Consider the following 72,089-nt stretch of genomic DNA (forward strand, 5'->3'; position numbering starts at 1 on the left):
TTTTTACCATAACTCAATATTGTCCTGTCTTTCGTTAAAGAAGTTTCTGGAATACATCTCTGCAGTTAAGAGGGAAGTATGCACTACACAAGAAGGTTTTATTTTAACTCCTGAAAGCTGAATGACTTTGCTGCTAGTATCATTGCCCCTGAAAGCAAAATTGTAAATTATATTCCTGGAAATGTACAGTAACTTTTCACCTACGATAGGCTTCATAAATCCTTTATATTTGATTTAATCAATCAGGCTTTCAGTAGTTTTTACAATAGCCTTTGTGTTGTATTGCAGGCATGGAGCTGTTCGATCCTGAGGAGGTGAAGTACATCCGCTCTAACCTAACAGTGGCTGTAGGAGGTTTTATCACTTTACTCTGTGGCTCTCCTCCTCCTCACATCTTCATCTGGGGCTTCACCAAACCAGGCACCGAAAACAACGTGGCAGTGGCCTTTAACTATGGACACGGGCCCAAAGTGCAACCCACTTCCAGTGACCTGGGACAGCTGAGCATCCCCGAAGACACGTCATCTCTGCAGATCAAAGACGTACAGGCCGAAGCACAGGGTATGTTCACCTGTCAGGCTCTTTATGATGAAGAGCAGGGAATTAGAGCCACCTTCTATTTCACCAAGCTCACTGTAGTGGATGAGACCACATAATGCACTGAAATGTTATGTGTTCAAATATATTCTTATTTTATAGTATGTTAAAATGATGTGTCATTTTTGTTTTCGTAAATTTTAAATAGGAGTGTATTAGAACTATGAAGCAAAACCACATTACTCTGTCTAGTATTATCTACTCAGATTTCATGTTTAATTTGTGTACTGGAGTATATTATAAATAGATAAAGGATATGAAGAAACAGCAAAAGTATAAAGTTTTGTTTTTATTATCCACATTAATTTCTGCCTTAATGGAATTGGAAAAACGTGATGGACAATTAAAAATGCAAAACAGCACCTCTAAACCTTATTACTGAATTCACCTCTATTAAAGATTTTTCAATAAATTATATAAATAAAACATAATTTCTTGACCATGTCTCCAGTTGGTCAGACAGAGTACAAATCAAATTTTTAATCTACAGTCATCCTTTCTCCTGTAAAGGCTTGTATATTTGTTTAGTATTTGACACCACATGACCTCAACATCTCCAGAGCTTTATCACTGGAGCCATTCCAAATCCAACATGCCCCCCTTGCGGTTTTGTGACATCTCCAAAATAGTAGAATAGACTCAAGAGCTGAACAAGGCCAGCTCGCAACACACAGGCTGATTCATAAGGACTTGCATCCTCATTGAGTTTGAACTGAGGAAGAAGAATGGTGGGAGGGGAGAGAGCCTGGCGTTAACAGGTCGGCTCTGCTGCAAGGGGCACAAATTCCTGGGAAGACAATGAGGTTTTTTGTCCCTCGTGGTTCTCCTTAATTAGGGGGAGTAGCCGCGTGGGCACAGGGTCCCGGCCGACTGAAGGAGGGTGTGGACTGACAGGCGTGGGATATGGAGAACAGGCTCATTTGGAGACAACCCTGGCCTTATCTGGTCCTCATCAGGCGGGCCAGCATCTGTCAGCGTACCCCCTCGCACCCCCACACCAATCTCTTTCATTTCCACATCCACTTCCTTCCCATTGTCTCCAATCTATTTATCCAAACAGCAAAAGAAAGTCATGATAGATGTAAGGAGTAGTATGTTTTGTATTTTTCAGATCGTACTCTGTTATGTTGCATAGTGCATCTTGAAAAAGTAACTACTAGAAATATGGTGTACTTTTTGAGCCTGTAAAGTAGCGTGAGAACTTCTACCGGAAAACCTAACCAAACTTTGGGTTTGCTGTAGCTACACTACAGGATGGAACAAGCTGAAGAGAAGTGTTAAAAAGTAAAATTATACTCTATAGGGCATAGATTTATTTAACACATATACCCATGTCTGCAGAAGTTGGTTAATGGGAAAAAGTTAAATTCAAGTCAACTGGATAAATATTTGACAGGCTCCGCTGCACAACATAGACTAAAAATATCAGGCGGAAGGAGCAGTGCCACGCCTGAGCAAGAGCCGAGTGGCTGTGGGCGCCAGGAATATCCACTGGAGACGAGACTGGGCACAACCCGGGCAAATGAGCCACAAGAAGAGAAAGAATACAGTTGGATAGCAGGAAGTGTGGCCCATTTGAAAAAGATGTTGGTGTAAATAAAATAACGCAGCTACAACAATACCGTGCAAACCTATTTCTGCAAAGGAATTGTTTGAAAACTGGTAAAAACAGAAAGCAGAGTTGTCCCAAAATTTTATATCAGGAGATTGATATAAATAAAGACAAACCTCAGGTAAATCTAACATGGCAAAAAAATTGATAAGCCAAGAGTAAAATAGTTTCACTATAAATAAAGACCGACTATTTTACCTAGTTAATAGGAAATTCATGGGGTTAATATCATTGGCACAAATGAAGAATGATAGGCCAATTGTCACACTAAATCCATTGTGTAAGATTACATCTAGGGGAAATCCTACATGTTGTTCTGGGCTGCACCCTCTGCTTACTCTGCTCAACGTCTTCTACAGATTGGGGCCAGTGGGTCAACACAGTGCACTCAAAGCACCAGAGCATTTTACATAAAGTAATGAGCTATCAAGTCTTCAGTGAAGCAGAGAGCAAGGCCTTAAGTGAACAGTGAAGGGAGTGTTTCAGCCGTTTCAGGGGTCACTGCAGTGGAACAGCCCATCAGAGCCACTTCAAAGCTCAACCGCAAATATGAACGGGCCAGGAAACCTACTCTAGTAAATCATTCATCAAGAAGGGACAGAACACAGAGAAATGTGTGTTTACTCTTCCATATCTTCTCTTTATATTATTACAAAACTTTACAGAGACACTTGCAGATCTCTGTGTTTAAGCAGAACACAAAGATGAACAAAAAATAAAAAGTATTTCTCATCCGACAAAAGCATAAATAATATAAAAGACAACCTTTTTTCTTTAAACAGATACATTCATATGAAATAATATTTTACTACTACAAAAATAAATAAGGCATCTAAAAAGTTTGTTTCATCAGTCCTTCCTCCAGTGGGATTTCAGCAACACACTCTTTTCACTTGTGTCCATTGAGTCCTGCTTAAGTCTTTAAAGCCATGTCTTCTCTGATAAGTTTAATCCAACTTAACGCTCAACAGATCCATGTGGTTCAAACATGCGGTGCGTCCGATTGTTCGTACATCATGTTTTGAGCCAGGGTCCATAGTGTGTCCCAATGCACAGATATGGCCCACACGACAATAGGCTGTGCATGTAGAAAGCCACAGTTTAGACCTCCTGTGGCCCGGCCTGGATCAGTTCTCCGCCTAGGCTGCTGCTGGAGATCCAGCTTGGCTTCTCATCACAGTCCAAGTCTGTCAGCGTGAGGGCCTCCCAGCACACCACTGTCCCCTCCTCATCCATACACTCCGGCTCCTCGTCCCCTACAAAAAACCATCATAGTTTAGATCATTTCATATGATATACCTTTGGACAAAGTGTGTGTATTTCACATTATTATTTATAAATGCACATTTTTATTTTTGTTATTATTGAATATGGGAGTAAAGAAATAAACAAAACAAAAACTTTTGAATGAAGTTAAGTACATGGTTTCGGAAGTGAAATTACCATTTATTTTTCACATTAACAATTCCAAAAAATATATACAGTACTAAAGTTTGAAAGGTAGCTGGGAGCTAAACAGTCGTGGTAACTAAAGAGAAGTTACTAAAACATTGAGTTTAAATAAGCAACATCTACTATATGTTAGTTGTATGTAACACTAGCAGAAAGTATTTGCAGCATGTCTCACCAGTTCTATCTGAGTTGTCAGTGCTGTCGCCTAGACAACAGGAGTGCTGTGATGGTGACCTCCGTGCCTCTTGTGGGTGGTATGGGCCATTGGTTTCAGGGTCTCCAGTGTGAGAGTGGTGCTCAGGGCCATAGCAGTGCTGGGACACCTGCCCCAGAGGCACCATCTCCAGGCCGTCCTGCTGGCAGCCCGCCACATGGTGCATTAAAGGCAGAGTGCCACTGGAGAAAGTGCCATTGGTTTTGTTGTGACATCTGCTTCAAAACACAGAGAACACAGTTAATCCTGAGGTGCCTCACGAAGACTAAACCTATTTTTGCAGTTTGTTGTTCAGTATACAAAAAAAGACAATTTTCCATCTAAAGTGGGCATTAGAAACCTGTCCCTTTTAAAACCTGTTCGTCAGTGCGCCAATGTGGTGAACTGAACTCAACTTTCCTCTATATTGGTTTATGATTGGATTGAGGCCACGCCCCTCTTTCCCAGCAGCAGAGGTAAATAAACAGAGGGCTCATTAGGTCTGTGGCTGGGTGCACACAGAGTAAACTGTGATGCTGAAGACTCTTAAGTACATAAACAGATCAAGTAGTATGGGAAAAGGGCAAGTGTGTATGTGGTCATTAATCAGACTGAAGAGATTAATGTTTTGTCATTCATAATATCTCTACAGCCTTACTGGAATACTGTGTGTAAACCGTGTGTCTTTTTTCTTACCTGTTGTTGTTGCAGAGATTTTGACAGCTCATACAATCAGATGACTCTGTCTGTGGAAGTGCTGTGTACATCCCACCACCCTGAGAATAAACAGTGTGAGTTTAGCTGTATTCAAAAACTCTTTCCAAACATACAGTAGAGTAGGTGACTCACATTATGGTGATGGTAGGGGTGTGCATGCTCACAGTCCTGAGTGCTGTGGGGCAGGGTCCCATCGTGGCCGTGCCCTGGTGAGAACAGACCTCCCGTCCCGTTCATTAGAGACAGGCCGTTGGGGAGTTTGTGGTGGAGGTGATGGCACCCATGGGACAACATCTGGCCACTGTGTCCATAGCTCTCATGCACGCCTCCATTGATGTGGTTGTTTACAGCCACTGAGGTGTACTCAAGAACATAGCCATTCATCTCTGCTGGCTGATAGCCAGCATAGCCCGGAGGATACTCTGATGAGAGAGAAGGGATGCCAACATGTAAAAAAGACAAAACACACATTTGTGGTAAACTACTGTCTGTCAAAGACTGACTCAGCACAAGAGTCAGTCAAGAGGGAGTGTTACTCACTGTGCATGTTGTTCTGCTGCCGATTCCTCCACAAACACATAGCAATGAATGCTAAAAGAATGAGGACCATGACCCCCAGAACACAGCCCACGATCAGGTAGAGCAGCCCCCCTGGAGGAGTGGGAGGCTCCTGAGGGTGGGGTCCCGGGGGAGTGATGGGGTGCTGGCTGGGTGAGCCTGGTGCCTGGCGTGCTGTTGAAGAAAAGGACACAAAGATTAGTGCTTAGCCACTCAAGGCAACCAAGTAACAAAGGCCCAAAGCATACAAAGGAAGCATTTCATGGTGTCATAAAATACACTACTATTGTGTTATGTAATTATAGTGGTCAGAGCTATTATTTAAGTTATAGCATTACTAGAAACAAGCCTGGACTCCTGATAAAGAGGAAGTGAGGAGACAATGAGTCAATGACTAGACTTTGTGGTCCTACCTTTAGTCTCACAGATCATTACGTTGCTGTATTCGCTCTCACCCCCGTCATTAAAGCACTGCATCTTGATATCGTAGGAGGTCTCGGGCTGCAGGTGTCCAATCATGTGCCAGTGCTTTACACCTGAGGGAAAAGGGACAGAGGTGAGTAAGGACTTCCTGCTGTAGTTGCTGTGTGTTTACTCACAATCAGGGCACCCTCTCTCTCTCTCCCTCTCTCTGAGGTCATGTTCTTTCATCCTCTCTCTATCACTCACCCCCCTCCCCTCTGTCAGCTCTAGCCCTCAGACAGTTGCTTTGCTTTAGACAAGCCCCATATATGGCAGCTTCATGTTTGTTCTGGCTTGTCTCCAGTGTTCCCACTCCACATATACTACACACAACTTAACTTTGGACTCATGGACCAGACTACAAGATGGAAATGCAACGTTTCCAGCAAATGGGGCTGAAATAAGACGCTGTTCTCCGTATGTGCTGATGAATGTGACTTCAATAAATCACAAGAAACTCGTGTAACTATTAAGCCATTCCAAAATTTAAATACAGTGTCCATATAACCATGCAACCCTGTTCATTTATACAGGTTTAGGACTGGCACAAAAGGTTTACTGCCTTGTGAGCCTCTTACCTAAAAATAGTACTCTAATTTATAATAACAATAGCAACCTTGACATGTGTAACTACTGAATAAAATTATGCACAAAAAGTGAACAATATTGTATGCTTTAGATTGAACATAGGATGTCCTAACTTGTACCAGGCCTAACTGTTAGCATTCTTCACAGCAACCGGAGCTGCGCTCCTGTGGCTGCTCTCAGATTTCAGGCCTGACCCATTAGCTGGCGACCATTTATTAAAAACAGATTTCAGCCTGTGTGCTTTCGGGGAGCAGCAAGTATAAATCAAACGGTAAAACTGCACCACACCACAGTATCCATTACTCCCTGTTTATCTGCACAGTACATAGGGGAAAGGATACTACAAATACTACTACACTACTACGACTACTAGTACTACTTCTAGCTGGTCAGTGTTTTAAAGAAGAAATGTCAGGGTTACGTTATAATGAAGAATAATACATACATTCTACAGTTTGAAAAACATACTTTAGAATTACAAGACAACACAGACATTATTTAATTTAATTATTATAGTCAATCAACACTTTTACCAATATTGTCACTCTGTTCCTTTGACAGTGCTCGGGTCACTGGACTTACCCTCCACAATGTCTTTTTTGTAGTCGCTGTCATTGTCACTGTCTGTGGGCCTGTAGTAAATGTAGAAGCCTTGTATTGGAGTGTTGTTGTTGCTTGAAGGGCTATACTGCAATGGGAAAGGAAAAAGATTACGTTAGATTACTCCAATCTGGCGGGCAATTATTATTAAGGGAGCAGCTTTTCCTGTTACTAATGGTGGCCTTGTTATCAGCAGATGTACTGGACGGCGAGTATAATTGTGATTGCACTGTCTGTCTGTCTGGACCTCAAAAATAAATGGGGCTGTCGGAGCTAAAGTTAATGTGGGGAACAATCTGCACAAATGGCTCAGAAGAGGAAAAAAAGCTTTGATGAGTTCAGAATAAAATGTAGATGACAAGGGCCCTTAATCTCAGCCTAGGCAGATCTGTAATCACTGTAGCCGCTTGTTAGAAGTCTGATTGGGTCCAGCGACCTAGAGGTAGTGAAAAATAACTCTAGTGTACACGCATTTGTACGAATAAAGGGACTAAAATGGTCCTTAAGATATAATGGTACTAAATTGTCGTATGATGCAAGAGATCTTATAATTCATTCATTAACCTTCCTGAGAGTTTATTGTAACTTTTAGAATTAAATGAATAATATACATTTTCTGTATTCAGATGTTTCTGTTACATAATGTATAGGTTTCACTGTTACTGTAAAGTTTTTGTTTTGTTACTATATCTATTTCACTCAACTCAATTAAAACTATCTGATTTGTAATTTATGTAATTTGAGACATTTATCCTTTATATGTATATATGTATATATTTATCCTTTATATGTATATATATATATATATATATATATATATATATATATATATATATATATATATATATATATATATATATTATATATATATATATATATCATATTATATATAATAATACATTTTAGTTTATTTATCTACAAAGCAAAAAAAGACTTGTACTTACAGTCCAGCGCAGCATGATCTGAGTGTCACTGATGGCATCAGTGGAGGAGATGTGGGGTCCCACGACAGGCCGGTCGGACATCCTGGGACTGGCCTGAGGGACCTGGTAGGGCTTTGATGGTATGCTGTGTGGACTCTCCCCATACATGTTCATGGCCACCACACGAAATCTGTATGTTGAACCTGAAATTTTTTTTAAATTTATATTTATATTTTAACAAAATAGTAAACACTCAATAGTCCAATAGTCCAGTTTTTCCAATTTCACTTGTAGGCTATTCATAATTATCAATTAGGCCTGTCATGATAATTACAAATTATTTGTACAGATGAAACAATATTTTTTGTGGTCAAAATTTAACGTACCTTTCTTTGCACTATTTTTAGTTATTTTTTGGTAATATGATTTGGGAACTTCTACGAATATGTACAAACTCATTGAAGTGTGGCATTCTGCTTTTTATTTATTGCAGCTCATGTTTTTTAGTAGTAGTAGTACAGTAGTTTTGTGGTTTAAATCTGCTCTTGGATCACTGTGTCAGTAGCATAAATTTGTTTCAGTATTAACATCTATTTTTAATCCAGCAACATATTTCACTTCAAAATGTGTTATTGTGACCGGCCTATTATCAATATAGTATGTGCGTAATAAAGTTTGATGAATTAGAAATAAATGGTCTATAGTCACACTATATTTCAGACCTCTGTTTTTATTTTACATTTACACCATTACTTTGTCAGTCCTACTTTATTGCACTATAAAGTTTTCAGATCTATGAACGCTTACCAGGCTCCAGGTTGCGCACTTCCACAGACAGTTTTAGAGGGGAGATGTTGTCTGCTGCTATGACCCACTCTGCACTGCGCCCACGTTTGTACTCCACCCGAAACGCTGTGATGGGAGAACCTCCATTTGCTCTGGGAATCCACGTGACGTAAACTGAACTTTCTGTCGCCATGGAGATGGTTGGTCTATCGGGAGCTTCGGGTACTAAAAAGAAGAGAAATAACGTTGTTTTATTCATTGTAAGTAGCAAATCCTCATTGATAACCACAACAATCATATTCAATCTTGGCAATAAATTAGATAAGAGGAAAAAAGGAAGCTACATGCCATAGAGAAATGTATACTTACTGAATGTGCCCTTTGTCACATAGTTAGAGATGGCAGAAGAAAGTTAGAGAGAAAATGGGTTAGTAAAAAAGGTGCAAAAAGGAGAGTATGGCTGCTTATAATGACGGCAAACATGTATGATGGATTTGATCCACATTTACATCTGCATTACAACATACTGAAAGAATTTTTTAATTTTTTTTACACAAATTAAAATGTCAAATATACCATCTGGGTATTCATAAAACTGCAGTTTACATGGGCTGTTTTGGTTTAAAATGAACACATTTACAATGCCAAGCATCAGTCACTGTAAATGGAGTGTTATATTATTATATTGTGCAGCCATAATATATAAACAAAATAGCCCCCACTACTGCAAATGTTATTAATTTATGTGTTGAATTCAGCAGTTTATTTAATTTATTCTCAGTTTATTTATGTCTTCTAATTTTTTTAACAATATTGCTGGTTTAGAATACGTTTTTGGGGATCATTCTGTTTTATGGTTTGGTTGCAATATTATCATTTATCAGCTATATTCTCTTCAGCAATATATCGAACTTAAAATGTTTTTTTATTGTGACAGACCTAATTATTATCATCTATATTTCTATATATCACCAGTAACCTATACACAAATCAAATCAAATATCAAATCAAATAAATGACAATAGACTACTGAATATAATACTTTTCACAGTAAAACATGCTGATAGCCTACCTCTGTCATGTATGACCACCCCAAAATGTGTGTTGGGTATTTTGTCCTCTGGAGCTTTGGGGGGCAGTGACACAACCGGAGGCTTGGAGGGATTCTTGTTGGAGGAGGTGCTTTTTTCTAAAATAAAATTAAAAAGTTCCAAATAAAAGATGTTGGAATTGACATGGATATAAGATATATGTATGACAGTATTAATACTTGGAGTCTTCTTCCAATAATCTAGTTATTTAATCTTCTGCCAAGTAAAAGTAAGTAAATACAAAAGGAAAACTTGCATTAGTAATACACATACCTCTCCCACCAGTACTCCATAAATGTAAACCAACTAAGTACTACTAAGTAATAATATCCAAGTTAGAGTGCAATACTTTTCAATTTTGAACACATTAAAGTTTACTTAGTTACTTTGACTTAATGCTCAGTACTTAATTATCACTCAAGCAATTTTTAAGCAGTATTGAACAAGAGCAGATATTCTGACTAATGTTAAGATGTACCTCACTCTTTCCTTTAGTCAGTGTTTAGAAGTTACAGATCTGTTTGCAGACTTCTGAGAACAACCCTGAAGCTACAGTCAAATTTGTGGTTTGTGGCATTTTATATTTGTGACCAGTGACTTTTTCAGCTCTTGTGTGGTGGAGAATTATTGTGTGCTTTAGGGACACTTGCGGTTGCAACATTTTATTTTTATTTGTTTCACAAAGAAAACGAAACCCGAGAGTACTACTTTGTTGAGCAAGTTTATGTTTAGACCACAAACTGACCATTTACATAAATATGCCTAGAAACACTTAACTCTCATTTGTATCTGTCTTAAAATAAATAACTATGCAAATGATTTGGCCAAACGATTCTTTTAAAAATTTGATCACTGTTTGTTCATGCAAAGAATAAATGAGTTATTTCATTGTGGCATCTTTTATATCTCAAACTTCTAGCGTCTGAATTCCCAAAGCGGGGTTGGGATGGGATTTCAAAATAAAATTCATAACATGATATTACATTTTTGTTTAAATCTGAAAACAGTGGGTCTCTCTGGTTGTTTTCACGGTTACTTTGACAGTCTTGGCATGAAATGTTAAATACCTACTAAATGGACTGTCGAAGGGTAGGGTAGGTTAAATTAAAATATGAACTGATTAACGAATACAAGAATCCCAAGAATTTCATATTATGTTTGTAGACGTTTAATCTACAACAACATTTTTCTATACAAAGACAAGATATTTTGTTTTTTGCAGAGTACGTTTTGCTATCTAAATAACTGCAGCCTTTGTGATATGATAAATGCGCCAAGTAAAATTGAGATTTTCATTTGATTGTGACACATTATGTAGTTACGACCTCTTGAATATAGCTGAGATATATTTGTATTTCTATATTTTATATTTATTTGTATATATACATTTATATAATTATGCCTTATTTGACACAAGTCTCTCGCTATTTTTGCTACAGATTTTGAATGTATTATTACCATTTATATTTTAGCTACTGTATCCAAATAATTTCCCTTGCAGATCAATTAAGTTTGTCTAAGTCTTAGTCTGAGTATATTTTTATGTTTAGACACTGACCCTTGCCAGTGCGGAAGGTGAGCATGGCGGGTTGTCCCTCTCCAGCTGAACTGCGCGCCACCATCAGGACCTCATAGAGACTAGATGGCTCCAGCTCGGACAGCCTCAAGGTTTTCTCAGAGCCCGGGACACGGATCGTAAGCCAGCTCCCCACAACAATCCCCATTTCATCAACCTACACACAGATAAACAACCACACACAAACCAATGTCAAGACAAGACACAACATGGTATTAAGAATAACACATTCAAATGGGTTAGGTATTCTCGGTAAGGATAGGCAAGGGCTTATGAAACAATGCCTGGGAGATTCCAGTCACAATTTCCACTGTACACTTAATGCTGCCAATTGAATCTTTGCTGGTATTGGAACATTTTTTATAGTTATAGCAAGCTCATGAAAGAAACTAAGCTCTAACCAGGAAACGGCTGAACATGAAGTCACACCAATATGCTTTTGAAAAACAGGGTGACAATTTTATTTTACTGGAAAACTACAGTAACACATAAAATTGAGTCACTATAGAAGGGTTGCAAAAACAAACTAAACCTAGACACTAGTTAATACAAAAATCTGCACTGAACAAAATACGAATTAGAAGTATCAATATTGAAAAAATTCTATTGTCTAAAAGAATAGCCCTTTTTAATACTATCATTGTAGTATTGAAAAGGTATTGACTACTGAGCCTTTCCCTTAGTATTGAAATTAAGTTTTTTTTAGAATTGCAACAACTATATTATTATTCAATACAAAATTAACAAATAACATAACAAAACTCTTTTAAGGCTATTGCACTTAACTGACCTATGTGATGTTACCTTTCTGTATTTCACAAAGTATGCATTGATGGGGCTGCCTCCATCACGTCCAGCCCTCCACTCCAGGTCGTACACATCAGGTTTGTGGGTTTGAGGGGGGCTGATGATGATGGGGGCCTCTGGAGTGGGGCGGTCATTGCTCCTGTCAGCAGGCAGATGCACAGAGTCCTCCTCAGTGAAGAAGTGCTCCAAACCCTCATCACTCTGCATGGGATGTCCTGTAGGTGAGGCCTCGAGGATGGTAGTGACTGTGGAGGACAGCCAGGAGTCTGTACAAAAGAGAAAAATATGAACCATTATTAACATATTTAACAATAGTTTCCAATAGCTTGAAATACTGCAAAAATAAAACCATGTGGTGTTCATCAGTTTTTTGCCAAATAACATCAACCAGGGGCTAGGGCAGGTTCTCAAACAGCTTTCAAACTAACAGCTGATTCTGAAATCTTAAAATCACCTAAAAGTAATCGAATAATTTGGACAGGGTCAAACACTGATTGATTTTTGTTTAAAGGTGACTTTTGAAGCTGTTTCATAATTATATTATTATTATTATTATTATTATCATTATCATTATTATTATTATTATTATTAGTAGTAGTAGTAGTAGTAGTAGTAGTGGTAGTAGTATTATTATTAGTAGTAGTAGTAGTAGTCGTAGTCGTAGTCGTAGTCGTAGGAGTAGTAGTATTTCTACAAAATACATGGTGCTTATTTTTCATCATTGTAAATCCCATGACTAGAGGGAGCCTATATCATGTCCAAAGACATCCATGCCAGCTGATGACACATTATTACGACTTACGACACTATATTTTCTGTTTTACTTTGCAAAACATTAAAACAGATAATTCAGCACTTCCCTATTCTGGGCATTACATTAAGTGAATTAATTTCATTGTGAATGCAGTCGTGTATGGTTCAACTCAAAGTGAAACTGGAAAATTTTACATTTGGAACAAGACTTTTAATCTACATAAAATAACATAAAAACTGGATCTCCACAGCTCTATATAATCAGCCTTTGTTTGTGTTTTTTTCATTAAATGTTGGGCAGAGCCAGAGCAGTCCACCTGGGCAAATCCAACTGGCTGGAGCGTTATTACGGCCGACACTACTTGGCAGACTGAGGGTGGAACATTTCACAGACATTTGGACCCGGAGCACGGCTCACAGGGGCAGGTCCCGTTCACTACTGGCTCCACCTCTCCAGTCGAGACAGCAGCACTAGTGAACAGGGAGGATAAGGCAGACACACTGCAGAAGCTCTGTCCTCTACAGCTCTGCCTCTGCTCTTGGGCTGTTTTTGGTGTTTGCAGCACTGGTTCACTTTGTAAAACAAACAGGCCTGGAGCTGGTAACACTAGACCTGATCCAGGACTACGGCCAGCTGCCACACATTCCACACTCCAACCATTAAAATACCAAAGAGAAACAGAGCCCAATACGACATCAGCTCTGCCCTGTGCTCAGTGCCTGTCTGCCCCATGCTCCCAGACCTGACTCAGAGAGACTCGTCCTCTGCACCACTATAATGTTAACAGACTCAATTAGGGCAGCAGACTCTCAATGCGAAAAAAGAAATGACTATATTTCAATACTCAGCTACTGTCTTTATAAATGCAGCTGCCAACAGTAGTTTGCTGTTCCAATATAAATGGTAAATAGGTTGATAAATCATGATGAAATGCCAGAACTGATACTGATCCAATCTGTTGACTTTTGCATTTCAAATATATATGTTTTAAATAGTAAATTGTTGCCTTTTGGAGAAAATAATATGACACATTGCATACACAGAATTTATGTTAAGTATAGTATTATATATAGTACATAAACTGTGAATATTTCAAAAACTAAAAACATCTTTGCTGTTTCTTAGCAACATGTAGCCACTGGGAAGTAAACATGGAAGCTGTAAACAGGATCAACAGTGCAACCCACAAAACAAACATAACATGTTTTAGATGAAAAAATGCTGTGCTGTGATGCTGTGATTGCAATGATTCGAAAGTGGTGACCACAGCCTGGAGACTGGTACCAAACTCCTGAATCCAAACTGACCCCAGAATTTACTTTTGTTTAGTATTTCCTTCTTATCAGCCTCACTTTCTGTTTTTGTACTTTAAACATGGGTGCAGCTCGTAGATATTAAATCTCATTCTTCTTCTGGTCTGTGAAGAGGAGCAGAGCTGGCCCAAGCCTGATTTGTACTCCCTATGTACTGCCTGTAGCTGCATTCATCATTGCAGAGATACAGGGGCCAGCCGGGGAATGGGGCCCTGGCGCAAACGCTTAGGGAGGCTTTGGGGGAGAGGTGGAGGGGGCTGTGATGTGTTAATAAATAAAAGCCATTTGTGTATGATGTTGACAGCTGGGTGGTCTGGTCCTCGTCATAACCCTTCATAGCTACTCCTTACATTCCAGCGTCCGGGGGCTTATCCCCGACGGCGTGCACAAAGCTCGCTCTCACGCTCAAGTTCAGTTCAAGGCTCAGGAGGACAGCCTTGGCAAAGCCTCTCCTATCGCCACGCACAAAAACATTTAGATTCACACTTTGAGTACACGCATCCCCAGACACTGTACATTACAACAAACAGCAAAGTGCTTTGTAACATCAGCTTTCTTACAAATCTGATAACAAAAAAGTGATCTAAGGGGATACGTATTTTTGAACAAAAAGTGGGTTCAGTTCTATTTAAGGTTGTACTTGCATGTTTGTGACCATTTAAAGTAATTGTGAATCAGCCATAAACTAGAAAAGCTAGAACAAGGACTTTACCTGACTTGACAGAGAGCATCCCATGTGACTGCACCATGGCAACCCCATTGTCCAACACACACTGGTACATTCCTTCATCTTCTGGTCTCACGTTGGGGATAATGAGTGAATCCTTTGTAATTTGATAGTGTTGTGATGGTTTCAGAGGTTCTGTGTTGAATATCCAGGTGATGTTTGGGCTGGGGTTGCCGCTCCCTTTGCATCTGAAGTGTACAGAGGAGCCAGGACTCCTAAACTGATTCGTCAATCCTTCCACTATAGATGCAGGCTCTGAGGAAAGACACAAATACAAATCATGTAATAACGCCAATTTATAGTTACATTTGATGACAGAAATGCACAAATATACATAAATGTCTATAAAATAGGTTAGTAAAACAACTATAGATCTATGATTACAGAATTCAAACAATTGTGTGATTATCCAGATTAAAAAAAGCATGTTTAGATGCACATCCAACCTCTTTATTCTTCATATATTTTCTATAAATTCCTAGTTACTATTAATACATACCTAAAACACTGACAGTGTAGGGGACACTCATAACAAGCTTATGTCCAGAGTCAGCTGCACAGGTATAACTCCCGGCATCATCTTTCATAGTTGAAATAAACACAAGATTATGTTGTAGGAGATGAACTGAAGATCCTAGGGTCAGTTCTTTGCCATTTTTAAACCATTTGGCTGTTTGTGCACTACTCCCAGAAATGACGCACTCCAGTGTTAGTGAATGAGAGGGCGGCACAGAGATGGTCAATGGGACAAAAGGGTAAAGTATTTGGACAGGAGTGCTGTCAGTGGGGTTTTCTGTCAAACAAATAAAAAAATGTAATTAGTTAATTAAAAATAATGACAACTATAAGACTAAATATGAACACTTACCTTTGACTGACAGTTTGGTGCCGTGTGTCTGCGTAACAATTTCTCTGGTCACAGGGTTGTATGCTCCACATTTGTACATGCCTTGGTGTTTGGTCGATACTGATATAATTTGAAGATTTCCGGATGGAAGAACTAAATAGTCTCCTGAAAGGACAATAATCAGTCACATCATAATCAGTCACATAATGTGTAAAAGGATTTGAGATGCTGACTATAAAACTATTATTATTATTATTATAAACACACCTGTTGATTCTTCTATCCATTCCCCTCGCACTCGTAGTCGTGGTAATGCTGGAGGGACACTATGTGGTAAAGGGCACTCTATGAGAACAGTACTGCCTTCTTGTACTGATAAAGACCGCCGTCTGCTCTCTTCGTATTCTGAGATCTCTGTGAAAGACAAAGTTGTACACATATTAAAAATCACAGTACAGCGCAGCAGTCTGACTGTGCTGCAATCTGTTCTGTCAGTGTGCTGACTCAAGTGCTACTTGAGTAAATGTTTGTTTTGGATTTGGATTTGGGTTTGTTTATTGTTGGATTGAGTAAATCAGTTGTGTGGTCAATACAGCTCTACAGTCCCGATAGTTCTTTAGGGTGATGTGTGTAAGTAGTATCCATTCCCAGCAGGAACATAGTGCACTAGACAGGAAAGCGCCAGGCTCATTAAGGATACTAGTCAAGAGACACTGGACAAATGCCCAACAAAATCTCCAACAGTTTCCTTCCCCTGTGCCACTCAGCAGCAGCTATGGACGCATTCTTGTTTAACACTCACAAAATGGCCTTCCTTTCTGCAAAGTCGCTTCCTCTCTTTCTCTACCAGGGCTTTGAAGTGAGTGTAAGTACACACAGAGGACCAACTTTCCGTATCCGTACCTGCGATAGACACGTGTGCCGGGCTGCTGGCGATGGCCGGCCCCTTTTCTAAGCGTGCCACACAGTAGTAGTGGCCAACATGGCTGGGTTTTAAGGATGAGATGTTGAGAGAGCCTCCACTGATCTCCACACCAGGAAAGATGTCCCGGTTCAGGGGTCGTCCTTTAAAATGCCATGAAACCACCGCTGAGGGAGGAGATACTGAGCAACGCAGATGAACTACTGATCCTGCTCCCTGGATCACAGAGGAGGGCTCATACAGAAACAAGGGGTACTGAGCTGTAAATGCACAAAAAAAATTAATCAGACATCAAAAAATAAAAAATAATATAGAATATAAAACCAAATAGAAAGTAAAGTAAAAAACAGCTTTGGTTTACTCATTGTAAGTGGCTGGAGGACTTACATGAGCAGCTGGTGAGCAGGGATTGGCTCAGACACAGCACAGTGGACAGGAGGACCCTGAGGCCACTGTCCATGATGCACCTCCACCCCTGCCAGTCGCCCTGTTGTCCAGCACCCTCCTGCTTGGATTGGAAAATGCTGCAAAACATAAAAATAAATAAATAAATAAATATATAAATATCACAAAAACAAATCTGATAAAAATAACAACAACACTTATATATATATTTTTTTTTTACCAAAGTAGAAAAAAACTTCAGCCAGTTTCTAGGCCATCTGTTTAATGTGCATGACACATCCTCTTTACACACTCCTTGATCTCCACACTGTTCCCTCCCCTGCCTCTTCTCACCCGCTGGAGTGTCTCTACAGAGGGAGGAATGTCCCGGGAACTCTGCCCCTGTGTCCCACCTGCCCCTGAGTGTAATGGAGTGGCTGTGAGAGACTGTGGCTTTGCTCTAATATCACTCTCTGGTCACACTGTGTTGCTTCCTCATAGGTTCAGCGTAGCCTGAAGTGCAGTCCTAACACACACAGTGAACAAGAGGAACGCCAAAGGAAGCCCCCAAAAAGGAGTGGAGGGCACGTAATTAGGAGCATTCCTCTATCCTTTTCAAGCCGACCCCCTCCAACTGCGGCACCACCTCCCACTTTTTCCAAGAGTAATCCTGGCCGGCTTTGATCCCAGGTTCCTGGTTGGTTACCAAGGTTTGAGCCTGAGGCCAGAGGGACAATGGCAGTCCAGCTGTGATATTCAGACTGGAGCTCGGGCACAGGGCAGACACCAGCAGCAGGACTGACCAGGCCCACAGGCTGGGTCAGAATTAAAAGGGTAATGTCTGGGTGGGATAAGTGGAGCTCAAAAGGATTCTGACAGCCTCTAATCTGAAACTTTTATTAAATTTACATTTTCTGTTTTGATTAACACTGATATATTCACTGGTAATTAAATATTAGATAATTAATACAATTATCACTCACAGTATTTTAGAAGCAACCTGTCTTGATTACTATGTTGACTAAATGTAAGCTGTAACAGTATATTTGGGGGCTCATTATTGTGTGAATATTTTCATTTAGAAAACCTTTGTTAATTATTTGTAATACGATTACTATAGATAGATATAGATTTGTGCTTTAGATGATGATTACTGTTTCATGTCATGTTATGCTATTTATTTGTTGTGACTTATGTACACAAAATGTTCACTGAGATAATCCTGCTTTAGAATTATCAGTGGCAAAGTAGTTTCCTATTATCTTTTATCTTGATATTTTCTGTAGCAATATTACATGTTTCAAAATAGGTAATCATGACAGTGCTAGTTCTTTGATATATATATTTTTTTTATCCAGGGTCAAACTTGTTACACAGATGCTTTCTTCTAATTGTCACTCCCTTCATCTCACTCCTTACATCTGCAGTGAAGACCAAGGAGAGGCAGGAAATAATAAACTCCCCGAGCTGCTGGCTGACGCCCACTTCTCACCCTGAGGTCAAAGGTCACGGAAGAGCATAATGTGGGTAACCCTGGACTGCTCCTCAGAGTTCACCCCAGGCTTTCTTTGAACCATATACTTTTCTATATAATAGCTCTACTTAAGTGACATTTTTCCAACTATTTTCTTTAAAAATTAGTTCATAGTTACAAAATTAGAGCTTGGCAATATTCATTTTTTTCTTATAAAAAAAAAAAAAGGCTTATAAATAGGCAATATCACTTTAAAAAGAATAAACCGATTGTAAATCGATCCCACGTGACTCCAAAAATATTCACATTTCTTCCTCCAAAGTCGAAATTCCTCACCACATTTGAATGCTTTGAGGATTGGCTGTGGTCCTCTAAATGACCCAAGTTTATCACTGAAGATTAGAAATAACTGAATCTCGGTTAAACTGGATTCACTGCACAATCCATGTTTAATTCATGTATTTGAGCTGGGCTTGCTCACTCAGAAAAAAATAGCACCAAGTAAATGGTCACATTTTTCTATAGCGCTTTTCCACCTTCAAGGCACTCAAAGCGCTTTTTACAACAAGGAACCACTCACCCATTCACACACACATTCATACACTAGTGTACACAGACACTGTGGGCAAGGTGGGTTAAGTGTCTGCCCAAGGACACAACGGCAGCATTCATCTGTGGGAGCTGGAATCACACCAGCCAACCTGTGGGTCAGTGGATCTGACCACTCAACCTGTGATTTTTTTTTTTTATGTCGAGAGCTGGAATCAAACCGCCAACCTTCAGATCAGTGGGCGAATGCTCTACCAACTGAGCTACTGCCGCCCCCGAGTAGCGCATTAACATAAAATTAGACATAAAATTTGTGTGATATGTTGCTTAAGTAAATATAGATAATAAAGAATCATTTTAAAACTACATCACAAGCCACAAAAATGTCTAATTGTACAATATTGTTAAAAAACCATGAGCTGCAATAAATAAATAGAATGAAATAGAAATAGAATAGACTTTCTTTGCACCTGTAATGAGTCATAGAAGTTATCAATTTAAACTTTTACAACTTATATCAAATCATGTGAAAAAATAGCAAAAAAAAATAAACAGTAGTGCAAAGGAAATGTACATACAATAAATACTGATCCAAAAAATGTATTGTTTCAGCTTTCATATATTCATTTATTGAACAATGAGTCAATTTAGTAATTATCGCAACAGGCCTACAGAGACAGCTGTAATAAGACACATATGCTGCCTACAATTAGTCTTACAAAATAAAGTTGAGTCTATGAATGCACTTTTAAGCACATCAAACCCACACGCTACAGCCAAGCATTTCTCCACCTCACGAGTTACAACAAGCCTCGACTCACTGCCCCTATGTCATCACTGCAAACTATCTTTCTGTCTGTGTCAGAATAATGACATATAATTACAATAACAACAGAGTCATATGATGTGCACATAGGTGGGGGCAAGTACAATATACAACAAAGGTGCTGAGGCTGTAGTTTAGCAGAAGACACTGAGTTTTTCATTGGTAATTTTGAAGGCAATGCTTGGTCTCTATGTGTAAACAGACAGCCTCCTATCTGTCATATCAATCTGCCGAGACGAGGAAACACAAGGGCATCGTTTGAGGAGCTTATCTTTGGCTCTGCTTTGACATCCGCCAGCATGAGGCCAGCCCAGTGGAGACAGACACACTCAGGCTAGATCTTGTATCCCTGATGCTGGCAACATTATAGCCACATGGAGAGAGGTACATCCTGCACACTGTTGCAGATTTTCAGACAGAAAAACTTGAAAAGATTGCTGACAACGGGAAAGTCCCTGTCAAATTATTCCTATAGAGACGGAGAATAGGCTCCTATCTCATTTTCAGCACCAGAAGGATGGAAAAATGAATGCCCCACTTTTGTGGCCATATTACATCTTCAGCTCTGCTTCAGTTTTGCACCGTGAACTTACTTACTTAAGTAAGTGACTTGTTTATCCCAAAACTTGTGTGCTATATCCTCTAGGATATACCCTAGCACCCTTTTAAAAGATATGGCAAAAAAATCACAATAGTTTTTCCTTAAGTTGATTCAGCTTGAAACTTTCCTTCAAACTCTGCTCCAACCAACATGTTTTTACTGACATATCATTTGATGTAGACCTCTCTCTTAAAACACCCAACCATGTATCTAAACATATTGTGTTACATGTACTTTTACATTCCAATATAGAACTTACAAATAAATTACTTAGATTTATTTTGGTGTTCTCCCTGTGTATTGTCTATTGCCAGTCAGTCGACTGCAACATAGAGTTGGGTTTCAGCAGCACCCATCCATCATGGGGGTGTACAAATGTCTCCTAGACTAACAAGGCCTCTACCTGTCTCCTTGTAGGACATGAGGATCCCTGGTGATGACACAAGGGAAAATAAACACACTGACACCTTGCCCCGGGGGAAAGGGTTCCGCTTTGGAAGGGGGTAAGCACCTGCAATTCTGAACAGGGACTACTGCAAACCCCATCTGTCCCTATCTGGCCCATAACATCATCATATTAGATAAACAAAGACAAAAGTAATGGAGCATTTAGGACCCCTGGGGTAAGAACAGGTCACAACTAGTGCACTGACTGAGACTCTGTGTATAGTCACTTGTGTCAAAAGATTTATGTTGATCTACCTTGATGCGCATAATCATCTAGGAAACAATGCTGTAACCATCAAGTATTATGCTTTAACTTTGACATTTTTTCCATTAATTACACACTAGTGGAAGGCACACAGTTGTCATTTCTTTTGCCAAATAATAGCTGAAAGTCTTTGTGATGGGTAGAAAAACCTGTTGCATTTCAAGGCAATACAAGTAAAGCCAAAAATTGGTCAGAGCCACACAGCACAGAGTTTTATCTTAATCTCCACTGTCCAGGAAGCTATATGTGAACTGCCTCTGACAATACATTCATGAAGTCAAGTATGTTAGAAATGCTAAAAGCTTAAGGCCTACAGAAACAGTACAGAACATTAAGAAATAAGCGGTGCGTAAAAGATTGATCAGGTTATTTCTGGTATGATGGTCTAATCTGACCTGTGCACTGGAGATGATTCACATGCTGTATGCCCAACCTGTCTGCACTCGCCCCTCATCCCACTGACAGAGGATCTACAATGTGCATTCCACAACTCCACTCTGAGAAACACTGCACCAAGATGCGAGATAAATTCACAAACCAAAAAATAACACGCAACAGGGGGTCTTCAAATGCAGCCAAAAACTCTCCAAGATTGTAAAATAGGGGTTAAGGGTGAAAAGTTGCCAAGCCTGCCCAATTTGTTAAAGAAACCATTGAGATAATAGGCAAGATCTATATGCCAAAACTGACAGATGATGCAGTACATTGAGAAACTTGAGCAATACCATACAGAAAGAAGAAGGCACTAGGGGACCATTATAGGCTTCCTGAATTGGTCTGGGTGATCCCATGGAGGCAGCCTCAGGCCACGAAGCACAAATAATGAGTGGAAACGCATGGGGCCTTACTCTGATTAAAGACTGAGACATTATTAAAAGTAGGACAGCTTTAGAGGTGGGAGTGAACGAGTGAGGGGTATGGTTTGGATTGAAAATTTGCAGAAAGAGAGAGGGGGTCTATTTGTTTTATGTCTAAAAGAGAAAATCACATTCCAGGGGTTTAGACGATTCCTAAGAGGAGACAACTGCCCTTGTCTGAACCTGAGATTTTGCAGAAAGTTAATGTAAGTTCTTCTCGATAAATCTTTAAAACGGGAGTGAAGGAGCATGAGATAAATGGGCTACAGCTACAAGGACGGCCTGAGTTTTAGACACGTCTGTCTCTCAGTACATTTGTCTGAAGGACGGGAGACAGAGTCGAGGTCAAATAAAGCACAAAAGAATACAGAGGAGAAGAGGTGATGAAAATGGAGTCTATATAAATACACCATTCGGAGGGCACGAAGCAGAGGCAGAACATATTTTACTGGAGAAAAAATTGCAGTGAGTTTGTTACAGTGTTTATTGAATAAATCCTTTTAACTGCCTGTAAAGAACACCATGTTTTCACCTGTTGGCAGCTACAAAGCAAAAAGACATAAAGAAATGATGTCTTTATTGGAAATTATTAAATGACAAAAAAAACATTTGACTTAAACTTTGATTCTGAGTCCAGGTAATAAGCAACCTTTTATTTCATTTTTTTCTACAAAGGAAATCAGTCATTATAGCAGTTGCAGTAGTTAGAGAAATAACATTTACAATTTGATAAAACATGTATTTAAAACTGCTTAATGGCGTGGAATCTTTTAAATTAAAACTAATGATTGGTCATGAAAGTGATGGCACAGATCTCACTAAAAACAGCTGCCACCTTCATGTGCCCCCTCCCTCCCCATCTGTGAAGTGGTCACCCAGAACAGAGCATGAATCTGGGGTGAGTACGGGGCCAGGCCTATCCCAGAGCCTGACACTGCTCCTCTGTGAGACCAGATGAGAGGCCCCTGGGATCAGACAGTCACATCTCTCAAAGCCCTGTTTACCAAGGACACACAAACCCCCCTCTCCTCCAGACCCTCCCCGAGTGCCAGGGCCGGGACCTGGGATACCACACTAATTCTAGCCCTGAGGCTGCTTGGCCCAAAATAGGGGGAAAGGCGAGAGAATGAAACAGTGGGAGAAGGCCTGAATGGTACTGTATGTAAGAGCCATTTTAATTGGGAGATTGTTCTGCGATGTCTTGTTTTTCCTGGGAATTTGCGGTCGGGGGGAGGGAAAGGACGGTGGGGAGGTAGGGCCAATTCCCAAGGACCTGAACAGCGGGATTAACTCAATAACAGCTCTCGGACAGTGGAAACAGATCCCAGGGTATCGCTGCCATACAAGGCCACTGTGAGACCTCTCGCGTTTCACATGTAACTAACAAGCTGTTCCCATTGTCAGAGCGCCTTGGGGTCTTCCGGCTGATTTCACAGGCCTTTGAGCCCACAGGGGAACGTCTCCTCTGAAGCAAAAAGGTAATTCTGATGGAAAGGATGGAATGCACCAGAAGACGGCCCTCTGCTGCCCGCGGGGTGTTATAAGGCTGATCTCCAACATGTGCCAAGAGTTTAATTCATCACGCCAGCCGAGGGGAGCCGGTATAGAGTGACCATGGCACCAGGGGCACAGGAGTCCAGTCACATTCCTCCTTATCAACTTTGATTACAGAGATGATGGGAAAACACGAAAATGCAGAGAAAGACAGAAAAAAAAAGATTGAGCTATGAGTGTCTTGCAATCGGTTTTACAAGGAGTTAAGGCCATATCTGTGATTCTAAATGATGTTGTGTGGGCTGTGAACTATGGGCAAGCGGTGATGTGATCCAGCTGCCCCCTCCCCTCTCTCCTGGATTCCATCAGTACATCTCTACAGCAACAAGCGCAGAAAGACGCAGACAACAGTTTCTGCTCAGTCTCTTCCTGATAGCTCCCTGGCAGCCAACCAGAAATTCTTTCAAAGCAATGCATACATTAAATATTGTAATTTCAAATGCACAATGTCAACAAAATGACAAGGTGTCCCAAAAAGATACAAGCAAGAAACACATCTTCAGAAGCTGAAGCAGAGGGGAATACTGATTCACTTTGTCTTTGTTCTGTGAAAGGCACAAGAAAGAAAGAGTATTTTCATTTCTCAGGATGATAAATGGTCTGTCTAAATAAAGTGGACCGACGGTCGTATATTCACAGAAAACTTCGACTCTAGAGCAGTGCAGCAGGACAAAAACAAACACGAGGTAATTTACAATTAGTCTTCCTCAACAAAATCCTAAACAAACAAACCAGTATCCTTGTATGCACGAGGAGGAGGACGCTCAGATGAATGTGCAGTCCTTGTTGAAGTGTGCAAATTCTTTATTTAGATTGTCTAAATGTTTATCCGTCTTGCCTTGTAACACTCCACGCTTGTTGTGCCCCAATCTAGAGATCACAAAACAAACCCCGGTGGTGAGTTTCCACTTTTGGCTGTTAGACAAACTGTAAAAACCTCAGATTTAGCCTGCGCGTAGAGTTGCCCCTCACTGATGCCACACTCAACGTCAGAGGAGGTTTTGGCACCAGACACAGATGCTCTGCCAAAGTAAACATTGCACTATGATAACAGCAACATTAATATTTATGCAACCAACTTATTATGTTGCCTGAGGTTTCTGATCTAACCATCAATTATGTGAACAACTTAATTTATATTTTGGTCGATTTGTTTGTCACCCAGTTTCCTCCAGGGCTCAAGCGTTGGTTATTTAAGCTGTGAAAATGAAAAATGATATGAAGAAGGCTTAAGTCAAAACCTCATTGAAAAAACAAAACAAAGCTGTGAGTCTGTAATGTCTTTGAGCTTTTAAGTATTTTTCTCATCACTTGCTTGTGTTACTTTCTCTTCTAATGAAGTGAGCATCCTTAAATCTTGATTTGCATGTTGGCACAGCTCAGTTGTATACTCCCTTTTGATATACCATCAATGTATCCAGGCTTGGCAAGCTTTGACTAGCACAATGATTGCAATGCTTTGTTGCCTAGTTTCATAATCATTCATTCTTTTAATGTAGCTATAAAATGCTGTCATTTATGCTAACATTAGTCATCATATGTTTAACAGAAAGACATTCAGTTTAATACAATTTGGTTTGGATAATGAACCATATGATGGGATTCCTCTGCTAATTCTCAATATCTTATAACTAAGAGGTTTCTATGCTCCCAGAGGGCCCACAAACTTGAATTTTGGGGCGTCCCAAAATGGCACCACTAACCACAGGCGCAGAGGCAGGCAGCAGCCCAGCCACACTGCCTCACACTGACTGGGAGAATATAGGAGAAAAACAGCCCTTCTAACAAGTAGCCTGTTTGTCAGCTGCAGGGGAGTGCCAGCCGCTAGTCCTGCCTTAATATAGTCTTGCTGATCCCTGTGCCGGCTTTTCAGCAGTGTGCGTATTCTGGTCTGCAGAAAACCCCAAGTCAGATGTGACTTATTGGTTAAACATTTGAAATAGAAAGCTGCGGTCACGCACTCAAGAAACAGCTCTGAGGCGAGACTTCTGAAGTATCTAGGAGGAAACGCTTGAGGAAATCAAAATGAACCTTAAAAACAAGAGGAGAAATAGACGCTAAAAGAGAAAATGTTCCTTTTGAGATGGTCTAAAAACTTTTGCGTCCTACTGTCAGCGAGGGTCCAGTTCATAAGTTCATATGTTGAACTCCTCCCTCAAGGCGGCTGAGGGATCACTAAGAAAATTACTTATGACACAAGCAGCAGAACAATGGCCTCAACAACGTATGTGCGCCAGTGTTATGAGCCAACATGTTGTTTTTGGCAAAGACATACATGCAACGAGAAAGATGCCTTTTTGAAACTTCTGTAGGGACCAATGCAGCTGTGTGCCTTGTGGTAAAGGCAAATTAAGGCTTGTGCTCATGTTATAGTGTGATATATTTCTTGACAATGCACAAATGGATACTGGAACTACTTCACTGCACATCATGGTGTTCTACGACTCCACATAGTGCTTTAAAACTGCATAATGCACGTTGTTTAATACTTATATTATTGACCAGACTCTATAACTCACTATAGTAATCTTCATTTTAGCTGCCCCCATCTGCATTAAATATTATTGGCTTCTAGAATGTTGTTATTTCATCTGAGACCCAACAATAGGGTAAATCTGCATATTTTTATATAAATGGAAAAGCTGCACACTTTATGCAACGGCCTATCGCCAGAATCATCCGGTCCCTCCATATTTCAGTGGCTGACTTCCACATCTGTTTCTCCTGTTCTGAAAACTGTTTGTTTGTCTTAACAGTTACCACCCGATGTTTCTCATTTCATTTCAGAAATCTCTTGAAAGTCATTATCCAGTTTCAGGTCCTTCAAGGTTCTGAATGTGAGAAACTCAATCCCACCATCTGTTGAAAGCTGGTGTATACATGGAGCTACAGTGGGCTCACCTTTGACATTTTGCGAAGTGTAGCACTGGAAGAACGTAGCCTATCTCTAACCTCCAGGAGTTACTGAGCTGCATAGTACGAGGAGAGTGGGGCAGAGGCAGGTTGTTGGGATCGTCTGTCAGTGTCATGGGACTGGGCCAAAATGGAGGAGGGTCTTTTTGAGGGGTGTGCAGTTAAACTAATGACGATGCGCGTGCTGAGCTGATAAGAAGCACTACCTATGACAACTTTCTATAAACAAAAGCCAGACACCTTTGGCTACTGAAACACGCTTGTGCGATAGTTGTTAGGTAGAAGGTAGAAATGTCAAGAGTCTTTTGCATTTGACCATGTGAACAGCATTTAGTCAGTTTGTTTTGGAGTTTTAACAGTATGATTGTAATATTTATTGCCTCTCTGTTACAGCAAATCCCAACAATTTCAAGAAAAAAAATATATAACCCATTTCTTGGTATTTGAAAACCAATTTGGAGCACTGTGAAAATTACTATTTTGTAGTGACAAGAGCACAGTTATTTAGGATCAATCAAATCATCTGCCTTGTATTAATTAATTTACTTGTTGATTTCACAATGATTTTTCTAAGATGCCCTGGTAACATTAATGTATACTGGATCATTGTTCTCACACAATACATCAATTAAGTTTTCATAGCAGACAGAAATTGCAACACAGCAGCCATTATTTTCACAGTATGTTACGCTCACAAAAACTGCATGTATATGACTAAACTCTCTCTCTTTAACCTGCCCATCCTCTCCTTGCTCCTAGCTGCTGGGTGTTGTCCGTCAGCACCGCCTGGTTCCTTGGACATAGAGGTTATTTGGCACGTTGCCCACTACTCCCCTCTGTCCATCTAATGAGCACTGCGCTCTGGCTCTGTCCTTGACAAATGGGACCCGGCGCTCAGTGTGCGAGGCTGGTATTAGAAAGTGGGAAAGCAGCAGTATGACTTAATGCCTGAGCAATGAGACTATGAGAGAGTAAGAAGGGTTGTGTCAAGAGTTTGGAAAGGTTGGGATGAACATCCACAAAATAATACTTTAATAAATTGGAATATGAATAGCAGAAATTGTAAATGGCAAAAATGCTGTTCAATACTCTTCAAATCTGAATTCCACTACGATAGTAAAAGTATTGTTTCGAGCTCCAATGAAGTATTAACTGTATTGCTAGTATTGCTGTTACTATCCCCACATGTAGAAACTAGTTACTGGTCTGCTGCTACATAACGGTGCACGATTTAACATTTCTGGTTACCTGCTTGTCTCCATGGAGAAACATTCCAGGCAAACATCTCCATGGAGACCAGTTGGTGGAAGCCCATCAGAAATTACACAGTGCACCTTTGATGTGCTGCAGTGAACAATGACATTGTGCATCAAAACGATATAACCTTTTTTTATTAAACTGATTTTTAATACGGTAAACCTATAAAATATTTTGACGACACATGCAACTATGTCTCTCTGTAAAAAGTGTAGTAAATTTCCATGTATGCGCGCTCTCCAAAAGCTGATCTTATGGCTTGATACTATGTCAGATCACGTCTCAAAACCAAATAAACAAGAAGACCACATTGTGATTTTGGTTTTACATTCACTTCAGCTCACAGTGGGGCTGAGGTTTGCTGCTTGGCCTCAAATCTTTAAGGCTTGAAAATGGGAGCAAATGCTAGTGGCCCAAAATATACTTAAGTCAGCCATGTGAACACACCCTCTGAGACCACATCCACCTAGCACCGCCATATTCATCTGCAACATTCTCAAACAATCCATGCTTCTTTCAGTTACTAAAATGCATGCACACTATGTAACTTTCCTGGAGGGGGGGTCCGTCACCTGCTTGTCTCCAAGGAGATGTTATTACTATGCCTGGAATGTTTCACAGTTCAGCATTAAAAATGTGTTGCATTTATTCTATTGCAGCTTGAGCAGTACAAGTACATTTCACCCCTGTGAGCTGCCACTTGTCCTTGTAGCTGTGTGATTGAGCTTCATCAGAAAAATCAAGAAAGCCATTATGAGCGGAGGGACTGGTATCATTAAACATGCTTACATTCAAATTGCCCACTTAACATAGTTCTCTTACAGCAGCATGTGTTTATCATTAGCTCGTACCCTAATGCTTCGAACATTATTGGAGTTGGCTAAATGGCAGAGCTATGCTTTGTTTCAGCCCTGATAAGGGCTCACTGATTTCCATGCTAGAACTTAATGTGAAAACTAAAAACAGAGCTCTGAGATTGTCACTGGAGAAATGCACTGCAGTACAATTCATTCAAATTATATTTTAACATTATTAACATTATTACCAAAATGAATATACTGATATAAATGCCATTTGTCACTTACCACTCAGCTAAACTGTTCAAGGCATAGCCCAGGGCATTTTATGTTAAGTGGCAATGATTGAAGTTATTACTGAAAGCCATTTTTTATTTGTTAATAAATAAAACTGAATGAAATTGGACTGATCAATACAAGGAAAAAACTTTTTTTTTTCATATCAACAGGCCTAGCATAGACTCAGGACTATTGCTGGGTTGCTACTCACATCCAAACAGTCATATGATCACATTACTTTTCCTTTTCAGTTTCTACTAATCAATTTAAAAACATTGAAAATATGGAGGATTTAACATTTTAAAGAATTTTAGAATTTAATTGTAAATGGTTTGAAAGTGCAACAGACAAAATTAAACCTGGTGCAATAGACTGACTATAAAACCCTAAAGAGGATTTATCCCTGAAAGTGAACAGTCAGCTCAGGCTTAGCACTAGTGAGCAGATCTGAGTGGGCCAATATTGAGGATCTGTGAGAGGATTTGAAAGCCATCGGAAGTGTCTTCTTGTCCCCCACTGAGGAAACAATGCACCAGCAACTGTTTGAACTTGGGAGACATTTTATCTGTGCGCAGTGATGTGTGTCCCTCTGACTGGATGTCATGCATTGGAGTGGGACTAACACTTTGTTCTCAATATCGTTTAAGTGTTCACTTTTCACAGAGGAACCCCTATGTAACAAAAGCCGTGTGCAGCTCTGATGATAGGGGTGAACGCAGACACAGGAAATGACTAGAGGGCACGAACAGGGATTGTCTCTTTTTCACTCCACTCTTTTATAGTGCCATCTGCATCAGTGTATCAGGTGTAAACTATTGAGGGTAAGGTAATGTTTAATTACTGAAAAAATGCATGTGTATTATATTTCACAAAAATAAAATGAAATATGACTACAGTGCATAAAACCAGTTTTGTTTTGTTATGCATAGGACTATCAACAGAAACAGAAGTAGTTTGAGACTGAGGTTCAGCAGCTTTGTGTGCCATGCAGTGATTTGTTTTAGCACTTGTCTGACGTGGATTTAGCAAAGCCACATTAATGGCACCCTCAGGATTTGTATCAAAAACACTAAGGGCTCTCTGAGAAAATATACCCTTTAAATATTAGCCTCAGCTTCATGCTTCAGCAGCAAATATGGTACAAAGCTGGCCCCTGACTCAGGCCCACTATGACAGTCCAACTTTAGAACAAAGCTAAGCTTCACAAACAAATCGCCCATATTCACCTTTTAGACTTTGACACCAATATGTCAACGGGAGCAACTTACATATGTGCTATTTCTAAAAATGCTCTTTGGTGTTTCAGAGGCAGAAATGCAGCCCTCAGGCCATCTATTTCAACTGAAACGCTCCAATGAAGTGTCACCACTGCAGCGCTTAAAACGACAAATTTGACTTTAGAAAAAGGCCTAATACAACATGCCACCTCAAATTAAATGATTAGGCAGTTTTGGGAGGTTCATCAAAATGTACCATATTTTAATTTCAATGTACTAAATTAACAATACGCGTTTTAGGGCAAAATAAAAAACATATATAAAAATACTACTTTTAACAATAGAAAGTTTCTATCACAAATTCAGATAAGCACAATCTTTTATTTAGAAATAGAGATCCATTTGTTAGCTTATATGAATACGCCTGTTGTTAAAGACTATTTCAGAGAGATTAGATTTTTAAAAATGAGAAGTTCAGTCATTGGCGTGAACATGAAGATGTGCAGTGACTGATACTTTTATTAGTCTGCATAATGCTCTTTACAAATTCTCCGTAATGTGGCTGAAGGTAGAAGTGACATGATTGGTTATTTCACTGTCCGTAGCGCGTTAGCTCCAAGCTCCATGCAGCGCTGCTCTCAACTTCTCGCGCAAAACAAAAGTTACACGATAAGGTCGTGTCTGATTTGATCGAGACACCTTTGTTTCTTGTTTTTTTTTACTCTCCTTTTCGGTTGTCCCGCTGCTGCTTTCGCGCACGCAGCCTCCCTAGCTCTGCCCCAGCGTGCCTTGCCCGGACCCCTTTAGTGCTTACCTCTCGTGGAAAAGAGCGAAAGCTGTGATTTAGCAGCCAAACACATTCTTCTGATGGCAAATCCGATCAGGGCCCTCCATTAGACGTGGGCTCAAGGTGTCAAACCTCGGTAAAAACACGAACACAGCCGAAGGACCAAAAAGGGTGAAGAAAGTTTTCGGAGCTCCCGAGCAGCGCAGCCTTCGGGGCGAAGGTAAGACACGTCCCACAACTGGTCAAAAAATCGCTGCGAGCCTCTTGTAAGTACTGTTTCTCTTTGTTTGAGGATCCATGTGCTGCTACATAGGCACTATATTCCCGCTAGATCTTCGTTCTACCCGTGGAAATAGTAGTAGTAACTTGTTGAGCCACTTCTCGTACTCTCTCTAACGCCGTGTCTTCCACACACGCATCTTTGAAGCCAGTGTCGAGTTGCTCAGCAAATCATGGCAGCGCCGAGGCTGGTCGTCAAACCAGGAATGTCCCTGCCCCACAGCCCGGATCCCGGAGAGAGGAGGGAGGGAGACACGAGGGGGTGTTACCCATAGACTGTGCATTAACAAGTTTTACAATCTAACTAAGAAAAAGGCTTCCTATTCTACACTCACCTGCGTGAGCGTAGTCCCAAGAAAAGATTCAGGTAAGCTTGGTTCACCTGGCAATAGGCTTCTTCATAGTTTAGGCCTACAGTATAGTAATAGCATACGGGTACGCTAAAAGTATAGGCCGAATAGGCTACTATAAACAGTAATGTAATGTGTTGTGCTTTTACTAATAGGCCAATTCATGTGTTTTGAGACTTTGCATTTTGAATATGAACTAATTTAAACGTACAAAACATAGTCTTCTCCCCTCATACCATATTAAACTGTATACATATATACATATATACAATACACATATTATGCCAAACTAAATTAAATAGATTCATACACCACAGTTGGCTATTTTAATTTGCTCATGTAATAAATGGTTTACATTCATCTCACCTAGTTTTATAGTTTTTGAAAGCATTCAAATGTGCAGACTAGTTTGGCTCCAGCCCTGTATAGTCTGTTGTTTGGAGTGGACAGGGCATGGACTGTATTATACGCATGTGTCCTGGTGATGATCAGACAGTGCCAGCCACACAGGTGCAGCTCACCCATCTGACAGCTGACTCCTATCAGTTCCCCATCCAAGTCTCCTCAGCACACTCAGCCCGAAGTGTTCTAAAGCCAACATAGCAGACAGCACAGAGAGGATGAAGACAGACCTTTGCTGTGCCAGAACAATTACAGCTCATCGTAGATAAAAAACACTTTTACAGCTAAGTAGTTGGCATCTGATAGACACAGGTTAAAGTAATTATCAAGGTAAGAAGTTTAACACCCCTTGTGACAAACTTCACACCAGTTGTAATAGTACAATTTTAAGGATATCAGTCTCCCTTTTCTCAAAATAGTTAAGCTTTAAATTAGGTGTAGAGTATTGGGTGAGGAGGTCTGATTCTGTTTTTGTTTTTCCTTTGTTATTATCTGACCTTATTATATATTTTTTCATTGAACTGAAATATTTGAATTTATTATTGATGAACAATACTTGAAAGCAAAAAGCTACTGTACCATTAAAGTTTGCCCTTTGACCAAACTAAAGAGTGTTATTTTGCCTGTTTGTGTCTGCTTGTAGGAGGTGATCAGAGCTGGAGACGAGGCCCAGGGTTCAGAGGGGGGTGAGCTGGGGATTGGACACAGTCGCATGTGAAAGGCCACTGAGCGGTGAGTCTACAGGGAGTTGGGTCCACACACAAAAGCCCAGGGAGGGGCAGGTTGGAGGTATGAGAGGGGTGGGGGGCTCGCTGGGAACCAAAGCTGACAGCAGAGACACTTCTCATCCGCAGAACTCTGGGCTGTCTCTGGCCCCCTGTGGTCCGGACTGTTGAGCTTCAAAAGGCGCTCATACGAAGGAGCAGCGGCAGTAACATTAGGCACTGCACAAAGCCCCTCTGACCCCTGGCCCACATTTTAAGACAGCTTTTGTGTCCTGGTAAGATCAGGTAAGATCATGTATCGACAGGTCACAACATAGAACCACATTCACAGTGACTTTAAACGGGCCACTTCACAAGTCATTCCCAAGTCAGTGTGCTTCGTTTCAGAAGCACTGGAACTGCCTGCCTCTGGGCAGCTGTGGTTATCGAAGTATAGTTGCTTACCACCCCAGTGTATGGGGAGTAAATGAATTGTACACAAAATTGACCAAAAAATGCAAACATAAAAAGGTACTAGAGACAAATAGACAAAATATATTTATACATTTTTGTTTTGTTGGAAAATATGTGGTATTCCTATGAATACCAATCTGATCTAATCTAATAAAATCTAAAGAGACTGTATCTGTCAGCTGACCTGGGAACACTTTGGGATTCCCTTCTTAGACCACCCCTGCAATATGGCCCTGTATAAAGAAGACCTATGGACTTTTATTTATAATCAGTGATCACGGCCATATCATAACACAGTCACTAATACGGTGGATGATATTCTTGGCGATCCCAGAAGGAAAAAGCTGAAGGGGAATCAGATTCCTGGTGTGACGTCGTGCTAACTAGGGCTTTTCAGATCTTCAGCTGGGTTTGTTTGCATTAGGGACCTCCGGGCTGCTGTCCTGTGCTCTTGAGGACTTTAATCCTCAGCCCACTGTCAACAAAGTGTTTATGACCTGCAAAGCAGAGCACTGTTTTGTTGACTCTGTCAGCAGGGGCCCAGGGGATGCCTGACTCCCAGGGCTATTAAAAGACGCTTTCAGATAAGACCAGGACCATCCCAGCACTTGAGCTGCTCTGGATTTATGGATTGAGCTGCAGCTCTACTAATTACTAGACTTGAGTTAATAAATAGTTGTGTGAGGACATTTGCCAAACTGGAAACTGAATTGGTGTGTAGATCATAAAGAGTGGTTCTTCCCTGATTTAGTATAGTACAGTACTGAAGCAGTATGGATTTCATGACCACTTTGCCATTCATTCTTTCATAGTGCCTATATTGTCATTCATTATCTATGACTGCCTGAGACTTTTCTGTTTAACTTTTTATAACCTATTATAGACACAGAAAACATTGGGGAGGGAAACACATACACAAGTGAGAAGAATCACAATATTTTACAAGGCAGACTAAATGTATTTCCCCTCAGAGGACCGTATATCTCTGCACGGGACAGGTGTGTGCGTGTAGTCTGCCATTGTTGCCGTCTCTAAGCTGCAGCTGTGTGTCTGTTCACCGATGTGTAAAGAAGGAGGGGAAGCTGCAATGTACCGGCACCCTCTCCATCTGGTTTATGCATCAGCGTGGTGGGATCAAATTATCCATCGTGGGCTCTCTGGGAATTTCATCGGTGTGTAACATCTCACTCATTCACACATACATAGACCTGAGCAAGCACAGCCATCTTGAGTGCCCCTCTTGACATGACGGTGACCCTGCACATCCTCTGTCCCACTTTACAGTGCAGCTCATCTGATATGTCTCCTCTGGAAGACCTGTATGGAGCATAAAGCTGTCTAGCGCTCGCTTTCACACTCTCACTGTTAGGTCTCAGCTGTCCATGTCTTCTTCAGATTTTTTAAGTATAAACACAACTACTACTCTACTGTCTATACATCAACTGAAAAAATATCCATTATGAAACTTATAAGGGAGCTATAGGGACATAAACCTTTTATGAGCTTTTAATCATACTATAACATTCGCTTACTCAAAGTTGTATTTTGACTGATTGATTCATGCATGTGTGAGTTATCCTGCATTGTCCTGCATTCAAGGCTTGAGTGCTTTGAACAATTCCATTTTCACCTGCTCCCTATCCCAGCCAACTGCTTTGTACTTAATTGTGATTATTCAGAAAATTAAAACTCCAGGTCATACATGTGCATGAACATTATTTTAAAGATAGAGTCACAATTGTCAAGAAATTCACAATGATAATAGGTTTCATTAATTGTTCTTCTGACCCCTGCTGGCTATAGTTAGAAAAGGTGGAAGTGTCCTACAAATATTACATATAACACATATTCTACTTGCGCTCTTAAAATGTTGAAATTATATGGGAAATAGATAGTGAATTTCAGTTTAAAATACTATTACAATATTCAGATTCTTTCATATGGGTACAAAACACTAGCAAAACAAAGTGACCCAAATTGACACATAATTCCATTACTAATACATGCACAATTCTACTGAGAGTCCCTTTTAGTAGACTTCCTGTCATGTACATAAATATAAATGACTTTGGGTGCAGTATATCACTTCCACTGGCCTGAGATTTTTAAGCGTTTCCCAGATTGTCCGTGCATGGTCTTCCGATCTTATCCTGCCTGTGATGTGGAGTTGTCACAATAAAGAATCAGGGAGCTGGTTGTTGTGGGCAGCTGGGGAATACTGAGCAGGAAGGAGACTCAAGTGAAATATCTATTACTGCTTAACACTGATGTCTCCTTTGGTCCCTGTGGCTCTCTGCGACCTTGTGATTTATGGAGGGGCTTTAGAGCCGAGGATCAAAATACAGCTGCCCCAAAGCTGTGCATAAACATGTGTACACCAGAACTAACATTTATCAAGTTCCAATGCGCAGTATTAGAGGAGTATTAGAGGAGTAATTTTTATTTTTATTTATTTATTTATTTTTTTTATTCAAAATGCTTGGAACGAGAAGGGGTTGTTACAACTACTGGAAATGTCATTGTTGTAAATTCAAAAACATCTTCTCTAGTACAAATATCAATACTGATTTGCACTACCCAGTCACACAATCTCTCAAAGTGATACTCGCCAGTGGCACAGAAAGTTCACTGGCTTTGATACTGGCTAGATTACAAAATTCTGAAAAATACTTCTATTTTATTTACAATGCCATAGCAAAGAAGTCAGGCCTTTCTGAACGCAATGGTCATATTTTGCAGTACTAACAATGTAGTGTTGAATTGCAATTGAAAGAGATGCTACTTCCCCAATCCTTGTGTGTGGGGAGAGTGGGGTATATCTATCCTCCACACTTAATCTTCAAGCAGCTCTTTTCTGGCTATTATTCCTAAAAGAAAAGCACTTATTAACAACTTTTCTCAAAGTGAATCCTTGGATTAAGCTTCATAACACTAGCTTAACCTCAACACCAACCCGTAGTGAATGGCATGAAGTGATGTAGAAAATCAGTCAGATGAAGAGGATTCGAACATCTCGTGTAGCACCAGAGTGTAGCCATGGAAACAGGAAGTGTGAGGCAAGCGTTCAAGATGGCCACCAGCTTTTGAATGGGTGCATTCCTCAACAGCAGGGCGTCAGCGTGCAGGAGGAGGGGCGAGCTAGTGTTTACTCTAAGAAAGGACTATATAAATACTAACTGCTGCTGTTTTAAGGACTTCCTGTCACTAGGTATTCCATAAAACAGTAGTTAAATAAACAATCAGTTTCCCATTGGGGCCTGCCCTATCCATATACTGCTGTCAGGGTTCATGCCGGGATCCCCAGTCTGCAGTGAGTGGATTTAAAAGGCCCAGACTGGAGTCACGGAGCTGTTACAGGTCACCACACTCTCTTTCACTCGCACCCGTCTGGTCGTATAACCTCCGCACACGCTAACTTGCCACTGAGAGCCTCATTCAGCATGTTATTCTCAGCTCTGAAGGACTTCCCCACTGACTCTTCAATGAGCTTTTGAAACACTTTTTGGTTTGAACAGCCAAGAATGGTGCAGACAAGAGTGATCTGAGTCCTTGCTCATCCAAATATGGGAGTTTTAGAACGTGATAGAAATAGGACCTCTGAACTCAGAAACATAATATTATTCCTTGTCTCTGTAATGGAAGAGCTTGGAAGTATTCATGGATAGGTACAAATGATACTAAAACTAGTACTGAAACTTCTACATTCCCATTTGAACAAGTATTGGTACTGAAAGAAATGTCCAACACAGACAAAATTGGACCTTTCCTGAATAGTTTAAAAAAAAAATCTTGATCTATATCAGAACTAGTGTAAGATCACATAAGGTGTTTTCAGGCCAACAGAGAACTGTGTCGATACCGGTTCCCACACCTAATCTTGAACCGACTCACATGTTCATGGCGGAAATCAGAGCATTCACGATCCGAAAAGTTGGTTCACCACAGGAACCAAGGAAAACTTGTTTTTTCTAAGCAAACCTTGACGACACCAGCAAGACATCAGCACGTTCATCCAGGCCACATGCAGGAAAATAAACAAACAAAGAGCAATTGAAACTATCACATATGAAATTAAAAGTTTGAAGTCTACAGAAACTATTACGTACCGTTTGTCTTGCATGTATCTGTGTTCGCCTGATAACACTGCCACTTTGGATTGGACGTCGCTGCCGACTTCTTCACAGCAGAACTTGTAGCAGAGCTTGGCACACATAAATAATGACTTGTATAAGTACAAATGCTCGCTGGTGTCGATGATGCGATCCATGATTGTTATTTTCCTACCTGTGACATCCGTTTTCATATGGCTTTGTTTTTATTTGGTGGCAGATCCACACCCTCTGTCGATGACGCGTCATGGGTTCACGTAAATGGCATGAATGTGGGTCGTTCACCAGTAAGCACTTTGGTTCCCATGGAACTGGTGCGGGAAGTGGCACCGGCACCGGCACCATTCAGACCCACCTGAAAACAGCTAAAGTAACATTAACAAAAGTACTATTATTTTCTGTGGAAAATTACAGTATATTGTGTTAAAACAGAGATGTGTATTATGTAAAATGGGAACAGCTGTTTATAGTATTGCTAATACTCCGATTAGCAACTTTATCACGCTTTCTACTACAGCTGGTACTACTATAACCAACTGATCGATTTATAGTCTAAATCAGAACTTCCAAAAAACCTATCTTCAAGATAGGCAAAGTGAGCTATCTGCATCATATTGCCTGGTGATAAATATTATCTGGTTCATCGCATGTACAGCTGCACATTTTTCCTAGAAACACTATATGGTTGTTTTGGCTGTTTCTGTCTGTGGGCTGTGGTGGACAGACACAGGAGATTTGCTGGTCCAAACCCCACAGGAGCAGCTCTTCCCGGAACAGGATGAACTGGGAAATGTCCGGCAGATGTGAAGTGAAGGCACTGATGTCTTCATAATCATGTGTGTTTTCATGCTCCTATCTCCCAGGCTCTGCCCAGTCCTGCCTCGCTCCCTTCATGCCAGAGATAGCACTAGATCCATGAACAATCTCCACCATCCCACAGGCTGCTGTGCTCTCTGCGCCCCATAAATCTCTCCTCTCTGGGGACATAGACACTGTGCAGGGAAGGATAGAGCTGTCTCAACTGCCCTGCTCTAAATTATGGAAAAAGTCTCCAAAACATTGTCCAGAACCTTTGCCATCTTGGTACATACTAGAAAAAGTGAGTAGGGAAAAAGTCAGTAGTTATGTCACACTATAGTTGTATACAGTTTGAAGACTTAATTTATAGTAAGTATAAGAGCTGTGTAACTTCTCCATTAATGTTCCAGATGAGCTTGCTCTGAAAGATATAGGTCAGTGCGGAGAGTATACTCTGAAGGAAATGGGGTGCAGTGAGACAGAAAAGTGAAATGTCCTGAATCCAAATGTGGAATTACAGCTTTAGAATCTAAAAGAGGCTCTCAAGACATTTCTACCAACTGTGTTTCTTTTGTTTGATTTTGTACTACTGTTTGTTTTGGCAAACCTATGAGATCCATATAGTGCACCTTAAACATTCTCTTATAGCAATATTTTAACCCTCTCCAGGCAGGCGTTGCAGATTTGCAACAGCTAAATTCCAAGTACCTACTTACTCCACATCCATATTATATGAGCTTTTTTTACTCAGGAGCCTTTTCTCCCATCCATGCTGATAAACGTGGGCGATGCAGACTGTGCAAGAATGGCTACACGCAAACGGCCTGCCAGAAGTGCAAAATACTTTTTTTGTTTACAAAGGTTAAAAAAGTCAGAATTGTATATTACTACCCCATATTATAATTTTCCCCAAATATCAGATTTTTCCTGATACTAACAATTAATTTGAGCCTGAGAGGGTTAAAGTAGACATATTATTCTTTTTGTATATTTAGTATTAAACTATAACATATGCATATAATTATTTTGCTAGACAATCAAGCCTCAGATGCATGAATCAATCAAAATACTATTTTAAGTAACTTAAATGATGAGGGAACATAAGCATAACATGGTTAAAGGCTCTTTTTTATCTTTAATTATTTTATCATCCTTAAAGAAATATCCATAAATATGATAGAAATAACTATACCAGCGGCTCAGATTGTGGAGTTTACAAAACTAAAAGTGGTTTGATTACAACTCTGACCATTCTGTTGTTACTTTGGCTGTGTCAGTGTTCGGGTAGTGTGTGAGAAAGTACTTATAGTAGGTGATCAGAGACATCTTTAAAGTATAATATGTAATACTATTTTCATATCGTAATCTTTAAAACTACTTGATATTCACACCACTGCATCAGCCACTCCCTTCTTTACCACAAACACTCTTTGATGTTGCTGGTGTAATCATGTCCAGTGCAGAGATGTGTTTCTGTGCCTGAGGGTAGCACTAAGCAGCTGTCTGCCATGTAAAGGGACAGGCGGTTTGTTCACACCTGCATGCGTCTTGGGTGATCCCTCAATAACATCTAAAGCTCCTGCACATCAGCTCACACCTGGCTCTGTCTGTGTCCTCTGTGACCACTCAAATGTCTGTCTCTGTGTGTAAATAAACATGCAGGTATGCCAGGCGCGCACTAAGCTCCTGTCACCTGGAAGTAAGGTCAGGCTATTTTAACACAGTTTGGAAACTGTGAACTTGTGTTGCTCATATTATATTATTATCCATATCATGGTTTGTTTATGTTATGCTTTTTGTATAATATTTTGGATTTGTTTTCTGACATACAGCATACGTTTGGTAATAATGGTCAAGCACTACACCTGATAAAAATATTTGTGAAATGTTCAATTTTGTAAAAAGATTTTGGCCTTTTGCTAAACACTCATCAATCCATACCTTCTTGTATGATCTTGGAAGCTAAGCAAGATGGGGCCTTGTTAATATGGAGGCACCAGGTACACCCATCCAAGATTGGTGTACCTGGAGCATCAATACTTTTAATAAGGCTCGGAACATACATTTTAAGTCTGTATCACATTGCCATTTTTACTAATGAGGTTATGATCTTACTTATGATCTGGTCTAAGAAATTATTATTTTGGTGGATATTTTACTTTTGTTTTATAAAAGAGCATTTAGGTTTAATGAATATCATAACACTGTTAGCTCTGAGCTTAAATTGTGAGATTAGAGCTCACAAACATTCCAAAACATTGCTCCATCCCAATATTTGTGAAGCTATACGTCAATGTCATGTTCTGAAACAAACTAATAACATGTCTGAATGTGTGGTGCCTCAACTTTGCTCTCAAGAATTCCTCCTATAGCACATCATTGCATTAATCTGCTGTGTTCAATCACCCTGATGGATATTAGAAGCAGGTTGTTCGGGTCTGGTCCCATCACCTTTGACCCTGGCTGTAATCCGCCTCCCCATCAGCTCATTAAGACCAGGGACTTCACACCTCGCCCCATGTTGGCCGCAGCTGTGTACCCCCAGTGCCCAAGTCCGGTACGGGGTGTCAGGCGGGCTCCTCCATGTCGGGCCCCTCTGATCTCTGCCGTAAAACGTTATAAATCACAGCGCTGAGGTGATGGTCCAAAGTGCTCATTAAAATAGGTCATTATAATATATGTGCAGAGAAGGAAAGGGCCTCAGTCTATAGCTGTCAGCCTGTCGCTCATAATGAGACTAGCCTGGTGCAGTCTGCTAATGGCCCATGATTAGGAAAAGTCTAGATGGGGTGTTAACAAACGTTTAACTACACGGGCAGCAGTCATAAAGATTTCACAGCTATAACAAGCTCCATAATAGCACGTAAAAAGCACATTGATGCATCCTGTGTTCTTAGTTATGTTTTTTGCAGACCCTAAAATGGCCGCCTATGGTCTTTCTTTGAAGCCATTTTATGTATTTGCGTATGTGACAAGTAAATCTTAGGTTCATAGCAACTCCAAAAAAGGTATTTATTGCTGTGTTTGAGCCTTCTTTATCTAGCACAGTGATTCTTCCTCTTTATAGCTATCTATTGTTTTTCTAGACTAGGCATAGCTGCTTCCAAAGATTTCCATGCTTGCGTTTACTTGGTCTTGCATACTTGCCAAGATAACAGGATGCCTCCTCCTTCATTTTACCACTTGATCTTGAATAACCACAAAATGTATTTATGTTTAGACTTATTATTCGCTTTTTGTCATATCAGAACAAAAGAAAATGAAGAAAAAGAGCAAACCGGCCTCTCAAGATTAAAACTCTCAGGATAAGAAGCTCACACATACGGTTAGTATGATGAGAATAGCAATTACATCATTAATTGCATTCAATAACTGTTGAAAATTTATAGTGGTCATACCAAATAAAAAAGCGTTACCTTATACATTTTTCATATTACTCCTATGAAGTGTATATTTAAAGTGAATTTGGAGCAAATTAACTTTAAATATCTGATGGTCAGTTGTGGTACAAGCATAAGGTTAATCCATGTTTTGTTTTGTTTTTTGCGAAAAGGGAAAAGTACTTGAAAAACAAATACTGTTTTTGCTTCTACTGATTCTACTTTGCATGTTGAATGGATGCATTAGGGCTGCTGTACAAATAAGTAGTACAGTATTTTTTTGACCTTGTTGTTGTTGAATTGTTGGGTTTTGTTGTTTCTGTGCACTATTCCGTGTCTTAACCCATTATAGTTGTGGTATACTTAAGTGTCTTATCATTTCTGTCCTGCCATTTGATGAAAAAATCCTTTGAGAAAAAAAACAAAACAAAAAAACTGTTTAACTAAAAGCCGGACACCAGGCTAAAGAAAGGAGGACTGAAATTTGGTCTTGACTGGATTAGCAGAGGTCTGTTTTCCCTCTTCATGTCAGTGCTCTCTGTTCTGGGATGGATAGATAGTGACGGACTGCCAGTTGGTTTTCATTATGTCCTGTGCACTTCAGACCTATACATAAAAAATGGCATCTCTCCCTCTCTTCCTCTGTGCCCGCTCCCCCTCTCACAGTGCACTTTTCCCTCTGAAGAAAAAGGTACAAAATTGGTGCTGAACAGAATTGCCAGAGGGGATTTTTCCAATGTATTTTTCTAATATCCTCTTCAGACTCACAGTCTCCCCATGTGCATGCCTTTTTACTTTTAAGTAAAACCCTGTCATCTACCCTGTGGGGGCTACACTGGAATGCTCCTTCAATATACAATCCTTACCTATATGCTCACAGGGGAGAGGAAGGCCAGTGCAGGGCGGAGGGGATATGGGAACCAGTAAGAGCCTTGCTTTGTTTGTTGCCCATCCTGCATACCGACTTCAAAATTGAACAGCAATAAAATAAAGTACAGATGTGCATTACCGGCTCAGACTTCATTTGTCCACAAACCTGGGTGGAGGCCCGGTCAGATGTTATTAAGCAGTGAACTGTCTGACTCCATAGGGCAAGTTTATCTCTACAGTATGTTGCACTGTTGGATGCCGGCATATTATAACTACAAGCAGAACTGGTCGCTGTTAACCCCTCTATACTGCAGTCACGCCATACTACACCTATGGAGAATATCCCTAAAGTGAAGCAGGCAAGTTCATCCTCAGTGGATAAGACAACAGAATGTCTGTTAGCTGAACCCTTTGACTTTTGGACTGATAACCCTGGACTGTCGACATTATTTCAATCAATAAGGCATTCTTTCCTGTGTGCACCTCCTGTTGTAAATCATCGGGTATTACATGCTGTCCATGTAGAGAAAGCAGACCAGCCACATAGTGTCTGGATACTAGATCAGTGTGTTAAACAATATACTTTTTTTTGTTTGTTTGTTGTTGCTTCAGAATGTGCATTTTTAATTTTCAAGAGGTTTAATGTACCCCTGAATATGTGCTAGATGTAATTTGCAAAGACTATGCTGCAGAAGTCAAAAACTATTATTACTTCTACACCTACTATTTCTCCTCACTACTTGGCAACATATTTTGTGCAGGGATTTGCCTATTAAATCATATTCCATAAGCATTAAATATTGTCTGACAGTTTGTAGCTGCATGTATTTCCATTATTTGTACATCTACCTCTACCTGTCGTATTCTATCCTTATTAGTATTAGTCTAATTAAAGGGCTCATATTATGTTGTTGTTTTTTTAATCTATGTTAAAATGTTGTTTCTGTTATAACACACAAACCCTGCCTACCTAGGCAGGGTTTGTGTGTTGTGTGTCTCAAACAGAAAACACTCTGTTCCACCTTGTGTTGTCAAGTGGTAATACAGGAAGTGCTCCACTGTGTTTTCAAACTCCATACAACTTCACTAGAATCATTTGGATAATTTCATACTTTGTCCAAATATCTATTCTATCCTGAAAGCTACATTTTACCTTTTGTTCATTTCTAATGAACAAAAGGTAAAATGTAGCTGTTAACTTGTCACAAGGTGACTAGTCACATCACAAGGTGGAACAGAGGATTTTGAGTTTTGGAGAAGGAGACAAACCAATAACAACGTGTTTCTCAAATGTGTGAATGAATCAAAACACAACTCCAGTTTTTTTTTTTTTTTTGTTTGTTTTTTTTTTGATGAGGCAACAACATTCTAAACCAAAAAATAGTAATTTTATGTACTATTGGACCTTTACAATTTTCCCTTTTTTCAAAAACATATACACATTTATGAAAGGTAAAATAAATCATGGACCTTATCTCATTTGTTTTTACATTTCTGCTACTCATATCCTTGATTATATTGTGTACAGTTTGAATAGTCTTAATGGTCATTTAGTGCTAAGTATGGGAACAGTTTTGTGCTCCCAGACCCTGCAGATTTGCACAGATACCTTATCAGCATCACTTACTCTGCCAGATGGTCGAGCGGGACCGGAGTCATCAGCTGCATCAGTCTGTGGTGATGCAAAGCAGAGCAATTACAATCCTTGGATAAGTCACACAAGTTGTTGTTTTCAGAAGAGCACTTAGGAGATTAGGGCTGTTATTTATAATGTATCTTATCTTCTGCTATGGAGGGTCACAGATTGGGACCAGAACTACAAGACAACAGCATCAATGACAATGATAAGCTGTACTCTCAAACTAATTTGTTCTCAAGTTTCCTACATCAAAGGGTGCAACACTGATACTGATGCAACTTTTTTTTTAAATGACACCCGTAATTTCAAGATTTCAATCCATTTCAGAGATATTCTACTTAACGGAAAGTAAAAGTTTGAATAGGGTGGCTGTAAAACTATTTGGAACAGGGACAATAAAAGGACACAAAGAAGCATCATTGAAAGCACCATTCATTTTCCATAGGGTCTGGTGCTGCTTAACTTTAAGACATCAAGTACTTTAGTTATAAAGATTGTCTTAAAAACATTGGATTTGTAACACTGGTAGAATAAATGCTTGAAGAATTGTTTCTTTACCTCTGCCTGAACTACTGTCTACTTTGAAGGCTAATGATTGAGGGTCATTCTTAATCCCAAAGGTACTGCAGTGAATTTAATAAAACACTGCATCAGGTTACAGCAGGTTGTAGGAAACTGGATCATTATTAATAGCTGTAGTGTTACTAGCACACAGATCTTTATCTGGTATAAGTGACAAATTGACTGAAAACAAATAAGCTTTATGGTATTGCTATGGATCCATGTTAAGTATGTAATGTATTCTTAAGCAGGAGAGAAGCTGTGACCCCAAAACAAGATGTTTAGCTAACCAAGAGTAGTTTGTTTCATGGTCATTAAGAATGCATAATGCATTCCTCCAGCAAGCATCGTACTGACGAAGAGGCGTCTAACTTTGATGTGAGCAGCCCAAGTGAGTGCTGGGGTGTTTGGGAGTCGGTCAAGTGGTGATACAGGCCTGTGATCTTCTATGGTGTGACCAGTGAGAGAGGGAGAGAGACAGAAAGAGGGAGAAAGAGAGAGAGGGAGAGACAGAAAGAGAGAGGGAGAGGGAAGCAGAAAGAGAGAGGAAGAGAGAGGGAGAGGGGAGCTGGACGAGTCCTCACCCCCTGCTGCACCTCCAACATCTGCTCACAGACACCACCAATCACAACACAGCACTACAGGAGCCGTGACCAATCGCCTGTTCACTGATCTTTTCAGGAGATCCTGGTGCAGGGCGAGGAACAAAAAGCCAACCCCCGCCAATATGAAGCCCCTGGCTCCATCCACCCGCTCCGTCCTCCCCGCAGTCCCATTGCTTTGATATGTTAGACCCCTGCATAGAGGAGTAGCCTCCATGGCTCTCACTCACACCCACCTTCTGATAATAAGCACATGGTTTGACGGGGAAGTGACAAGGGTTTCTGAGTGCATGGGCACCTTCTGATATGAATCTGTAAACCCTTATTTGTTCCCTTCACAAGATACACTTTTAAAAGTTTTTTTAGAGACAGCCCCCCTTCAGTGAGTATCAAGTGTCATAGCTTGCAGCCCCACCATCTTTTAAACGTTGGATGGAAGAAGTCATGTCCCACTTAAAGCTCAAACACTTGCGACATACTGTAAATGGATCAGTTCAAAACTACCATAAAACCTGGCAGCCATTCCTCCTTTATTTTGAATCTTATTTTGAATCTGAATGAGTAATAGCTCACTTACTTCATATTCTAAAGTTCCCTTAAATTTCCCTTCTTATTTTTCCTTTTTCCTTTTCTTTAACTTGATTTAGTGATAATACTAATGATAATTACTGTTGTGACTATTGTTGTCATTATAGCTGTTGGTAATATTATTATTGTTATAATTACTATTACTATTTATTAATTTAATGTATATTATTATTATTTGTTATTATTCTTTTTTTTCAATTTTTATTTTTATTTATCATGTACGTATGTGTAGCTATGTATATATATATATGTTAATATTATTATTATTTTTTTATTTTTTATTTTGCTAATTTATATAACTAATATGATATATTTTGAATTATTATTATTTATTTATTTATTTATTTTGTTTTGTGTCTTTCTTTTGGAATTGCCTGCTGTCTTGTTGTTGTTTTTGTGTTATGTTTATGTATGTTCAAACATTTATAAAAGCTAATAAAAAGAATTGAATAGTAATAAGTGTCATAGCTTGCATCAGTCGAGTCAAACTATATTTTTTGTCTTAATAAAAATGAAGAGTAGAAAAGCAAAACAGCAAAAAGAAAGTCAATTTTTTTGAGGTTCTTAGTCTACATGATGGAAGGTAGTTTGTAGCACATTGTTGGTCTCATTGAGATTTTGTTGAATGTTTAACCTTGCTCCTGATCCCATTTAATTCATACTGTATTATTCTGTCCATGTACTTTTTTTTATCTAAAATTGTGGACTCAGTGAATTCTCCTTGAACCTTAATGTGCATTAGAATTGAGAAAGTCTATGGTTTTATTTTGTTGTTTTCTTTGCTGACAACCTTTAAATTTGGCCAGTGTTGACACAAGTTCAATCGGCCACTGGTTTGGACAGCAGCAGACAATCCAGACAGTTAGTTCTTGGGCCCATTGGTCTCAGCGGGTAATGACATGGCTCACTGTGAACATCTGAGGGTCTGGCACTGAGGCAAAGGGAGGATTGGGTGTACTGAGTGAAGAGCACAGAGTCATTATGGGATAGAGCAGACAGAAGAGACAGGGCACTTGAGTACATGGCATTGTGCCCATAGACACAAAGGGTACCCGCATAGGGATGACATCTTCCCATCCACATGATAGGCCGTGACCAGCTCCAGTTACACCCCTGTGCTGAAATATGCCCCCATGTACCTCAAAGCAGGCTCATCTGATCTGCCCCTTTCTAAGGGAAACTTTTGAAATCAAAGGAACAGCTGACATGGACAAACGGATAAATCATAAGACATCAATCCTGGTTGATGTTGCCCTGGTTACTTGTCTGTTAACATTGTTTTACTTAGAAGTTGGTGGTTTAAATTTTGTGTTTTGTTTTGTCAGGTGCAGTTGGTGCAAAGCCAGAGTGACAGATACATGACTGTCTTACCAAAAAAAAATATTTTACCAAAAAAAAAAAACACAGCTCACCAAACCTTGTGAATCCTTGGTTCACAAGAGTCACATCTGTTTTATTGTGACTTTTTATCCTAAAACATAATTCTAATTTATCAAATCATCGTCATTAAGTACTCTGAGCTATGTTACACTACAAACACAATTTACACTTTGTTCTGGTGTCAAGCTACAGTAACATTAGATTCTGTCTGATCCTTTCATCACACTTTGATGCGGTTGTCATCAAATAAACACAGAGACTGCAGGGCTAAGTGTGGCTCTGATTTCGTAGCAGATGTGGCCTGTATCAGGGATCACCAGGTGAAGTCTGGGCCTCCTGCCACAGCAGGTGTCTAATGGCTGTAAAATCTCATCTACCCATCCACTTCTACTTTGAGAATCTGTGCATTCGTCAGTTCTCTGCCTTTCATCCTTCACTCTGTCACTTCTTATTTATCTAATTGGAGCTTTTGGTAAAGAGGTACTGACCCGCCAACCTCCACCCCTCCCCACCACAGCCCCCTCTGCTGGTAGACCTCATGTCTCTAGTGTCATACATGTAAAGCCAAAGTTTTTATGCACCTCTGCACATTGAACTCTGCCTTACCCCTGCTGGTGATGAGCTCAGGATCATCACTAACTGACAGATCAGACAGAGCTGACCATCTCACTGCGGAGAGACCAGGGACCCCAAAGTCCATATACTACATCTGTATTCATGCTATTATTGTGAATATCATAAATGTCAAATGACTTATTATGGAAATTTGACCTCTGCTGGAGTCAGTGGGTATCTTTTACAGTTTTGATATATCACAGATGTTGTGAGAATGTAAGTTACCCTTATAGGCTTATAGGTTAAATGCGTTAAAAATGCACAAGGTGACCGAGTGGTGAGTCGAGACTTGAATCTTCTTTATTTGGCAATTCCCTTTTTGGTGTCACAGCAGCAGATCTTTGATATTTCAGGTAATAAGCATTTGTTAATTTTCCTTTTAGTCCTTCCTCTTCCTCTTACTTGATACCTATAAGTTTAACCTTATTTAGCAACTATTTTTAATTCCAAACATTTTTAACAGTGAATACCTAGCCATTAATCCAAGTAGCTTCTTCAGTTCTGACAGGGTTCTGGTAAGTCACTATCTGTCTATCTACAGTTGTTTACAATATAATAAGTATCTGTTATTAAGACCGATGAACTACCCTAAAGTGTGAACTGTCACTTGAGTCATAGTTTTCATGCATAGCTTCTTCCTTTGGATAGATATAAGACAGTTAACAGTTGATAGAATTGAATATTCTTTTGCAGTTAAACCTACCTAGGGACTACCTACAAAAACTGAGGTGCTCAGCTTTGAGGAAGAAAGTTGACAGTCATGACAGGCAGATAGGAAGTCAGCAAGCACAACAGGAAGCACAGACCTAACTCCACCACATCAACACTGGAGGGAGTTTCAAATGGCTTAAGCAGAGACATGAGCTGCAGCAGCCTGGGGAGGGAGGGGTAGGAGTCGGGTCAACGGCCTGAGAAACCAAAACAGGCCTAGTGAAAGAAAGAGTTTCAGTCAGGAAGGCACAGTGGCTGCTGGGTAATTTATAGCACAGAAAGGCTTGTAGGGTGAAAAACATTATTTTAGCGGCCCCCACATCCTAATAGAAGCCAGATGTGAAAGGATTAACAAAGCTCGTTCCCCCTTCTCCCCCACCCGCTGGAGCTCAAGTCCCCTCTGTCTCATTTTCCTTCACTCTCTCTTTTCATACTCAATCTAGGCTTTGCTCTGCCACCATTGCATATTTTTCCTTCAGAGTGCGATGTGCTTTGGGAATACGAGGCCAGTCAACACTTTGGTCTTTGAGGTGAGGCGTTGGAGAGCGTCGCAGAGCTTTTACAAACAGATTTTGTGTGTCTGCTGGATGTAGTAACAGGAGATTGTGGTCGGTAATGTCACCTTATAGCCCAGAGGTCAGACTAAACTAAAGCCTGCTGCACCACACATGAGCAAGCACCAAAACAACTACAATTAATGTGGCAGTATATTACCTTCAAGTGCTGTTTGGAACATTGAAGTTATTGTAGTAGTAATAATAGTACTAATATATTAACATACTGCTGAGTAAGAACAACCTAAAATGTAACAAAAAAGTTATAATTGGTAACAGGAGTTTGATTAGATATAAAGTAGGTATGCTGATAATGAGTCAGTTTATTTATAATCATGATTTCTCAGGTCACACATTTAGAAGCAAAAGTAATTTCAGATATGGCTGTATGGGGTTCCTGGAACTTCTAACAATAGTGCATACAGCACCTGGCAGGCTTTGAAGAGAAGTAATTAATTTCGAGGTAGACTCAGCTCAGCCAATAGGATCTCTTTGTGACAGTCATGTGACAAAGTGACATAGATATTTGAAGTGTATTTGAAAGCCTTAATCACTAAAATGTTTGAACCAAAAGGAGCTGCCAATGAAAAACTTCTGCATTCCTTCCAGGAGATTGGTATCAGTTCCAACGTCAACACATTATGTAAATTGCACAAGATTACTTTCGTTCTTCCTTCAACACTTACATCATCACCTGGGAATAACAGTTAGATGTTTCAGCTCCAGAAACCATTCATCTCTGCAAGGCATTTGTTAACAAGGGAACTTCCAGGATAACAATAAAATGTGTTTAGAGAAAAACAATGCAACAGGTGGTAGAAGGAAAGCCTTTTCTTTTCTACTTCACACTGGCAATGCATAAAGATTTTTGTTAAACTAGTATAATATTTTTGGAGGTGCTATGAGCTTGTCTCCATGGAGATGACATTACTTTGCGAGGAATGCTGCACAATACTTTATATATTAAACTGATATCTTGCTCTTTTTTTCTTTTTTTCCTTTTTTTTTTTTTTGCTGCTTGAAAAACAATTCTTATTGATTACGGTCGCCTATCCACAGATTGTTGATAGGCAATAGACTTGTATAAATGGATCCATAGTGGCAACTACTAAACATTGTCCAACATTGTCATGGTAGCACTTTATTTCAATATATATATATTCAGTATTTCAAAAAGTGCTTTTACTGTAGTAGACCTCCAGCTTTGAAGTAGACAACTGCGATTTCCAATTTTGAATCATGTGAATGTCAGAATCAAAGAAAGGAATTTCATCAAAATTTCTGACCATTGACCAAAGTCAATCTAAAATGTTTTGTAGACACCAGTATTGTCCAGATGGTGTGCGGCCTGATGGGTGATGTCATATTGATCTTGTGTTGAAGTTGATGCCCTTACTCCTTGTGAATGTGCGATCACAGCGGGGCAGATTCTCTCTGGAGTGACAGGGCAGTTGTGGCGGCGAAAGCGATGAAGCCTCTGATCCAGAGCGTCCTGCCTCCCAGCTGTCACTGAGCCGCTGGCATGCCTCCTGCCCCCCCATGCCCCCCTCCTGCTTCCCCTGCCCCCTCCGGCCCACTTCTACCCCCCTCTTGCTCTGTTTGAAGACCACTGCCCAGGAAATTGAAAGCTGAAAGACAAGACTGAAGACAATCTCACTGCAGAACATAGCTCAAAAGCAGCAGCAGCAGTTTGTTTTAAAACTGAATAAGCTAAATAAGTACAACAGCGCACTTAATTTTAAAATGACAATACATCTGTGCTTTGAGCGCCTTGAAGGTGGATAAGCGTTATATAAAAAATGTGGACATGACCATCTGAAAACAAAATATTAGATTACCAGTTTGTTTGAGTTTTATTAGCCATAACCATTAGTCAGAGCTGTAAGTAAATCAATGTACACTTTGACTTATCATGCGCTGCCTCCTCTGACATTTAGCTCACAAACTGCACAGATTTCTATTAAACCAAGGAAAGGTTAGGGCAGGGATCAAAGAGCAAACTGTAAACTTTTTGCTGCAGATCTTTAATGCTTTTACCACCTGGAAAAGACAGCCCTTAAATGTTTCAAATGGTGATGCTTTACCTTTTTATATTTGACAACTTCTGTCCGTAAATCTTGAGAAACTGATTTTTTTAAGTACTCGTTTTTTACTGATACCAGTAAGTTGCTCTAAAATGTACTAATTCTATTATATACTAATTTGTTTGCTAAAAAGGAAGAATTGTGTTTAGTGCCTTGCTTAAATTTTTTTGTGCTTATTATAGGATGAATTTGTTTGAATGAATTTATTATAGGATGAAGTGTTGCAGAAAGTTGGTTGATGTCATTTATTTGTTCATTTGGTGTAGTCCCTCTATGGTGATTTAATGATGATTTAACAAAAACTGAATTCAAAATTATTTCTGACTAAAAGATTTACTGGACCATGTAGCGTGGTAAAGCATGATGACAAAATGTTGTGTATCATACTAATCATACATTTTTGTGTACTATTTCCAATATATTCAACAACATATCTGGATAGTGAGAATGAGAACAACCCTGTAAGATAAATATACAGAGACTGAGAAAAGTGGGTTTACCCTGTCGCTCTCTCTATGCACATTTAACAGACAGTCGGGTGAACAGGTGGTTGTCACATGGACAAAAGCTGTAGCGGATCATCCACAGCGCTCTCTTGGCACAGAGGCCCAAACGTGAGCGGTGGGCCAACAATAATGTCCGCCTCATTAGGCTTGCACACCACAAGACTGACCAGCTGTCCCATAGAGGAGAGCTTATGAAGCTCGCCACTGTAAAGTTTACTAATGCAAGCACCGCTTAACACACTCTTAAATCACTGCACAGAGAGCACAGTTACTACAGTGACGAAAAGTGGCGTGACGGCAAGCACAAGTCTGAAATATGCAGTAATGTATGCTTGATTTAATGAAGTGTAACTTAGGACACAAAAATTTGACTTACCTGATTAATATGGGTCAAATTCTTCGCTATACTTTTTATGGTTGGAGATCTGTTTTATGGCTCGCATTTAGACTTGGCACTGGCTTTTGCACTGGATGCCCACCCTTGTACATTTGAAGACTGGAAAGATCTGAGTTTTCCTCTTAATTAGAGTTGGCAAAATTTTGATTAATCAGCTTGCTCTGATGTTGTGTCACTTCGCTCAATCATCATGAAATATTTTACTGAAGGTTCTGCCTTTTCCTGATCACTTTCAAGGATAGCAAGATTGATCATGTGTAGAACTTAAAGAGGGGGTATTATGCATGTATGTATTATGTTATAATGTTCCCTCATCATAAACATGCTTAAAGAGGTTTTAGATTGTGGCCATGCATGTTTGGGCATTTTAGCAATTTCTCCTGGGCTCTGTTCAAACCCTCCGGTAAGATTCTGTGCAATGCTCAGCCCACAAGCCATTCATGCTCCCTTACGACAATTCTCCATGAATATACAAAAACATGATACAAAACTGGACACGCAGCTAGACAAATCTGATGTGATGTGCAGTAGTTTCATTAGTGGGATGCACTCTGATTGCATTGTGAAAATACTCTGAAGGGGAAGTGACATGGGGAGCAAATCATGGGGAGCCTCAGAGCATCAAAACGTGAAATTTATAAAACATATTAACAGGTTGTTTTCGGCAAATATAACATTTTCAAAACAGTAAGTCTAGGTGATCTATATTTGTTATTTGTTAGCAGTTAATACCTCATAAAAGTAAAACACCCCCTCTTTAAGTCAAAGTGCTACACATAGTATCAAGGCTACATTTCTACTAAAAACTATATCCAGTGTTCAGTGTGTAGTTAAGTACAGTTTTTGACAACTCCACCAGCCACAATATATAATATTACAGTGTAAATTTAGCTGGTTAGCTTTGTAGGATAGGCCTAGTATACTACTGATATTACTTATCTGTGAATGTTGAGGTTTGTCCAAACACAGACCATGTGGAGCCATGCAGAGAAATGTTAGTACAGCTACACTCATGAAATATGTCCAACTTGGGCAGTAAAAGTTACAAGCTTTAGGTTTTCCATTCCCTGGCTGTAACATAAAAAGAAAGATATCATTGCTTGGAGAGGGGAAGTTTTCTTATAGTTTGTATTATTCTAAAACACTGATATTCCTCCCAGGTTTGAGTGGATAGTAAAAATAACATTTGGCAGCAGGGGAGTTGAGATTTGGGTCCAAGACTGGCATTTAATCCTAAATATGACACTCATGTATTATGGCTACCTGGAAGTAGCTCCACACTACATTTTAAAGAACAAGGCAAGAGCTCTACTACTGTTACACTGTAGTGCCAGTAGGATCCAAATATTTGCAAAAGTAAACCAGAACACAGTGAGATAGGAGGTGAGGCCAAATGTGAAACCATGTAATTATGTAGTAATAGAGCCTTAAGGTCTGAGGGGTTAATTCGTAGCACAGGACCTCTCTTCTTTCAAACTACATGGCGCCATTGAATTGGGCAGATTTGCGTTTTATGACATGCAGAGCGGGAGTATTATGAAAATGGAAAATGATCCTCTGACTGGCTGATTTCATTGTCAAATATGAAATGGTACATAAAAGTATAATGGAGGTGTGTGCAATTTGGCTCCCACTGATGGTGACAAGTTCTTATCCGACTCTTATCACCTTCTTATGTGTACAGATGTGTACAACTTGGGAACCATAGAAACCAGTCACTATCATAAAATTATATGGCCATAGTTCTCAAAAGGGATTATAATGATCATAGCTCTTATGATGTATGATTCTTTTACTGTCTAACAATACACCAACAAAGCAAAGCCTATTTTATGCATCTCTTAGGCAATACATAATTACTGTATTTGCTATGTATAATATCCACCATTGTGGGATAGGGCCATAGACACATTTTTACCTTATAAGTCCAAGTTTAAGTTTGTAGTGGCTCAGGGGTCAAAGCATTTATTTTCTGACCATCTTATTTTTCTTAAATGTAGAGTCAAAAGTCAAACTTTTATTTGACAGGCAACAGAGAAATTCATTAAACTTGCCTATCAGTACTTTCATATGTAGATTCTTGTAGTATTTTATAGACAAGCTACTAATAAGCATTTTAAAGGCAGCATGTTTTACAGAGGTCCACTGATCTTGGTGAAAGTGCAACATAAATTAATGCAGAAGAGGACAGTTCTTTGGCATTTACAAGTGTTTTTATTGTTTCTTTCTTGTTTTCTGGTGTATGACATTTACTCCGTAATTACTATATTGACTCCACCTCCAATGTATGTCCGTGCATACATAAATAATGTTTGCCTTGTAATTGCGTGTTTGTCTGTACCTGCTTTAAAGCGAGGGGTGCAGGATTTGTAACCTGGTCCCAGGTGTGGAGGTAAGGGTCACAGTTTTATGGCCAAGCTGCTGGGGGTCGTGACCTCTGCTCCTAGGAATCTGGATGTCACCATAGCGATCACAATGGAGCGGTGAGAATGACAGGTAGCCCCCGGGCTGTAAATAACAGATATGTTCTCATAGTTTAGGAGGGAGGCAGAGGGCAGCTCAAAGCTCCTGTAAGCCCACAACAGGAAATGAGAATGAGAGGGACAGACAGGGAAAACAAAAACAGACAAATGGGAAGTATAATTGCATTTCTGAACTGGAGGAATGCTGAGAGCTGAAAGGTAGTATCTTGTATCCCATAAACATGGAAAAGTTATAAAAAAAATAAAAAAAAAAGCTTTGTAAGTCATAGCAAATGCAACAACTTTGTTCTTATATCATCATATCAGTCAGTAATACAAACTAAATTAACTTAAGTAACATAAACCCAGCAGCTTCTCAGGGAGGCCTAATTCAAATGAGCTTTTTAAGTTTAGAGATTTTCAGTGAGCATAAAAAACAAACATGGAATACACTTATATCAAATACATCCATGTAATAGGTATAAAGTAATATACCTTTAACAGTTTTTCTACTGCTTTCTAATACTTTCTTTTAGAAACTTAAAAGGCTATTTTTTACTAAAACTATTTGGAGTGGCCCTGCAGCGCTATTGATCTGTGTTCCAAAATGTACCGGAAACTTGAACCAGGCACTCTATACGCTCTGTAAGTGCATCCAAGGGAGAAAAAAAGACACAGGTGTATACAAAATACAGAGATGTGGAGAAGGGCCATCTTTAAAGGGGAGGGAGTTCTTTACTCACCCCCAGGGTAGGTCACAGTCCCTGACCTTTGAACCCACTCTGAAAGAAGGGAATGCTGGGAAGGCAGAGTGGAGCATGTCTGAGCAGAGCAAGAACCAGAGCAGCATAGCAAACAAAGACAACAACACAAGTTTTATTTTTAACCATGAATCATAAAAAGCGTCACAGGTGTGATAGGAAAATGCCAAATAAAGTATAGGTAGTTTTATTATGGTGAAATTTTCAGAAAAGAAACAGTTTTGATTTAGTCAAATTTACAGATAAAATTTAAAGATTCTCTTACCTGAAAGTCTTACTAAATCAATAATAACTTTTTGAGATATGCTCTGTCTCTCATAGAGTGGTGCACAATATCGACATGGTGCACAATATCGACAATATTTTTTGTTGCATTATATTCAGATGGTATTTTAACAATGCATCAGGACTATGCTAAATTTGTATACATCTCAACAATATACAGTGCATTCGACAGTCTCATTTTGAATACCTCCAATCACAAGCAATCACAATATTATCCTTTTTGATCTAACTCCCACCTCTCCTCTAGTGTGATGCTGTTGTGAGTGTTACTTCAGGTTGTCTGTCCTTGGATCCACTTAAGAGTTTGTTCATCTCTGTTGTTCCTCATGTTTGACTTTGGGCTACATCTAAGGACCCATGCAACCTCTGACCCCTCCCACATCTGTCTCTGAAGCCATGTGCTTTCCAGATGTGAACCTCCACAGTTTAAGTGAAGTGATGCAGTAAAGCAGCAGTAGGTGGCAGCACACGAGGTTTGTCTTTTTGTGTACATTGATTCATTTTCATTTTAGGTGTTTTATTGTTAAATGAATTCCCCATTTGGACAGCCCATACAACAGACCAACAATTTTTTTCTCAACTCAAGTTAATCCTATTTTGACTGCTGTGGACCGTGACCTACAAACCCACAAGCTTCACCCAGATTGACATTTACTTGTACAGTCCTATGATGAAGCTTCCATCCCCCTGTTTCTGTTGTAACCTGCCTGCTCTGGAGCTGCTGTCAGCCTCTCAGACACATGTGAGGAATTTCAAACCTTACATGTGAGCAAACACAACATCCTAGGCATTTAAGATTTGCACCTCTATACTGTAAAGCAAATCATCAATCAGCATTGTTTTATGACTTTCTGTAAAAGTAAATTCATATTCATGTAAAAGTGGTCAGTGGAAATAACTACTAATTGAAGGTCATGTAGAACAGAGCAGCGAGCTGGGATTAAATGTGTAAAACTGGCCAATGAAAACACTTTGTTGTTGGCAAAAGCAATATAAAAAATAATTAATTGGATCAACCCAGTAAGCTTCTGGGTGATTACTGCTAAATACATTTAGTCTGTAGTGTCAGAATATTTTTGAATGGACCCTAAATTATCTTAAAATCTCCATTGTCTTAAAAGTTTGATGTGAGAAATGCTGTGAAGGCAATTTGAGTGCTAAAACTATAAGGTAAGTGGAAAAAGTTTAATAGCCTAACTTTATTTAGCCTCAATATTGTGACCACTGCAATGCCTTAGTAGAGAGTTTTCTTTAAATATTTTGCTTCTTTTTTCTGATTATCATAAAAATGCTTACACCTGCAAATCACTATGAGCAGACATTTAAAAATTTGACCTGCCACATACTCTTTGACTTTACAGACATTATCATTTGGGGATGTCATAAGCAGTTACTCATATTAAAGAGGCCTTTGTTGCTTAAAATGATTTGGTAATTTTTAGATGTACTGTCAGCAGTTTTTTATCGCAAACCATTATGCCATTACAAATATATGAATCTCACAGAATAGCTTAGCAAGTCTGAGCACACTGTTGCATTTCTAAAGCTGCTTACTGTTTGTCACCGCTCACCTATGTACTGACCCCAACACTCCTGCTTTCGGACCATTTTTCCATGATTTTTCCACGTCCCCAACCCCTGGCTCCAGAATTCCCGGGCCGAGCCAGTGAGCTAAGAGCGCCAGAGAGAGGGCCCTGTCTTGTTGGAGGGGGAATGTTGAGAACAAGCCAGTCTGAGAAAGGAGGCCATTGTAGGGGGCTGGACTGGGGACAAGTCACCCATTCAGATGCGGCCAGCCGTGTACAATAGCTAAACTAACATCATTGACATTTGGAGTTGCTCATGCTATAGAGTGAGAGGAAAAGGGAGGAGTAATAAGTTGAATGGAAGGGAGGGGCAGCGTCAAGATGGAAGGGAAGACGCACTACCCAAAAAATGAATTTCAGTGACTATGGTTCATACAGCTTTTGTGTTAGATATAGGATAGAGGACACCTAAGAACACATAAGGGGGTCATTTGAGCTAAGGTGCTTTCTGATCTTTGTCCCACAGGAGAGGAGGGTACCACACAGGGCTGGGCAGAGCAGGCAGATGCAGGATCAAAGTTCTCAGATAGCATACTTTTACACTGGCATTTTAGTCTTTGATTAATGACAATGCAAGCAGCTGAGTGGCCTGTATGACAGCTACTAATGACTCTCTCTACTCTGTCTGACTGATATGAATGAGGTCTGGTGTCAGGAGCAGCTACAACAATGCCTAGAGTTTAGATTATTCATTTTTAAAAATGCATGAAGCTGTGGCATTAAGACTAGGACCAGATTTTTGTAATACAATCATCATCAATCATTTAAAACAGACATTCATGAGTTGCATTGAAATGTAAACATATCATAGAATAGCTTTGCCTTACAATGACAGTAAACTACACTCCTCTATCAAATAACTTGGCATTTGCCTGTCATGATAACTATATATATATATATATATATATATATATATGTATATATATATAAAATCAACACTTAAGTTTGTTCATATTTTAACCTTCATCAGCACAAATCTCATCATAATCTCATTATAATCCAAATTTTCCCCCTAGACAAAGTAGGCACAATAAATATTTTTTCCCAAAAAATGACTGTTCCATCGATCATGTATTTTACAGTAAGTAATTATCATGATTTGTGTCAGGCCTACTTGGTGTGCTTTTTTTGGGGAGGATAATATTAACCAATATGCAATAAATTTATTCTTACTTATTTGACTATTTCTAAAATACCCAAAAAGTTAACAGCAGTATAAAGAGGTTTTCAGTAATAGTGCAATATTTATTTTACCAGCTCTGTTCATCATTCGTAACATATTTTTTTCAATTGTGTTTATGCCTTCTGTATTTATATTATTACAGTAAAGCAAGCTGGTAGTGTAGTTTTATTTCCAATCATAGATCAATTGCAGTTGTTCTGTTATGTTTTTTGTCCCAGTGTTGTTCAGGTCAAACAGCTGGGAGGGTGGCGTCTGCACATTTCTGGGTGCTCTTTGCTTAGGGCACATCAACACTCCACTGGCTGATGACGTCCACAGTCAGGAGAGCTTATGTAGGCAGCCACACTGTATAAACACACATATGCTGCAGCTGGAGGGGTAAACAGGCCCGGACCACCAGGCCAGTAGAGCCTCTGCTGCCAGTGTTAGTTGCCTGGCACTGGGGCTGATGAATCCTGGCATTACATGGTGTAGTGTGGGGAAAGGCCACGCCCTCTTTTCTGTAGCACCCCACAACGTCTTCATTAAAGTAATATTATGCACACTTCATAAACATGCAAGGGGACAGCTTACAGTAACATTTTCAGGTTTTGGTTGCATTTTTTTATGTACTTTACTCAAAATTGTTAATTTAAATAGAGTAAATATTTATTTCAAAACATTTAATAATACAAAACACAGTTAGCCCCAACTAAACTTTGTCAAAATATGATTTCTTCTTATCAGTTAGCCTGAATGAGGAACCCAGAGTCACACTGCATAACCTTAAATCTAGTAACAGCTGCTAAATCAACAAACTGTGAACTTGATATACACTCCACCTCTGCAGGACTGACCTGTGCTATGAATCATAGTGGGACAGGAGGGACTTCAGTCTAGTTTTTTGTGACCACAGATGAGTTCATACCTTTTTGCTGAAGGAATGATCCAATATGGATTTTTTTTAGTCGATGGTGATATATTTGTCCTGCTGCCATGGCCATTTGGCAATACTGATATCAAGATACAAATTACTCCCTTTTTTTTTTTTTTTTATATATAATAATACATTACTCTGTCTGTGATATAACATAATTTGTCCTATGATTATATAAACATACAGTCACATTTTAGCCTATTGCTCTTCTATTTCCATTTGAACTCACTGTGTTTTAAAAGGTGTAATGAATTACACATCGGCACATGGAGATGGGGCAGTTTAGAAAAAAATATTGGTGCCATATATAGGGATTTTTTCAATACTGGCCACCCCTGATTCAGCTATTTGAGTTATTCTCCATGCATCAACACTCATCTAAATGCGGTCTCGCTGCAGAGCAAATCTGGTCTGATTAAAAGCAGATGATATTTCGCGGTTTCTTTGACCCCAAAGCGATATTGTTGCTGTGCAATGTTGTGTTTATTTTTAAATACAGTTTTTCTCTGTGGTTCAGCATTCGTTCAGCAATGTATCACATTAACAAAGTCCCAGGCAGACGACTGTTCTGATATATTTATTTAATTATGCAAAGAAAAACAGATGCCTCAAATAAACATTGACTCATTAGATTGTGTGAGGTTTATGTAATCTAATATTTGCTGACGTGGATCAGTCGTCTTCCATATCACAAAGTCAGACATGTGGTGTGAGAGTCATGGTTTGAAAAAGTCAATGTTTTTGTCCTGCTTTATAGTTTAGTCAATTTTGGTGATTTGGACTTTCCTTTAGGAGACGTGGTATTCCATGTGCTCAGACTTGATTCAGACACTTTCTTGGAGAGTATTATATGAGGTCTGACACTTCCAAGCAAGGTAAACTTGTTGTCCTTGTAAGGACATTTGTCATTTTCATTTGACTCATTCGTCAGTGTTGTTGGGGCAACCTATTGAGTGGGTACAGCGGTTCTTCAGCTTGTCTTGGTCAGGCTACCTTAGCTGGAGGATGTAACATATTGTGCATGGTTTTATTTGATGGAGGAGAAACCTGCAAACTCTGCACAAAAAGGCCTGTGACTCTAAGCCAGTGCTCAGATTTAGAGCTTCTGAATACATAGACAAGCATGATTTGGTCTTGTCTACAATTTTTGAAAACTCAAAGCAAAGACAATGTGTATAAAATTTTTCATTACCATAGCTATACTATGCTTGTCACGATAAATACTTGTGGTATATTGACTTATCGTGGGGTCTTTTTCTTTGTACTAGTGGGAAAATTGGGGTTATTTTTCTGCATGATAAGATTTGAGCTGAAAAGAGTTTTGGGGGGAATAATTCTGCTTTATGGTAGGGTTTCAGTCTTTTCGTTTATCACCTATATTTACTTCAGCAATATATCACACTTGAAAGTTTGTTATTGTGACATGCCAAAGCTGAAATAATTACCAAAAGTGTAATCCTGCCCCCTCAGGCTTATACATCTTGTACATACACACATACATTCCCAGAGTGCATCTCCCTGTCGGTGGCGGCTCGTTCACACCGCCAGCGTCCATGTGATTATGACTGTGTTAAGATAAGGAACCACACAGGTCGTGTAGGTGGACAAAGGGGGCCCTGTACCAGCTGCCCTGGAGAGGCGGACACAACCCCAACTGGAACACACTGCACATTTACCTGGGCCTGACTCCAGCTCACCTTCTGTGTCCCGGAGGTGAGGGGCGCAGAGATGTTCCCCTTGGCCAACAGTGATGGGGGCAGTCCCACTGATACACACACTGCACAGTCCAGCTCATAGTAGGTGCTGCACGGGCCACCCCCTGAGCAAGCCCACCCAAAGGACTGCTGCTGCTGCTGCTGACTGGAAATTTCAAATGTTAAACTGTTTTTCCACTTGTTGTTGTTTGCGATCTGTGCGTCCTTCCAGCATTTCAATGTGCAATTTCAATTGGATATTACTGTGTGTATGAAGGAAAACAGATATACCATACATGTCCTTCATGAATCAGCGAAAAAGATATACTACCAACAACACATAATTTTATTTGTCAGTGACATTTCTACAGCAGTACTTTAAAGTGGATGACATCACCAGGCCAAGTTACAGGTTAGATCTTTGTTTACAGCAGATTGACTCGCTGAATGCAAGAATGCATGTTATTTAAGTATTGAAAAATAAGGTAAGATAAATGTTTAATGCCACACTGCCTCCTCCCCAGAAAAGTTACATAGTGCAACTTTAAACTAAACTGTAAAAAAAAATAAACAAAAAAACCCTATGGAAGAATACTATCCACTGGGTCTCCAGCAACAGCATGATGTCATAGAGAGGAAGGAAGTCCCTCCTCCAAAGGGCAATTTCACTGCTATAGGGGCATATTTAGTGTCTGGGTAAAATGTATATATACTTGCTAAACTAAAGCGTCAGGTGTGAATGTATTATATAGCATTAAAACTCCAGTTCAGCATGTGACGTGGGTTACCTCATTGCTACATACCAGCCTGTGGGTTTTATGGCTGTATTTGTTGAGGATTGAAGTAGTAAAAACTGTATTAAGCCTTCATATTTTAGTGACTTTGACAGCCAAAAAAAACTTTGGCAGCATTCATGATTTCAGTAGTAATATATAGCATAATGTTTGGTGGTTTTTAGGATTGGGTGAAATTGTAACAGAAAATTGTGGATTTAAGGACCAATAGAGAATTATTTTTTTTATTAAAGGTGCACTTTGACGCTATTTAAATCCCAGCTCAAAACAGTTCTCTTTAGCTGTGCATATGACTGAAATGACTGAAAGGTTATATTAGGTTTAATATTTATAATATAGATAATATAATATAATAATTTAATTTAATTTAATATAATATTATATAATGTTTATTCTGCACTCTACTCTCTCATTTAATGTCTCTCTCTCTCTTTTTAATTTTATAATGATTATTTATGTTTTGATTTGTTTGTATTGTGATTTTAATCTACTTCTTATTTTGTAAAGCACTTTGAATTACTTTGTGTACAAATTGTGCTATACAAATAAACTTGCCTTGCCTGGCTACTAAACTTTGCTGGTACAAGTCCTACATTGGGTTGTGTCCACTGAGATATACTAGGGAGAGAGCTTTTCCTGGAATGTATCCCAGTATGGTATTAAACCTGCTTATTATTTCATTAAAGGTGTTTGTAAATTGGCATGGTGCTTGTCTCCATGGAAATAGATAAGTTTAATATCATACTGAGAAAAAAAAAAACAGGCAAAGTAGCAACATCTCCATGGTGGTGGACCCTACACCAGAAAAGTTACTCATTGCACCTTTAACTCTTTATGTGTTACATATGGATTGATTCAAGCTTATTAATACTTAAAGAATATGTTATTATGCTGTTGCAGTATAAATCTAATTTCTCTCCGAATTACTTGGGTGTTTACTAGACAGTTTTATTCAGTTTGAAAAGTTTCTTCCATCTTCATTAGCAGTCAAAAAAGAAAAAATTTCCTTAGAGTTCACATTTTTCTGTTCGTCCCTTTTTCTCTTGATCTTACTCCATGCCTTTATATTGTTCTCTCTCTGTCCACTTTCTTCCAACAGCATAGCTCAATTGTCTTTTCATCCAGAGGCGATGAATGCACTCACTAGTAAATCACTGCTGTAGCGTGTCATCCTTGGACCGTAGCTCCACTGAGGGCTGGGAGGAGAGAGAAAGAACACAGCTCCTCTCCATCGCTGCCTGGTGCAAATCAAAATGCAATCCTCTCTGGAAGGCCAAGCATGTGCTCAAGTCATTTGAGGCCCCGAGAAGAACCTGGGAAAATACAACTCCCATTTGCGTCTATAAATTTACAAACAAATAAAAGGTGTCCTGCTTCTGGTTCAAGGCTGCTTGCACAAGATGTGGTAGGAAGTGTTGACGCAGAAAAGCTTCAAGTAAGTTTGTTAGTTTAGTACAGAAAAAATACTGTAGAATTATCGCACTGAAAAAGGTGGTTAATACAAAACTAGCAATATCAGATTTTATGGCAGACAAAATATGAGTTCAGAAACTATATTTATTTGTGCAAATCAACTATACAATCAACTTGTGCCTATTCGTGACTTTTGCTTGAACTTTCACTTTCTCTTGTTGGTCATAAATTATTGGTTAATCATGTCATGGCTACTATACACGGCCATGATGGGTGCACGCTAAAATAACATAAGATTTTAAAATGTATACTTAATATACTGATATATCGGTCAGGCGATAGGCTATATCAGTTGGCCAATATTATCGGCTGATACGAGCACTTGGAGACATATTGACTATCAGCCTAAATCTTGCAGATATGGGCCGATAGTCCACGTGGGCATGTTATACCTGCTTATAAAGCTTAAACTCTCTATATTATGTCCATTTAATCCAATTTACAGACAGATGAATGTCTTAATATGTCACTCCGCATCAATATTTATCTGCAGAGTAATTTGTCTGTGATACCATACTGCATCTGAATGCACCCTCAGAGTCACGTCACATGACTCAAGTGGTCTTGTTTACACCAGTGCACAACACTAAGGTGCTGCCTTTAAATGCTCTAGTGCCTGATCCATGATACTGACTATAAATAAAAGTGAACTTCAGTGCAGTTTAGGCCAGCCACAAAACTACTGCTGTTTTTATCCTAGTGGGAATGCGGGGAAAGAGGACTGTCCCATAGATAGAGGACACACGCAGCTGCTCTCAACATGCTGGATTATATTCTTTTTAAGGACGATTGTTTTGAATCAGGCTTTAAAGGATACTTATTTGTGAAGACCTGCCAGTATGAGCAATGAGTGTTGTAAATGTATCGGTTTTGGAGCTACTTTTCATTCTTTCTCAATGGTTAGTGCCTAGCTACTGTGAGCTATCACACACATTTTCTCATATGTGGCGCATTGTAAAGTGACTATAGTGGCTGTATACATGTTAGCGGATACACACTGATATGTAAATGAGCTGTGAATAGAGGTGTGAATGATCTGTATTTATGCATAATTAATTACCGTGGCGAGCACGCATTTCTCGCTAAAGGTTTAGGGTCAGTCCGTATGAAATCTGCCGTTTTCACGGAATCTCCCCTATGAGCCATCTCAGATTTGGCTGAAAAAATGTCTAAAATATTCTAGAATCATCAAATGAAAGAATCTCAAATTTTGGCTCAATCCCTTGAGTTGTTCCTGAGTTATGGCCCGTAGAAATTTTGGGGCCACGCTCAGAGACCATAACTTCATTAAAAATAGAGCTAGAAAGTTGTATTATTCTAGATTCTGGGTCATAGATTCTGAATCTGTTTTCAAATATTGGGTATTTTTATTAAGGGTGGCGCTGTGGGCACAAAATCTCAAATTTGGTTTCCGCTCAATTTTTTTTTTTTTTTCAATTTTTGAGGTCCAAGATTTATTTACTCCAAGCAGATATTTACAAACTAACTGTTGAACCTGAATATTTGAGAGAATGACCATTTCTGACAACAATCTCACACTATTCTGAGCTTTTATGTGGATAGAACTTGCAAACCGGGTGTCCTCTGTGATTTGTGCTTTCCAGTTAGCGTCCACATTTTTCTCCGAGTCGGACACATGAAACATAATAAAAAGATTGAAGCGTGGAAGTGACATCATATTCAAGATCTGAGTGGGAGACAGATGGATAAACGAACGCAGCATTAGTGCTATAGTCAATTTCTTATGCCTTAAAATTTTACTCTGGGCTGATTTCTTTTCACTGCTGAAATATCTGTTGTACATAGGGGTGCCAACCGTGCCTTGAAAACCAGAACGTTCCATATTCAGAAACAAAAGTATGCATTTTGTTTTGAGCTGAAAGGGGACGCACTTTGTACAGTATTACCGTGAGAATCAGGAATAGTGTGTAGTCAATGGAATGACAGTAATCGTGTGATCTCATTGGTTGAGGTTGCTTAGCTCCGAGCCTGGCGCCGAGCTCTGCCTTGGCTGTGGGCTCCGAGCTCCGATTCTCTGGTTTTTCTCTTTCTTCTCCTTTCAGACATCTCCAAGGAGTCCAAATCGAGGTGTACAGCGCGTTTTGTGGAGGAAATTGGATGAAAAATTGTGATTGGTCCATTTCCATTCCATTACAGTAACCCTTTGTTTCCTAGGAAATATTGGTCCAAGTATATACCAATGATCTAGAAATTATTACTAGTGTAGGGACCTTCACTGAATACCTTGAAGGTCCTGAGTTTTCCCCTCTGTAAAGCAGCATGGATTTTTTGTCAAAATGGGCTGACCCGTAGAAATGAGCTACATGCAGCGTAACGCAGGTATTCTGCTGTAAATCTAACACACACATGTCCATACTTACATGCTTAACTGGTCAAAACATGCAATAAACCAATACACTTTTGAAATGTGACTTGTTACTGACTCAAATTGACATGCGCTGTTGTGCTATGTAGCTCAAATCAAATTGGTGGCTCAAATTGACAGGACACCGGCCCTGCCAATGAGGTGTCCCTTATTTATTTTTCAGGGAGTTGGCAACCCTAGTTGTACAAGTTTGTTATAGTTTTAGGTCCATACCATTTAGAAACAGATTCACTTGTCTAGTCTGATGTGAACCAAATTACTATTTATGGGGATTAGGAGAACAGGGGCAATGACTTTTTGAACTCTTTACCGGTGCACTATGTAACTTTTCTGGTTGAGGGTTCGCCTGCTTGTTTTAAAGATGCAGTGTGAATTTGGAACACGGAAATAAAAGTTTTAAACTTTACATACTTTGGAACATTCTCCATGAAGATAGGTAAGCTTTATACTATAGTTCAGAAAATTATATGTTAAATGTTTGGGTAAATGGGGCTACATCTCAAGTTATGACATATTGATAATTTGCAACTGATGATCTCAACATTCCCTGGGGGTGTGATGCTAACTGTAGGCTCTGCTCTGTCTGAGGCTTTATTAAATTTAATCTGTGCTTTATTTTAACACAATCTGTCCGAAAAACTGAGCTAGCTGGAACTATAATGGTGAGCTAAACAAGTCTTTCTCACATAAAATTACTGTCACAAGCTAGCTAGCATTAGCCAACAGTTTTTTAGTTTCTCACACTCACTTTTTTGCAGGACAATGAATGCTTGTATTGACCGCTGGCATCTGAAAAAGTGACTTTTAAATCAGTTTTGTGTGTGTGTGTGTTTTTTGTTTTTGTTTTTTTTTTCTTTTTTTACACAATTTTAGACCTTCTTTTTCAGTGTGCATTGTATCACCATGGTAACTCCTAAACATTCCAACTTTAGAGATACACGTAACACGTAACACCCCCTGCATGATGTCACTACAAAGTTAATAGGCACCTAGAATAGATTGGTCTTCTTAAACATGTATCCCAAAGTTTGCAAAACTGTAAATAGGAGATTAGTTTTCAAACTTTTGGCAGAACTACAGAGAGAACAAACTAATTATACTAGAGAAATGTAAGCTCCTTCTTGAAGCACCTTCTTTGCCCAGCTATAGACCAAAATGTAAGGCTTTAGTCTTTTAGTTGATTAATCAGTTAGTGGTGTTTTGATCAAAATTTGTATAAGTCAACCAATATTATATATAATAAGAATTTGTATGGGACAACTGAAGTTAGTAAATTAGTTGAAGATGTGTTTGTTTTTTTTTGGCATGTATATGTAAAAAGCAAAATTAAATTGCAGTTGCTGTCTTGTGAGTGCAGTTTGGGTCAGATACATAGAAATAAGTAATAGTTTTGAGAACTTTTGCCATGCCTCCTTTTTAGTCGATTAATTGATCAGCAAGACGTGTCGGCCAATAATTTTTTTAGACGATTGCAGCCATAATAAAATGGGCATCAAGATATAGCTTTACTCATTGTGCAACTGCTGGGACACTTCAAACATCAGTCAGGATAATGCATGCTAACCTAAACCTATTACTATTGCCCCATTATAATTACAGTGTCTGTATGTCTGCATGCATATTTGTTTAAACGCAGGCTCTGTGTCAGAAACAGATGCAACTGTTTTGGTTGGATAAATAAAGTGGTGGGAATTTTCATGAGCTACATTAGACAAACAGCTGTGTTACAGGTGGACACACACACAAACACACACACACACACACACACACACACATATGGACTTACATGATTTGTAGGGACATTACACTGACTTACATTTCCAGGAGGAGACTGAACCTAACCTATGGTTTACTATTTATTTATGGTTTACTTAACCTAAACCATAATCTTGATCTAATTACTCCATATCTGAATTTTAAATCCTGTTGTTAAAGGGTTTATGACATGGGGACCTAATTTTTGTCCCCATATGGGAGGCAGGCCCCTTTTAAATTAAGTGTGTACACAGAGTCCCCATAATGTAATAAACACCCACCCACACATATTATTACAACAGTTAGACTTTTTGTGGACACAATTTTTTGATGTAACAACAGCGCAGCATCATAATGGATACAACATTACAAGGCTTTGTAGTGTATTATAAATTAATGGTGAGTGATGGCAAATAAGGATAAACTTTTGATCTTCTCATGTTGCTTTTAGTCATGGCTGCTGCATCTGCAGTGCCCTTGTGTAAACTGTGTGTTTTTCATTCCCCATTGTACTTTGAAGATACATACCATTATAAAAGAAAGATGTACAGAAAGCCAATTACCTCAACTCCTGGCAGTGCGTTTAATGAAAACCAAACTGTTTCCTTCAAGTGAACAAACATGACAGGCACTGAGCAGAGGAGCGTTTTTTTCCACTCTTGCCAAAATATTAAGTGAGTACAGGTGCTTCAGGAATGTCTCCGAGGGAGGGGGCAATGCAAAGCTTGACCTCTCTCTCTCTCTCTCTCTCTCTCTCTCTCTCTCTCTCTCTCTCTCTCTCTCTCTCTCTCTCTCTCTCTCTCTCTCTCTCTCTCTCTCTCTCTCTCTCTCTCTCTCTCTCTCTCTCTCTCTCTCTCTCTCTCTCTCTCTCTCTCTCTCTCTCTCTCTCTCTCTCTCTCTCTCTCTCTCTCTCTCTCTCTCTCTCTCTCTCTCTCTCTCTCTCTCTCTCTCTCTCTCTCTCTCTCTCTCTCTCTCTCTCTCTCTCTCTCTCTCTCTCTCTCTCTCTCTCTCTCTCTCTCTCTCTCTCTCTCTCTCTCTCTCTCTCTCTCTCTCTCTCTCTCTCTCTCTCTCTCTCTCTCTCTCAGTGTCAGTCTCTCTTTTCCTCTCTGTCTCTCTCCCTCTCTCTCTTCCCCTCTCTCTGTATGCCAGATTTATATGTGTGTTTATTTATCTATTTGCACATGTGTTTCCTCCAAAAGCTAACTATTTTCACGCTCGTTTTGGTTGCACGACAGAAGAGCGCGCACCCAGAAGTTTGTCTAAGCAGCCAATGCTACAGTTTGGAGAGGGGGGAGAAAAAAATAACTGGAGCAAAAACAAAAATTATTGTTGCATTATTCAGGAGAGGCTGCAAAAGGGCTGCTCTAAACAGCACCAGATGCAGGGGTCCTGAGAACGACCAAGGAGCATCATCAGAGCTTCAGAAAATGATTGCTGAGGCACTAGGGACTGCTAACAAACTTTTATGTAAAAACAACTATACCACAATTATTACGCTCTATAACATAGGCCACTTTTAATGCTATTTTGTATAAAGCTTTTATAGAATTGGACTCACATTGTGAATATTTAAAAAAAAAAAAAAAAAAAAACATAAAAAAGAAAGCCTTATTGGAAATACGAATACAAATTTGGAGTACAGGTTTGTCCAAGTTTGCAAGTTGTTTTTTGAAAGTTGTAACTTTTACAGTTCATCTTGTTGATTTAGTATTTTATTAAATTAAGACTTTAGTGCTTGTCCTAAAATTAAATAGTCATTGGTTCAAATGTCACTCTGGTCAGCTACTATTTGTGTCAAGAATCAAGATACTTAACTTAAAGAAATCTAGTGAAAAAAAAAAAAATGAAAAAAAAAAAAGGCTCTAATCTTTACAGATGAGCCGAGAAGGAGAGAGAACAAATTAAATGATATGAACTATTCTGAGCGCCAACACATTTTCAACCACGTTTGCTCAAATAAAATTACAGCTCAATCATGTAACCAGATCCTTCTACCTGTGCCGTCTACCTGCACATGAAGCTCAGAGCCAAACTGTGGTTTGACTGAAGAGAAGCTGATCTGTAGCCTACACCCCTTTGCCCTTTGGTGAAAGTGCAGTATTGGTCACATCTGCCTCTCACATTCCTTCTGAGTGGCTCTGTGCAGGGTTGGCGTCTTGGCACAGTACTGACGGGGAATTTTCCACCGGTCGACAGTGAGAGGGGCACACAGGCACACCTTTGTCTCTGCCCAATCATTGCCCTATGCCTGCACGACAGCTCAACGGGCACAGCTATTGCGTACAATCAATGAGTCAGCAAAGACAATAAAAAGCATTTTACATAGGCTGAAACAGGCTTAAGTGATAGAGTGAGCTCCCTGAAGCTCTACGGTTGCTGGTTCAAATCCCTCCAACCAGTTTATTTTTAGCTTATATTATTATTGCATTAATGGGTAAGATGCTTCTTTCTGAGGTGAACAGTAAATAAAACAAATTACTGCATGACTTCTTGGCTTCACATGTAAATCCTATAATACTTATAGAGACAAAAATAATATAATAATAACTTCTTATAATTTGAACATGCAAATTTATAGATTCAGAACAAAACTCTCTTTAGCCTACTCAAAAAGTTTCAATGAGTTGAGAGTTATTTTCCCATATACCCACAGAAGTATTCCCCCCACTGCCCGCGTGTTACCTGCTGGGTCAGAGGGAGGCCCCCTGGTGGTGGGGTAATTAAAGTACCATAGCTCAACCAAGCTGCAGTAACTCTCCCAAATCCAGAAAGAATGAGCAGAGCCGTGGGTGCTCCTAATCCTGTTTGCGGCCATCGGGAACCACTCCAGTCCCAGCCGGAAGACGGGCAGGTTCAGCACAGTGCACAAAGGCACAGCAGTGGGACAACAGTGGGACAGAGGACAGGGAGAGGGGAGGGGCTGTGGGAGGGGACACCAAACCTGTATTCAATCTACACACCAAAACCAAAAACATGCACAGGCCCACCTTTTTTGATGTGTCGGACACTTAGTAAGCTATTAGCAAGTAATGTAATTTCTTTTTTTTTTTTTTTTTTTAATGTCTAGAGTTTAACATTAAATTGCAATGTAATGCACTTCTTGCATGAGACTCAATTTTATAATCTTCAAAGCCAACATTCTAATGAACTGTTCTGTTTAGACTGGATTTCATTAACTAAATGTAGATTCTTTACTGGAATATGAATGTTGTAAATCCCAATAAAAAATAGAATTGTCTTGACATTGGATAGATTTTGCAGTTCACATTAGGGCACCATGATTTTAAGCCAGTGTTTTAGCAGAGGTTAAGATTGAAACTACAAACTAGTTAAAACTAACATACATTTAAGCCTTAATAAATTATGAAAAAAATACTTATAATATTATTATAATGAACGAATAATGAAATCTTTGTTCATTGTTCACATGGTGTAGTTAATACAGAGCGTTATTTTAAATGTATTTTCACTATGTTCTAATTCACTGTGATTGGAAAAAGAATCAATTTCCACATCTGACCTCCAGATTACGCGTTTTGCCTTCACATTGAGAATATTTGCAGCCTCGCATGACCCGCTCTTTATCTGAACCAGTCAAGCTCATAAAACACTTGTGCTCATATGGACAATAATCCTTGCCTTGGGAACACACATTGGGACTGAAAAGGTCACAGTGGTAATCCGTCCTACAGGTCTGTCCCCTCGTCTCCTCTCCTCAGGGGGTGTCCGGCTGCCGCGCCCTGGTCCTGATGCCCCAGTGCCAGCCCAAAAAATCCAATTAGAAGCCTTCATTACCAGACTCAGCAGGATGGCCCAAACAGGCCTGCGCACACACACACACGCACATGCACACATGTGCACAGGGTGCACCTGTGGGCTGCCCCATACTGAGGTGCAGACAAGAAGAGGGGTGGGTCCAAGCCTGACTCCAGTTTGTTGACTCATTTGTGTCCAAAGAAAAGGCTTACACAGTTCAATATAACATCAGCTTGATTGGTATTTTCCATGATGTTATGTCCCAGGTGGAGACATGACACTGTTTTAGTGTGGCAGAACATTACAACATACAAACTTCACCACTGCTCTCATCAGTGCCAGTGGTCAGTTGTGAAGAATTAAGACTTTCATAAAGCGTACTGACTTTTTAGGGTGTCATCAAACCTGGGATGTAGCCAATTACAGCATACAACTCACCCGCACACTGCCAGTTAACCTCACTTTAAATGTGATCAAAAAGACATATTTTAGTTTATTTAATACAGTTATCACTCCTTTTTATATAATTTCAGCATGGAATGAAGAGAGAATAGGCATTCGGCTAATGGCCAAGGTTGGGAACCCACGATATAGATGTGGTAACAATTACGTATGTGCAATGCCTTAAATCACTCCACCACCAGCAAGCACATAAAGAAATATTTTAAAGGTCCTATATTATGCATAATTGACTCTTGTGAGCTGTAAACCATGTTACAATGTTGTTACCTCACCAAAAACATACCTGGAGTTGTATTTTGTTTCATTCACATATGTCTGAGTCTTTGTTATTAGTCTGTCTTCTTTTCCAAAGCTCAAAATGCTCTGTTCCACCTTGTGATGTCCTGAAGTGATAGTTTTCAAGTAACATTTACCTTTTACTGTTTGTTTGGTGTATGGAGTTTAAAAACACAGTGGAGCACTTCCTGTATTACGACATGACGTCACAAGGTGGCGAGTGGAACTCAGTCTAAATCATAGACTGTATATATACAGCTAATGCGCTAGCCGGCATGTTCCAAATAGGAAGTTTGCATTCGGCTCCTACTGACACTGGCTCCTATTGACTTTGGAATATTCTAGTCCTTCTCCCTGTAAGTGTTGCAGTGAGTGTCGTCATTTTGGTCTTAAAATGTTTGTATTAATCCGCACTACATGATCCTGGTGTTTTGTTTTTTTCCTATTTTGTTTGTCAAAAAAATCCTATTTATAATATAGAGCCTGACTCCAAATTCGCCCCTGTAACCACCAGCATCACAAGCTTCATTTGAGTGGCGCTCAACTCTATGGGTGATGTCACACT

At 39.6% G+C, this 72,089-nt stretch overlaps 1 protein-coding gene across 2 annotated transcripts; it reads right to left on the reverse strand.

Moving 5' to 3' along the window:
* Positions 1–3,153: 3,153 nt before the first annotated feature.
* cdon (cell adhesion associated, oncogene regulated) lies at positions 3,154–30,810 on the reverse strand. 2 transcript variants are annotated; one of them, XM_020928566.2, is made up of 19 exons: positions 30,760–30,810; positions 16,913–17,049; positions 16,507–16,785; positions 15,871–16,017; positions 15,625–15,768; positions 15,256–15,549; positions 14,742–15,011; positions 11,960–12,228; positions 11,138–11,312; positions 9,561–9,677; positions 8,510–8,713; positions 7,724–7,905; positions 6,762–6,867; positions 5,543–5,665; positions 5,112–5,303; positions 4,704–4,993; positions 4,551–4,630; positions 3,837–4,090; positions 3,154–3,465 (listed from the first exon to the last, which is right to left on the reverse strand). In XM_020928566.2, exons 2-19 carry the CDS (start codon positions 16,983–16,985, stop codon positions 3,311–3,313), a joined length of 3,354 nt encoding a protein of 1,117 aa, XP_020784225.1. In that variant the 5' UTR covers positions 16,986–17,049; positions 30,760–30,810; the 3' UTR covers positions 3,154–3,310. The 2 variants fall into 2 exon arrangements, with proteins under 2 accessions (XP_020784225.1, XP_020784224.1); XM_020928565.2 differs by having other exon boundaries at positions 3,837–4,093.
* Positions 30,811–72,089: the final 41,279 nt, after the last annotated feature.

This window comes from Boleophthalmus pectinirostris, unplaced genomic scaffold, assembly GCF_026225935.1.
Source record: "Boleophthalmus pectinirostris isolate CB_2022bp ecotype Guang Dong unplaced genomic scaffold, ASM2622593v1 HiC_scaffold_9, whole genome shotgun sequence".
Lineage (NCBI taxonomy): Eukaryota > Metazoa > Chordata > Actinopteri > Gobiiformes > Gobiidae > Boleophthalmus > Boleophthalmus pectinirostris.

Coding starts and splice junctions, on each gene's coding strand:
- cdon (XM_020928565.2), bottom strand. CDS start 16,985: ATGGACAGTGGCCTCAGGGTCCTCCTGTCCACTGTGCTGTGTCTGAGC. Junction 5,304..5,542: donor AATGATCTGTGAGACTAAAG/GTAGGACCACAA, acceptor TTTCTTCAACAG/CACGCCAGGCACCAGGCTCA. Junction 4,994..5,111: donor GCAGCAGAACAACATGCACA/GTGAGTAACACT, acceptor CTCTCTCATCAG/AGTATCCTCCGGGCTATGCT.